Below are 72,089 nucleotides of genomic sequence, written 5' to 3' on the forward strand. Positions count from 1 at the left end.
AAGATATGTAAATAATAAATAAACAGCAGCAAAAACAAAAACACAGGTCCAGGTGAATGTTAAGAGTTTGAGAGTCCATTCAGTATTCTAACCACAGTGTGGTAGGAACTGTTTCAAAACTGGCTGGTGCATGTGTTCAGGTTTCTGTACTATCCACCCCGATGGTAGAGGTTGAAGAAAAACATTGCCAGGCTGTGATGGGTCTTTGAGAATGCTGGCGGCCTTTCCTTGACAGTGGGCCTGATAGATGGATTATATAGATGGGAGGTTGACCTTTGTGATTGTCTGGGCTTAGTTCACCACTCTGTGTAATTGTCTCTGATTTTGAATGGTACAGTTGAAAGCTTTGACCTCCAAGAGGTTTTTGTGTTAAAGCTGCTCATTTCTTTCAGCCTCCTGCACTAAGTTTCCAATGTCATGTATCAGATGGAGCAGTGAATGACTAGCTAATATCATTTGAAATTGTAAATTTTTCAGGAGTGCGGTTACTGCGTCATTTCATCGGCATCGTAATGTTTACAGACAGCACTGGGAGGTATGGGCTGTCTCCAGTAGAAATGATGTGGAGGAGCCAGTGTTGGACTGGGGTAAACAAAGTTAAAAACACAACACCAGTTATAGTCCAATAGGTTTATTTGGAAGCACTAGCTTTCAGAGCGATGCTCCTTCATCGGGTAGCTGTAGAGCAGGATCATAAGACACAATTTATAGTAAAAGATCACAGTGTCGTGCAACTGATGGGATATACTGAACAAACCTAGAATGATAGTAAGTCTTTCATCTTTTAGAATGGGTTGCAGGTTTCCGTTCATTCATATGTAAACCCCAGAACTATTTTTAAGTCCCCATTCTCAAATGTTTTATAAAGGTTTTATAAAAATAGGTGACATCTCAGCTCATATAATGCATGAAAGGTGTGAGGTTCAAGTCTGTCTGTATCCCATTCTTGCTTGAATCAGACTGGTTCTATTTCCAAAGTAGGAATTTATAAAATATTACATGGATTAACTGCCTGCAGATTGTGCACTTTTTGAGCAAAATTGAATGTATCTGCAAATGCAAATTCACCCCATAGACTATTATCTGTGTGTGAGTGTGTGTGTGTGTTTGCGTGTGTGCATGCCTGGTAAAGTGTGAGTGTGATGGAGTAGAAGTCTGTAAGAGGGTTGAGTATTTTGGTTGGGGTGGGTGGTGCATATGTGTGTGTGTCTGAGAGACAGCATGTTTATGACAGAGTTGTGGATAAAAGCGAGGGGTTGCATTTTGCTAAAACAAGGGCAGGACTTGTACAGGTAATGGTAGGGCACTGGGTCGTGTTGTAGAACAGAGAGACATGGTGGCTTTCAGGTACATTGTTCTTTGAAAGGTGCATTGCTGGGACACAGGATGGTTAAGAAGGCATTTAGCAGCATTGCCTTCATTGTTCACACCGTTGAGATAGGATTTGGGACATCATGTTGAGGATGTCCAGGATGTTGGTGAAGCCACTTTGAGTACTGAATACAGTTCTGGTCGCCGTGTAATAGGAAGAATACTATTGGAGGGGGTTTGGAAAACATTTTCCAGGATGTTGCCAGGACTGGAGGGATTGAGTTATAAGGAGAGACTGGGACTTTTTTCAGTGGAGTGCAGGAGGTTGAGGGGTGACCTTATTGAGACTTAGAAAATCATGAGTGGTGTCGGTAAGACAAATAGCAAAAATAGCGACAAGCATGTACGGTTATGTCAAGCTACAGGAGAACACAATTGTGGCTCTACTCTTTTTTTTTCATATTAGCATTTGACCAATTAAATTCTGTCAGTAACAGCAGCATCTCCAGAGCATACTGCACATGCTCCTCGGTGTTAGCAAGGTCTGTGCGGGTTAGCCGGTGTCAGCAAAAACTGCATGCTCATCGCTGTCCCCGGAAACGGCTCGCGACATTCATGGACCAATGGAGAGCATTTGGCGGACTGGAAGGAAACTTATCCTCCTGCCAATCAGAGCCCGCCTACTGTCTGAATGTGGAAGGTGGACCATGTCCTTCTGAAGCTGCTGCTGTTCCTCTCTCTCTAAATGAAGATTGAGCTTCACCCCAGACTAACTTCCTTCCTTTGTCCAACATCTGTGAGTATGGCACTCTTTTCTCACCCTCTTTTTCCATTTATTTTTCATTCGGGGCTTCAGTTGTTGACTTGCAGCAACTGAAACGGAAGAGAGTGAATCGAGGGGGGAGGGGCAAACTCTGGAAATGTTGGAGAAATGACTACTGCAGATGCTGAAGATCAGAGTCGAGAGTGTGGTGTTGGAAAAGCACAACAGGTCAGGCAGCATCAAGGGAGGGTATGAAGGAATGGAGACTTTCAGCTTCTGCAGAATGAGAGAAAAAGTGTTCACGATAAATTAGAATTGATCAGATAGGCCAATGGGAGATGGAGTTTAATTTAGAGAAATACATTTTGGTCAAGCAATCCAGGCAGGACTGACTGGGGAGTGTTGCAGAATAAAGAGACCTTGGAGTGCAGGTTCATACTTCATTGAAAATGGAGTCTCAGGTAGACAGAATAGTGAAGGCAGTGTTTGGTATGCTTTCCATTATTGGTCACAGCATTGAGTATGGGAGGTCACGTTGTGGCTGTGCTGGACATTGGTTAAGCCACATTTGGAATGCTACATCCATTTCTTGTCTCCTTTCTATCGGAAAGATGTTGTGAAACTTTGAAAAGGATCAGAAAAGATTTACAAGGCTGTTGCCAGAGTTGGAGGGTTTCAGCTACAAGGAGAGGCTGAGTCGGCCAGGGATATTTTCTCTGCAGGGTCAGAGGCTGAGGATAAATAGACAAGGTCGTTTCCCTGGAGTCAGTGGCGGGGTTGTGGGGGGGGGGGGGGGGGGGGGAAATAGAGACATAGGTTTTCAGTGAGGGGAAAGATATGAGTTCTGAGGGGCAACTTTTCCACGCAGAGTGTGGTGCATTTAAGGAGTAAGCTGCCAGAGGAAGTGGTGGACACTCATACAATTGCAACATTTAAAAGGCATCTGGATGGGTTTATGAATAGGAAGGGTTTGGAGGGATATGGGTTAGGTGCTGGCAAGTGGGACTAGATTGGGTTAGGATATCTGCTCCTCATGGACAGGTTCGAGTGAAGGGTCTGTTTCTATGCTGTACATCTATGACTCTGTCTATTTGATTACAGATGCTGCTCCTCTCTCTGAATGAAGATTGAGCTTCACCCCAGACTGCAACTTTCTTCCTCTGTCCAACATCTGTGAGTAAAATACTCTCTTTTCTCACCCACTTTTTCAATTTATTTTTTCATTCTGGGGTTCAATTGTTGACTTGCAGCAACTGAATGGAAAGGGAGTGAATCCAGGGAGGGGACAGACTCTGGAACAGTTGGTCCAGGTCTGTATCTTGATTGACAATATAGACAGTCAGGAGGCTGGAAGAACACAGCAAGCCAGGCAGCATCAGGAGGTGGAGAAGCCGACGTTTCAGGTGTAATCCTTCTTCCGGATGGGGGATGGGTGTAGAACAAGATGCAGATAAAGGAGTGCCGGGGACAAGGTGTTGAAGTGGGGATTGGTGAAGACAGAGGGGACGACCTGATGGTCGATGGGAGGAAGGAATCTGGTTGGTGGCAGGGAAGAGTGAATGAGAGGGGCAGAGGCCGTGAAGGGAGTTGGGGGATGGAAGGGGAGAAATTAGACAACTCCAGGGGGAAGGTGACGTGTTGTTCCTCCAATTTGTGGATTGGATCGTTGTGGCAATGAAGGAGGCCAAAGCTGGTCATGTCAGAAAAGGAGAGGGAACAGGAATTAAAATGGGTGGTGACTGGGACATCTAGTCAGCCTCTGCAGACCCTCTTGCCCGCCCTTGTTTTAGCAAAACGCAACCCCTGGCTTTTATCCACACCTCTCTTATGCACATACTCTCTGACACACACACATCCCCAATACTCACCCTCGCACAGGCTGATACTCCATAACACTCACTTCACCAAGCAAGCACGCATGCAAAAACACAGTCACGCACAAACTCACATGGAGACACCTGTGCTGCCCTGCATAGTTTGCAGAAATCTCTTCTCTCCAGAGAATCCCCACAGTGTGGAAGCAGGTTACTCGACCCAACGGGTCCACCCGACCCTCCAGAAAGTAACTCCCCTACCCCCATTTCTTTACATTCACCCCTGACTAATGCACCTAACCTGGACATCCCTGGGCACTATGGGTAATTTGAGTCTGGCCAATCCATCCTAACCTGGTCAAAGTTAAAAATCACATAATATATTGGGTGTGGGCGTTTGCACTCCCTTTTTGATTTTCTTAAAAACCTCCTCCTCTGCTTTTGGTTGCACTTCAGTCCCACGCTCCTGATCTTCGGGCACCCGGTACGGAGGAGGGAGGGCAGGTCTGAAGACCTCCTCGTGGGTCTGCTCCTGGGCCTGGCCAAACTGGCCATAAATAGGTCCAGGCAGCGGGCCGTGGTGGGGGTTGTTAGGGCCGACTGCCGGGCTTCCGCGGTTACGTTAGAGCCCGGGTGTCCTTGGAGAAAGAGCACGCGGTGTCGACCAACACCCTGGAGTTGTTCAGGGAGAGGTGGGCGCCGCAGGGAGTGGAGTGCATTATTTCCCCCTTCAACTCTATTTTGATTTAGTCCCTACCCTCCCCTTCACTGTTTTGATCACACAGCGCTGCCCTTTGATGTGAAGGGCACTGCTTGACACTGGCCACTCGGGTGTTTTCCTATCTTCCTGGTGGTGGAAATTGAATAAAGATTCGTTCACTTTGTGTATTTCACTGTGTCTCACACCTGCACACACACACTGGGGAAAAAAATAAGCACTACCGCGGGTAGGCGGTATTGTGGGGGTTTAAAAAAAACCGGAGTACAAAAAAAAAACAGGAGTAAAAAAAAAAATCACATAACACCAAGCTATTTGGAAGCACTGGCTTTCGGCACGAAACTCTTTCATCAGGTGGTTGTGGAGAATAAGATCATAAGGGACAGAATTTATGGAAAAACATTGCAGTGTCTTGCCACTGAAATTATACATTGAATAAACCTGGATTGTTAAGTCTTCCAACTTTTCAAATGGGTTGCAGGCATCATTAATATGTAAATCTCCAACTTCCTGTAAGGCACTTCTCAACATAACTCAACATAACAAAAGATGACATCTCAGCTCAGACAAAGCATTAAATGTATGAGGTCAGAGTCCAAACCTTGTTCTATTTCCAAAGTCAAATTTACAAAATATTATATGTATTGACTGTCTGCAGATTGTGCATCTTTAAGCAAAATAGAATGTATCTGCAAATAAAAATTCACCCCCATGGACTTGTGTGTACGCGCGCGCGAGAGAGAGAAAGTCTACTTCCGTGCTGTACGTGTCTATCTCTATTTGAGAAGATGCTTCATTTCTGGTGTAAATATTGTAAATCATAGCTGGGTACTAACAGATGTAAGGGAGAGAGGATCCTCAAGTTGGGCACAATCAGAATCCTGGGAGAGTCCTATTTCTGGTTTGCTTCCTAATGAACACACATTAAGCACTAGCACCTATTTGTTTCTCATGTTGTTTCATTTTTCTTGTTTGATTCTCTGCTATGAGTACACTTTTGTGTCTGGTTGGTTGGGAGACTGGGAGATTGTGCATTGGGCTTTGATTGACTGACTGAATATTTTATTGTTCCAGAAGGTGTAAAAAGAGGGGGTGGGGGTCAAAGCTTCAGCAGAAATCCAGTAGTGCTGAGAACAGACTGATATCTTATTCAGTGGGAACAGGGAGATCAGAGGACAGAGAAATGAGGACCTGAAATCAGAGCGGACACCAGACTTCCCTGTGGTCAGTGCTTTGATTAGCAGTGGCAACCCTCTACCTTTACCTCGCTTCCCATTTGACTACCACCTCGATATTCAGGATCCAATCCTTGTCATCCTGAAGCCTTGTCATTCTGTAAGGAGCCTCAGATCATAATTATTCTCTTGAATGTGTGCAGACAATTCATTTACTTTTGTTACAGTGCAGCACACATGCAGAAACACTACTTTTTGTTTCCATTTTTGTGATCTTCAGAATCCAGTTTTGATTGCTGGTATATTTACTCTCCTTGTCCCTTTCTATCATTCTCTGATGTTAATTTCCCACATCACTACATTGCTCACCAGCCTTGATTTGGATTGACCAGGCAAAATTGCTCATCATGTCCAGGGATGTGCAGGTTAGGTGGGTTAGCCATGGGAAATGCAGGGTTATTGTTTCATAGTAATAGAAGCAGGAATAGGCCATTTGGCCCATCCAGCCTGCTCCGCCATTCATTAAAATAATGGTAAAACTGTCTATCGTCCCACCTCCTCCTCCCTGCATTATCCCAACTATCCTTAATTAACCTACCATGCAAAAACCTAACCAACTGTGTCTTCAATATACTTAATGAGGCTATCTCTACTGCTTCCTTGGGCAGAGAATTCCATAGATTGACTACTATCCAGGAAAAATAGTTCCTCCTCATCTCTGTCCGAAATCCAGTCCTCCAAATTATGTGGCCTAGTCTTATCGACCAGCAGGGGGAAATGTCTGGATAGGGTAGGGTTTCATCCCTACAGTGCAGTGAATTCCCACTTTCCACCAAAGTCCCGGACATAACTGGCACGGTGGGCGGCACGGTGGCACAGTGGTTAGCACTGCTGCCTCACAGCGCCAGAGACCCGGGTTTAATTCCCGCCTCAGGCGACTGACTGTGTGGAGTTTGCACGTTCTCCCCGTGTCTGCGTGGGTTTCCTCCGGGTGCTCTGGTTTCCTCCCACAGTCCAAAGATGTGCAGGGTCAGATGAATTGGCTATGCTAAATTGCCCGTAGTGTCAGGTAAGGGGTAAATGTAGGGGTATGGGTGGGTTTCGCTTCGGCGGGTCGGTGTGGACTTGTTGGGCCGAAGGGCCTGTTTCCACACTGTAATCTAATCTAATCTAATCATAACTGGATATTAATCTACCTACATCGATGTGGATAGGCTGGGACTTTTCTCACTGGAGCACAGGAGGTTCAGAGGTATCCTTAGAGATTTATAAAATCATGAGGGGGGGTAGATGAGGTGAATGGTGGGTGTCAATCCCCACGGGCGGGGATTTTAAGATTAGAGAGCAAACTTTGAAAGTGAGAGGAGAAAGATTTTAAAAAGACTTGAGGGGCAGCATTATTTTTTTAAAGAGTGGTTTGTGTGTGGAATGAACATCCCGACACAGTGGTGGATGCAGGTACAGTAACAACATTTAAAAGACGTTTGGATAAGTACATGAATAGGAAAGGTTCAGAGGTATGACTAGTTCAGTTTGAGAACATAGTCAGCATGGATTAGTTGGACTGAAGGGTCTGTTTCTATGTTGTATGACTCTGTAACTGTTCTGTACTGGTCTTAAAAGCCATTTTCTCACCTTCCCCCCATAAACATCCTCCTCTTTGTTGTTCAAAAATCAGATGAACTCAGCCTTGAATATATTCAATGATCCCCTAACTGCAGGCAGGCATCCCCACTTCTGAACTCATTTCCACTTGCTAATATACCACTTGCATTGCTCACTGCACCTGACAACTGGCACTGACTGTTGTAGAAGGACGCTGAGGCCCCTTTGTACATCCACACGTCATTCCTGATGAAGGGCCCGTGCCTGAAGCGTCAACTCTCCTGCTCATCGAGTGTTGACTGAGCATTTCCAGCACCACACCTTTCGACTCTGATCTCCAGCATTTGCTGTCCTCACTTTCTCCATATCCCAATATGTTACCATTTAAACAATGCACCTCTTTTCTGCTTTTTTTCACACTGCAAAGGCTCTAAATTCACATTGGGGTACTGTATTTGCCATGTGTTTGCCAATTGTGGTCTTCGGGAGACAGAGGGTAAATGTGGGGAACGGACCGCCGACTGTCACAGCTGGATCTGCAGAGGCCGACCGGACCTCCCAGTCACCACCCATTTTAATTCCCCTTCCCACTCCATTTCTGACATGACCATCTTAGGCCGCCTCCATTGCCACAACAAACCAAACCACAAATTGGAGGAACACCACAACATCTTCCACCTGGGCAGCCTACAGCCTGGAGGACTCAACACTGAGTTCTCCAATTTCAAATAACCTCCTTCCCCACTCCTCAAATCCCTTCCCAGGGTCCTCCCCACCCCTCCCTGTCCCCAACCAGATTCCTTCCTCCCAGTGACCAACCAGTTTGTACCCTCTACTTGTCTCCACCTATCCCCAATTCACCACCCTGCTCCCAGCACACCCTTGTTCTGCAGCTCTTCCAACACCCACCCCCAGTCCTGAACAAGGGTAACACCCAAAGCAAGGAACATGCGCAATGCTTGTTGACACAGAGGAACGTATGCAATATGCTCAGTGGTGATGCTGGCATTATTGACAGATTTTGAAGTGTCCAAATGCCAATAGGAAAAAAAAAGATGGAACCACAACTTTTTTCCCCCATCTGGCTTGATATTTTGTGGCTTTTCCGTCTTGTCTGGCTGCTCAACTTTCTTATGTCTTTTCCCTAGTGTAGGGGGTGAAGGTCTGCACTAGAGGGCCGAGGTTCAGGGTGAGAGCAGAAAGATATAAAAGTTATCTAAGGGGCAACGTTTCCATGCAGAGGGTGGTACGTGAATGGAATGAGCTGCCCGAGGAAGTGGTGGAGGCTGCTACAATTAAAGCACTTAAAAGGTCTCTGGATGGGTATACGTATAGGAAGGGCTTAGAGGCATATGAGCCAAGTGCTGGCAAGTGGGACCGGATTAATTTAGGATATCTGGTTGGCATGGATGGGTTGGACCGAAGGGTCTGTTTCCGTGCTGTACATCTCTACCCTTCTAAATAATAAAATGTATACTTTGACAAATTACAAACTATATCCATGTTAATAAGGCTCAGTACACCACACACTTCACTAAACATTCTCTCAACAGGTCCGGCCCCTTCAATGACTGAGGAACATCCGCCTCCAGCATGCTCACCCGGCTCCTGCCTGCTGTACAGCCGGCCGGTGTGGCCGTGACACAGCAGCTGCGCCAGGAAGGCGGCGGTGCCCAGTGACGGGTGTCTGCCCCGGGCCGCACGGCGCCATTTTCCTAACGGCCGCCCTCCCGCCGCTTCCCCGCTCGAGCGACTTCTCCTCCCAACCGCCTTCGCGTCCGCGTGACGTCTGCACGGGGGGGATGGGCGGGGCCGGGGGAGCCTCACTGTCACCAAGCAACAGCCACCACACGCTACAACTGCTGCTACCTGAAGCGGGAAATCTGCATTTTAAAAGGGACATGGACATTTAACGGGCTATTTCTGCAAATAGATTGAAATGGACAAAATTACATTTCAAAAGGGATGTAGGCACATTCAAAGGGATATCTTAATATGCAAAATGTCCCAGTCATATCTAACTGAATCTACATTTCGAAGAGACGTTGCCCTATTTATAAGTAGAAATGACCCTTTAAGAGACATAGTCATATCGAGGGGCAAGATTGCGCTTAGAGGAACACAGCACATTTAAAGGGCATAACTGCATTTGAAGGGGCATTTTTATATTTAAAAAGACACATTGAAATCTCATAATTAAAAGTACATGGTAATATTTAGAAAGCGTGACCATGTTCGAAATAGTGCAGCCACTTTATAAGAAAAGGGATTTGGGCCGGGGCGTGGGGGAGAAGGGGCGGGGGGATAAGATTTAATTTTTAAGAAAGTAAGCAAGTTATTACGATTTGGAATGATCTTGAAGGGATGATGGCAGCAGTAAGTCGCAAACGTTAATACAAAATTCTTGAAAAGAAAATGATTCCAGATATATGCGGACGCAGGAAAATAATTCAACAAAAGAGCCATTACAAATTTATGGAGCAAACAATATCTTTGAGAGATACAAATAGGAGCATTATTATTTAAGTAGGAATTCCAATTTTTGTTCTCCTCCCAAAAATCTGTCTTGTCAGGGTGCAGTGTAAGCCAGTACAATTTGTTATGCCACAGTAGGCCTTGCAACTCAACCTCATGGTCTCCTCACCCAATATTCATATGGGTGCTTAGCAGTCAAGTTTTCAAGGGAAAGAGGGGATGATGAAAAATACTGGCTCTGCCAGCGATGCTCACATTCCATGAACAAATAAGTGTTGCATACTGCATGTGTCAGAATTAAATGATCAGAAAAATTCTGAACTCACTACAAACAGTTTGTGCACAATGCCGTTATTTCTACTTATTCTTATCATTTTGATTGCAATTTAGTCTGTACCAAATTAAGAGCAGCCTTGGTTTACATTTCATTGGCAATTCGACATGTTGACTTTCTATTATCACAATCTCTTTGACATTCTTATATGTATTGAAATTAATCTTCAGATTGTTCACAACTGAATGACATTACCAGACCGAAAATTCAGAGCTTAAAAACGTTTTGGCATTTGATGAAGTTATTTGGGCAATACCAATAGCAAATGAAATATCAAAGAAATACAAAGTTATGAGGAGGGTTACATATCTTGTTTAACCAAATGCAATGGCAGTGCAGAGAATTTCAGAAATGCGCAATAAATATTCACAGTGTACCCCTTATTCAACTCATTCAAGAATTTAAAATTGTGTTTGAGGCAATTCGATGGCAAATGGCAACATTTGTTTGTTAATATTCACAATTTATGGTGAGTGTATGATTTTGATAAAAATAATCTGTTTAATCCCAAATGGAGCAATTAAGTGCAAAGTTACTTTCAACCATTCAATAAAACACTGCAAATTTTATTTCATATGAAAATACAATCATTTTATAAAATCTTTACAAAGGAAATATATTAAACAAAATAGCTTTCCTGGGTGTCAATATTTACAACAGTTATGCAGCTATTATTTGGCAATCGACCAACTAATTGAAATAATTTCAGAATAAATTAGCTGTTTCATTATTATACATTGAGATATTTTAATTAAAATGTCACGAAGGAAATCTTTAACACAAAGCAAAGTTAGATAAAATACAAAAGTATCTTGCAGAATTCACTTCAAATCATATCTGTTGAATCACAAAAAGATGATGCTCAATGTACCAAATGATGGACAATCACTTGTAATGATGGAACAATATTGTAAAGAATGTATATATCTCAATTATATCTTAAATGAATATTTACTCTGCCTTGGACAACAACAACTGAAAGTTTTTTTGACAAATTGAAAACTACAATAACAAAGCTTTGGAAAATCCACCACTGAACCAAATCTTGCATAAAAGTGTTTTGCAGGAAATCCTTTAAAGATTTCAGGCTTCTCCAGCTTCAATTAGCTGAAGAAGAAAAAAATGCATCTGGTTGGAGACATGAATAGAAAAGAATCAGCGGGCTATGCACCAAATGCTGTCAAATGGGTCGCTAGATTAATTTAGGATATTTGGTTGTCTGGACTGAAGGGTTTGCTTCTGTGCTCTACAACTCTATGACTCTATTTCTACATAGTCAGAATCAATTTCACAAAACTAGGATTAGGCCATTCATCCTTTACAGCCTGTCTTGGGCTGTGGCCTAACTACGCACGTTTCAATGCAAGTTTCAGAAAGATTTCAGCACCTCTTTTCAAAAATTGAACATGCTTTCAGACTTTAACAATGTTTCTGAATATATCAATGTAACTATTCTCAATGTTAAAGATCAGCCATTTCAGAACGTCATTTAAACGTAGAGCTTTTCTAACAATAGGTGTGAATTCTGTGTGTCCCAATATCGAGTCAGACTGACATTGTTGTTCGAAAAGCTCTGCATTTAAATGACATTCTTGAAGGTAATTTGAAACAAGTTCTGGGATTAACGTACCAAAGAACAGAAGCCCATTCTAAAATATGAAAGATTTAATCTAAAATTGTTTAGTGAAGGACATCTCCATGACCGTGGACTCCTTTGGCTATAAATTCTGTGATCATGACCTTACTGTCCACGACCAGCTGATGAAAGAGCAGCACTCTGAAATGGAGTGATCAGTAACAATGTCTCATTTGGATCACCCAAGGTTAGAAATGGAAGCATATCTCTTCAAGGTTACAGTTTGATTTGCCCTTTCAACGTTCTTGAAATTTAAGGTGTTCCATTGTAGTGTTCAATTCTGATCCATTAAAATCAGTATCCAGTCTCATCGGAGTGCAGAACCAACTCAACTGACGGAACAAACAAAACAACTTTTCGGTTTGCTTTTTAGATGTGACATCTTCTCTCCGTCCCTCTCTGGTGACCCAACAGGACTACCAGAGCTGGAAGTACCATTCTCGAAATACGATTGCTAACCTACAGTTTTCTTTTAAAGGATTTAAAAGCTGCCAGCCTGATCTCGCACAAAGCACAAAAACAGACTGTTCAACCGTGCCTGCGCAGAGGAGAAATTTCAGGAGGAACAGATCACAAAATAACAACTGTTACCAGTCCCACAACACGTGTTTCCTTCGACAAAGTTAAAATTCTCACAACACCAGGTTATAAATCAACAGATTTATTTGGAAACACTAACGTTTGGAGCACCGCTCTTTTATCAGGTTGGTTGTGGAGAATGAGATAATGATCATGGCATATATAGCCAAAGGAGTCCAGTGTCATGGAGATGTGATATATTAAACAATTTTAGATTAAATCTTTCATCTTTTAGAATGGGTTTCTGCTATTTGGCATGTTAATTCCAGAACTTGTTTTTATTTACCTTCTCAAGAAAGTCATTCAAATGCACAGCTTTTCTAACAATAGGTGTGAATTCTGTCTGGGTCCCAGTGTTAAGTGAGACGGACATTTTTCTTAGAAATGTTGTGCATTTAAATTACATTCTTGAGAAGGTAGTTTTTAGATTAGGGTGTAGGTTAGGCTGGACTGGCCATGCTAAATTACCCTTATTGTTCAGGATATGCAAGGTAGGGTGGATTAGCTGTGAGAAATATGAAGTAAGGGGGTGGGTCTGGGTGGCAATGGTGCTAAATGCCTTCTTAACCATCCAATCTACCAGTTCTTTGCAGGTTGCATAACTATGTATCTGAACCCTCCCAGGTCTCTGTTTTAACTATACAAGTCCTGTCCTTCCTCGTTTTAGTAAAATGCAATCCCTTGCTTTTATTCATACCTCTCTCATATACGCACACCCGAACATGCTCACACACTCTCAGACTTATACTCCATCACACTCACACTTTACCAAGCATGCACACACTCTTACATGCACTCTCACACACAAACTCACATGCACACACACACAACTCTATGGAGTGAATTTGTATTGGCAGAATTATATTTGCAGATACTTTCAATTTTGCTCACAAAGCACACAATCAACAGGCAGTCGATCCATGTAATATTTTATATATTCCTACTTTAAAAACAGAACTAGTCTGATTCAAGATTGGGATACTGACAGACTCGAACCTCACAACTTTAATGTATTGTGTGAGCTGAGATGTCACTTTTTAAAAATAAAATAAAACCATAAGTCATCTCAAGAACATGACTTAGATGTTGTTCTTGGATTTACATATTAATGAACCGAAACCTGCAACCCATTCTAAAAGGCATCAGTTGCATGACACTATGAATTTTGCTATAAGATGTGTTTCTTATGATCCTGCTCCACAGCTACCTGTGGAAGGACCGGCGCTCCGAAAGCTCGTGCTTCCAAATAAATCTGTTGGACTATAACCTGGTCTTGTGTGATTTTTAACTTTATCCACCCCAGTTCAATACTGGTACCGCCACATCGTTTCTAGTGAACACAGTCCATACCTCCCAGTGCTGCCAGTAAACTTTACAATGCCAATGAAACACAGTACCTGCACTCCTGAAAAATTTACAATTTCTAATGATACTAGCTACCCATTCACTGCTCCACCCGATACACAACATTGAAAACTTAGTGCAGGAGGCTGAAAGAAATGAACAGCTTTAAAACAAAAAATCTCTTGGAGCTCAAAGCTTTCAATGAGAGTCTGAGCCCGCGGTAAGTTCAGGTAATCTTTATTGTGACCCAACTTTGTTAAAGCTTCAGATCCCCCCAGCAAAAAGGTGTAGAAAAAGTAGCTGCTTTTTTAAACAGCTCAAGGTCAAAGCGCACATACTTCTCACCCCTCACCCCCCCCCCCCCCCCCACCCCAATCCTACCTCACTTTCTTTACTGTTGGTCATCACCAAGTTGTCCTTTGTAATTGGATCCTTGGTACGGCTGTAACCTGGAGGAAGTATTGCCTCACTCAGCAATTTCACCCCACCCTAAAAACGGTTTCATCATCAGATTCTGAAATCCAGATTTCTGACCGAATTCCAATTCCGTGATCTGCTGCGGCTGGATTCAAACTCAGGAGTCCCAGGAACTGGGTTGATAGTCCAGTCCCTAATGGCACTCGGTTGTTACTCCTTCAATCATCCTGCGATGGCACATGAACTCGTTGGTGCCTCCGCAGGTGGGAGGATCGGATGAAGGCCTTCCCACACTCTTTGCAGCCGAAGGGCTTCTCCCCAGTGTGGATCCGCTGGTGGGTCTGGAGATTGGAGGAATCGCTGAACCCCTTCCTGCACTCAGGGCAGCTGAAGGGCCACTCTCCTGTGTGAACCCTCTGGTGTCTCAGCAGGATGGAGGAATTACTGAAGGCCTTCCCGCACTCTGTGCAGGGGAATGGCCTCTCCCCCATATGGATCCGCCGGTGGGTCAGCAGAGTGGTGGAACTGCTGAAGGCCTTCCTGCACTCGGGGCAGCTGAAGGGCTTCTCCCCAGTGTGGAGACGCTGGTGCTTCCACAAGTTGCTCACCTGACTAAATCTCTTCCCCCACTTGGGGCAGGTGAATGGCCTCTCCCCCGTGTGGACCCGCTGGTGAGTCAGCAGATGGGAGGAATTCCTGAAGGCCTTCCCACACTCGGGGCAGCTGTAGGCCCTCTCCCCCGTGTGGACCCGCCAGTGGGTCAGCAGGTCAGAGGAATGTCTGAATGCCTTCTTGCACTCGGAGCAAGAAAACGGCCTCTCACCAGTGTGGAGTCGCCTGTGTGTCTGGAGGTTGAAGGAATTGCTGAAGGCTTTCCCGCACTCGGGACACGGGAACAGCCTCTCCCCTGTGTGGACCCGCTGGTGAGTCCGCAGGGCAGAGGCCTGGGTAAAGCCCTTCCCACACTCAGGGCAGCTGAAGGGCCTCTCTCTGGTGTGACTGCGCAGATGAGTTTCCAGGGCAGATGGGACATAGAAGCCTTTCCCTCAGTCACCACACTTCCATGGTTTCTCCGCAGGGCGGGATTCCTCAGGTTTTTCCATGGCCGAAGCTTCAGCCGCACACAAACGCATGTAGAGCCCCTTCGCACCGTGATTTCCTCTTAACAGGCGGTATAGCTGTTACACGCTCCACACTCAGTGCACTGCAACAGTAGGTCTCTCATCCAGTCCCACTGATACTGGAAATGTACTCGAACAGGAACCAAAAAGCTTTGCTCCTTCTCACAGAATTGCAGTCAAAAATCGTTGTGGTCCTGATGGATTTAGTGACCGTCAGACATTGACATCAAAGTGAGGACTGCTGACTCTGGAGAGTCACTGTCAAAAAGCACGGCACTTGAAAATTCACAGCACATCAAGTAGCATCGAGGAGCAGGAGAGTTGACGTTACAGTTGATTGTGAAACTTCTGTCTTCAGATCTTCAAACGCTGTAAAAAGATAATGTAAAAGTCATCACTGTCAGTCCAGGGGAGAAATTCAGAACAAGCAATTCTGCTTTCTGGAGAACACTCTTTTCTTTTATTATTCCACAAAATTGAAAGTGCCATCCCATTCTCTCTCTCCCCTTCTGTTCTCATTCCACTTTAACTAATTCTCCTGAAGGTGCTGATTCAGGATCTTATAGGAGCAGAAAAGCAAAAACGTCAAGACTTATCTCTCTGAAACTCCACCTGAAAGTTAATATCTTTCACGTCATTGGCATAATGCTGAGAGTGAGCAGGTCTGATTTGGAAAACAAAATAAACTGTGCCAATTCAGGATGAACCTGCAATGCAGCTTCTTGAGGAACAACCTCAAGAAATGGTTAATGTCCCCGGGAAGGGGAGCATAATGTGACACCAAGGTATTAACACTGACACCAGAGAGAGAAACTGAACATACAGACGTGGCAAACGTTAGTGGAAAGCCAGAGTCATATACACACAGAAACAGAAACAGGCACAGGCACTTCAGTCAAACTCTTGTACTGACCAGATAGCCTAAATTAATCCAGTCACATTTGCCAGCACGTGTTCCCTGGCCCTCTGAACCGTTCGTATTGATACACCCGTCCAAATGCCTTTTAAATGCTGTGATTGTACCAGCCTCCACTACTTTCTCTGGCAGGTCATTCCGTACACACATTCACACCCGTCCAAACCTCGTGAAATAGTTGCCTCCTTAGGTCTCTTTTAAATCTCCACGCCCCCTCCCCCGCCGCCCTCACCCTAAACCAATCACCCTCTCGTTCTGGACTCTCCCACTCCAAGGAAAAGACCATGTCTATTTACCCTATCCACGCTCCTTATGATTTTATAAAAGTCTATAAGGTTACCCCTAAGATTCTGGCGCGGGCTGGGGAAAACAGCCCCACCCTATCCTTCTGTCCCTCCTCACCTGGGCAATTAAGACACATACCTGAGTTTGCAGAGTCTGCGCCCTCCCTGGAGTCACTCCAGTTGCTACCAGTGAACAGATTTTCTCCGTCTTAGATTGAAGAGTTGCCCAGCGAAAGGGTTTTACTCTGAACCGAGCAGAGCCACTTCCGCGTTGTGACGTCATCGATGGGTCGAGGCGGCGGAAGGAGAGACAGGAAGGGGAGGGGCGAGCAGCGGGGAGGGGGGCGGAGCGACGATCGGGGTCAGGGGCGGGGCGACTGGGTGGAGCGAGAGGCGGGTACAGAGACGGAGCGCGGCCGGGACAGTGGGAGGAGCAAGTGTCGAGCGACGGCCTACGAGACGGGTCGTGACGAGCGGAAGGGGCGGGGCGAACGGCGGCTCCGCACTGCGCCTGCTCCGGATTGACGGCCAGCACTGCCCTGCGCAGTTTGCAAAAAGATTTTCCCTTCAGAGAATCCGCACAATGTAGAAGCAGGTCACCCGGCCCAATGAGACCACACCGACCCTCCGAAGGGTAACCCACCCACATCCATTCCCCTTCCCCTCCTGCCCGATATTTACCCCCCGAATAGACCTCACCTGCACATACCTGGGCACTATGGGTAATTTAACATGGCGAATCCACCCTAATCTGCACATCCCTGGACCATGTGGGGCAATTTAGCATGGCCAATCCACCCTCACCCTTCACAGATTAACTACTCTCCGGGAAAAACAGCTCCTCCTCATCTCTACCTTAAATCTACTCCCCCTAATTTTATGGCCGAGTCTCATCCCCCAGCAGGAACTACTAGACAGGGCAGGGAGCTGGTGGGCGTGGGTCGGGATGGCATGCTCTTCAGAGGGGTTGAATGGCCTACTTCCACACTGTAGAGATTGAATGATTTAATGCAGTCGTGTTTGCACCGGATCACAGCGCGCAGAACCTCCCACCTTCCACCAAATCAAAAGACAAGTCCCACCCTGCCCTCTCGTATGTGTGTTATCTGTTTGCTTAATCGTTTCCAGTGAATACGACCCAAACCCCGCTGCTGTCAGTAAACTTTAAAATGCTCAGGAAACAATGAGGTATTGAAAACCGTAAGGTTTCTAATGATAACAGTGACTGATTCACTTCTTCTGATGTACAGCAGTGGAAATACAATGCTGGAGGCTGAAAGAAATGAGCAGTTTAAAACAAGAACCCACCTAACCATTCACTCAGCACACCTGTACTTACTGCCGGTGAACCTTAAAGCACTTCATCCCCACAGTGCAATGAATTCCCACTTTCCACTAAAATTCTGGATATACTCATTCACTCAGTTGCTGTCCCACAAATTAAAGATTTCACTGTAACTTGTTCTGTGCAATGAACCAGAATTGATCAGGGACCTCGAAGTGAAGGAGCCATTGGGAAGTAGTGACCATAATACAATAAGCTTCAATCTGCAATTTGAGAAGGAGAGGGTACAATCGGAAGTGACAATATTTCTGTTGAATAAAGGGAACTATGGAGCTATGAGGGAGGAGCTGGCCAAAGTTCAATGGTGCAATACCTTAGCAGGGATGACAGTGGAGGAACAATGGCAGATATTTCTGTGTATAATGCAGAAGATGCAGGATCAGTTCATTCCAAAAAGTAAGACAGATCCTAGGAGGAGGCATGGGTGGCCATGGCTGACGAGGGAAGTTAAGAAACATATAAAGTTAAAAGAGAAAAAGTATAACATAGCAAAGATAAGTGGGAAAATGGAGGACTGGGAAGCTTTTAAAGAACAACAGAGGATAACTAAGAAGGAAATACACAGAGAAAAAATGAGGTACGAAGGTAAACTGGCCAAAAACATAAAGGAGGATAGTAAAAGCTTTTTTAGATATGTGAAAGGCAAAAAAATGGTTAAGACTAAAATTGGGCCCTTGAAGACAGAAACAGGGGAATATATTACGGGGAACAAAAAAATGGCAGAAGAATTGAATTGGTACTTCAGATCTGTGTTCACTAGGGAAGACACAAACTGTCTCCCTGAGGTAACAGTGGCTGAAGGACCTGAACTTAAGGGAATTTATATTTGCCATAATTTGGTGTTGGAGAGACTGTTAGGTCTGAAGGTCGATAAGTTCCCGGGGCCTGATGGTCTACATCCCAGGGTACTGAAGGAGGTGGCTCGAGAAATCGTGGATGCTTTGGTGATTATTTTCCAGAGTTCGATAGACTCGGGATCAGTTCCTGCGGATTGGAGGGTGGATAATGTTGTACCAGTTTTTAAGAAAGGTGGGAGAGAGAAAGCAGGAAATTATAGACCAGTTAGTCTGACCTCAGTGGTGGAAAAGATGCTGGAATCTATTATAAAGGATGAAATTATGACACATCTGGATAGTAGTAACAGGATAGGTCAGAGTCAGCATGGATTTATGAAGGGGAAATCATGCTTGACTAATAATCTGGAATTTTTTTGAGGATGTACCTCTGAAGATGGACGAGGGACATCCAGTAGATGAAGTGTACCTGGACTTTCAAAAAGCTTTTGATAAAGTCCTACATAGGAGGTTAGTGAGCAAAATTAGGGCGCATGGTATTGGGGGAAAAGTACTAACTTGGATTGAAAGTTGGTTGGCTGATAGGAAACAAAGAGTAGTGATAGACAGCTCCATTTTGGAATGGCAGGCAGTGACCAGTGGGGTACCGCAGGGATCAGTGCTGGGACCGCAGCTTTTTACAATATATATTAATGATATAGAAGATGGTATTAGTAATAACATTAGCAAATTTGCTGATGATACTAAGCTGGGTGGCAGGGTTAAATGTGAGGAGGATGTTAGGAGATTACTGGTGACCTGAACAGGTGAGGTGAGTGGTCAGATGCATGGCAGATGCAGTTTAATGTGGATAAATGTATGGTTATCCACTTTGGTGGCAAGAACAGGAAGGCATATTACTACTTAAATGGAATCAATTCAGGTAAAGGGGCAGTACAAAGAGATCTGGGTGTTCTTGTACACGAGTCAATGAAGGTAAGCATGCAGGTACAGCAGGTGGTGAAGAAGGCTAATAGCATGCTGGCCTTCATAACAAGAGGGATTGAGTATAGAAGCAAAGAGGTTCTTCTGCAGCTGTACAGGGCCCTGGTGAGACCATACCGGAGTATTGTGTGCAGTTCTGGTCTCCAAATTTGAGGAAAGACATTCTGGCTATTGAGGGAGTGCAGCGTATGTTCACGAGGTCAATTCCTGGAATGGCGGGACTACCTTACGCTGAAAGACTGGAGCGACTGGGCTTGTATACCCTTGAGTTTAGAAGACTGAGAGGGGATCTGATTGAGACATATAAGATGATGAAAGGATTGGACACTCTGGAGGCAGGAAACATGTTTCCGCTGATGGGTGAGTGCCGAACCAGAGGACACAGCTTAAAAATACGGGTTAGACCATTTAGGACAGAGATGAGGAGAAACTTCTTCACCCAGAGAGTGGTGGCTGTGTGGAATGCTCTGCCCCAGAGGGCAGTGGAGGCCCAGTCTCTGGATTCATTTAAGAAAGAGTTGGATAGAGCTCTCATGAATAGTGGAATCAAGGGTTATGGAGCTAAGGCAGGAACAGGATACTGATTAAGGATGATCAGCCATGATCATATTGAATGGTGGTGCAGGCTTGAAGGGCAGAATGGCCTACTCCTGCACCTATTGTCTATTGCTCCCAGTAAGGGCAAAACATCTTTGAAAGCTGCTCTGAAAGTGCTCTGACTCTTCTGCTTTCAGCAAAGCTGATTAGAGTTATAAAGCATGGAAACAGACCCTTCGGCCCAGCTTGTCATGCCTACCAAATATCCTAAATTAACCTAGTCGCATTTGGCCCATATCCCTCTAAATCCTTCCTATTCATGTACCTATCCAGATGCCTTTTAAATGTTGTCATTATCTGGTAGTTTGTTACACACATGCACCATCCTCTGCATGAAAACCTTGCCGGTCACGTCCCTTTTAAATCATTCCCCTCTCACCTCAAACATATGCCCTCTAGTTTTGGACTCCTCTACCCTGGGAAAAAGTGCTTGGGTATTTACCCTATCCATGCCCCTCATAAACATCTATAAGATCACCCCCATAGCCTCCAATTCTCCAGGGAAAATATCCCTGGCCTCTTCAGCCTCTCACTGTAGGTCACAAGCATGGCAACAGCCTTGTAAATCTTCTCCAACCACTTCCAAAGTTTCACAACCTCTTTGCTATCGCAGGGAGACCAGAACTGAACACAGTATTCCAAAAGTGGCCTAAACAATGTCTTATACAGCTGCAAAATGCAACACCTCTCATTTCTCTAAATAAAACTCTGCTTGAAATGCTTCAAGATCTTAACCATATCCAATGGGCTGATGAGTGGCAAGTAACATGAATGCCATGCAAATGTCACAGAATGACTCATCCCCAAAAGAGATAATCTGACCACTGACCTGTGATATCAACAATGTTACTGTCACTAAATACCCCTCGATCAACATCCTTGGGGTTAACCATTGAACAGAAACTCAACTAGATGAACTATACATACACAGTGGCTACAAGAGCAGGTCAGAGGCCAGAAATACTGTAGTGAGTAACTCACCTCCTGACTCTCCAAAACCTGTTCCAACTTCCACAAGCCACAAGTCAGCAGTGTAATGGAATACTCCCCACTAGCTTGGATGGGGTTGCAGCTTCAACTGTATTTGAAACGCTTCATACCATCCAGGTCAATGTTGCCTGCTTGATTGGTACCATATCCACTGTTCAGAAGCAGTAGTGTGTAGTATCTACAAGATGCACTGCAAAAATTTACCAAAGCACCTTACAAATTGCCTTTCAAACTAACAGCCACTTCCATCTAGAAGGACCAGGAAACAGATACATGGGAACACAACCTCTTGCAAGTACCCCTCCAAGCCACTCACCATCTTCACTTGGAGATGTTCCTTCAGTGTCACTGGTCCAAATCCTGGAATTTCTTCCCTCAAGACGTTGTGGGTCACCGTACAAGATGTGTACTGCAATAGTTCAAGAAGGCAGCTCACCACCACATTCTCAAGGAGAACCAAATGCTGGCCAGCCAGTGACACCCATGTACCAGAAGTAGATTTTAATAAATTATTTAAACAGGGTGTTGGAATCTGCAAACTAAAGAAAATCAACGTTAAGAAGGATCAGATGGAGTGCATTGATTCGGTGCTTATTTTAGAGCAGATAAAAAGCGATTATACTGACACTGAATTGGAACTAGAGTTTAGAGTTAAACACCTGTAGTGTTCCACTCAATGTATAAATCTAAAATCGATGAATGATTTACCCCTGACGTGTACTTCATGAAGGAGGAGAAAGTGAGGACTGCAGATGCTGGAGATCAGAGCTGAAAATGTGTTGCTGGAAAAGCGCAGCAGGTCAGGCAGCATCCAAGGAGCAGGAGAATCGACGTTTCGGGCATGAGCCCTTCTTCATTAACTTCATTAACACGTGAATAGGACAGTTAAGAAGGCATATGGGATACTGGATTTCATGACATTAATGGCGCCTTCAATTCCCACGATACCATGCGATCGAGAAACCTCTCTATGGGCCCCTGGCAGTGCGCATGCGTGCGGTGAGGTAAAGTTACTGAGTGCGGGAGAGGAATGGCGCCGGCGGCTGAAGGAACAAGAACAGAAACCGCTGGAAAAGCTGAGCAGGTCCGGCAGCGCGTTTCGGGTCCGGTGATCCTCCTTCAGAACAGGACCAGGTTTCAGAAACATCCCGGGGAGAGGAGACAGTGAGACAGGGTAGGATTGGGAACCGCGGGAGGAGGGAGACTGGGGAGTTTATAAACTCCGAGGGGGAGGCCTGAGGCCGTGAAGAAAACCTCCCCAGGCCGACTTCACCACCGAAGGAGCTCTCGTGTTGCCCGGGTAACAGGGCGCCATCTTTGTAAGGATAAGGCGCATGTTGCCTTGGGGCGGGGAGTGCGGGCGGCCATCTTGGTGAGGGCACCATCAGCTGTCATTTCCGGGAGAGAAGTGACAGTTGGTGTCATTCAACTAGAATTTCCTCATTTCACTCTGAGAGACCTGGCCCTGAGCTTGGTTTGTGTGGCCTTAAAACAGGAAAAGGGAGTGGGAGAGAGAGAGAGAGATCTAGAATGACACGAAGGCGGACTGTGAAAAAGGTGAATGAATCTGATCATTTGTGGAGCTGGAACCGAAACTGGGTACTTCCAAGATCACAGTGACCAGGAGAGCATTGATGTGTTGATGTTATTTTCAGTTTGTAGACAGGAGAAAAGAGAACGCCAAGAGTGGAGGAAAGACATGATGAAGATGGATTTGAATTCAATGCAGGAGGAGGGAGAACTTGAGCCAGCACCCAGCCCATATCCCTCCGAACCCTTCCTATTCACATACCCATCCAGATGCCTTTTAAATGTTGCAATTGCACTAGCCTCCTCCACTTCCTCCAGCAGTTCATTCCATACACTTACCACTCTCTGCATGAAAAAGTTGCCGCTTACATCTCATTTAAATCTTTCCCCTCTCACCCTAAACCTATGTTCTAGAGTTATCAACCACCCCACCCCAGGGAGAAGACTTTGTCTATTTATTCTATCCGTGCACCTCATCATTTTATAAACCTTTATAAGGTCATCCCTCAGTGTCCGACTCTCCACGGAAAACCGCCAGCATGTTTAACTTCTCCCGATAGCTCAAATCCCTCAACCCGAGCATGGGATGTTACCTGTGTTTTATGATAGAAGCAACATATGTGGTTGATTGGTCTGCCATCTCTTTGTTCCACATGAGAACTTTGCCTGTTCTAGTTGTTATTGTTTTCTCTAATTTTCTTCCTCTTCACATTCCCCATTTTCCCCTTTTGACCAATCCTTTTGTTGAAACCTGAACTGCTCCCAGTCTTCAGATCTGCTACTTTATTTTGAGCCAATTTGTACGCCACTCCTTTGGATCTAGTCCTATCCATCATGTCCCTTGTTAGCCGTGGCTGTGCCACCTTCTGTGTTTTATATTTTCAGACAGGAATGGACAACTGTTGCAGTTCCTCCAGGTGCTCTTTAAATGTTTGTCATTTCTTTCAATAATGTTCCTTCATTTGTTGTGGCCTGTTTGTGACTGTAATTTCCTTGCTTTAGATTTAAGTCCCCAGTCTCAGAATCACCTCTGTTCCTCTCATTTTAATGGAAAGTTCTCTCACTCAGTTCTTCACTCTTCCGCAAGAGGCCTCTTACAGCTACATTGCCAATTATTCCCTTCTCATGAAGAAATTAATATTTTGGAATTAAATTGCCATTGTTCAGCAGAACCATAGCCACTTTTGGAAGGTTGTGTGCAGTTCTGGTCTCCCTCCTATCAGAAGGATGTTGTGAAACTTGAAAGGGTTCAGAAAAGATTTACAAGGATGTTGCCAGGGTTGGGGGGTTTGAGTGATAGGGAGAGGCCAAGCAGACTGAGACTGTTTCCCCTTGCACGCTGGAGGCTGAAATTGATAAAATCATGAGAGGCATGGATGGGGTAAATAGTCAAGGTCTTTTCCTTGAGATGGGATACTCCAGAATGTAAGGGTAATAGGTTCAGGGTGGGCAGGTGGGGTGGGGAAGGGAAGGTTTAAAAGGGACGTAAGGGGCAACTTTTTCATTCAGAGGGCGGTGTGTGTAAGGAATGAGCTGCCAGAGGAAGTGGTGGAGGCTGGTGCAATCACAACATTTAAATTGCCCGTAGTGTTAGGTAAGGGGTAAATGTAGGGGTATGGGTGGGTTTCGCTTCGGCGGGTCGGTGTGGACTTGTTGGGCCGAAGGGCCTGTTTCTACACTGTAATCTAATCTAATCTAATCTAATCTAATCTAATCTAATCTAAGCTAAAAAGGTATCTGGATGGGTATATGAATAGGAAGGTGTTAAAGGAAAATGGGCCAAGTGCTGGCAAACGGGCCTAGATTATTTCTGGATACCTGATCGGCATGTTAACTTTCTCTCTGGTGTCGGTGTCAATACCTTGATGTCTCCTTTTCTCCCCCTTCCTGGGGATGTTAACCATTTCGTGCCTCATTGTTCGTAAAGAAGCTGCATTGCAGGTTCACCCTGAATTGACACAGTATTTGTTTCCCAAAATCAGACCTGTTCAGTCTCAGCAGTATTCCAGTGTTGGGAAAGATATTAACTTTCAGGTGGAGTTATCCAAAATTCAGAGAGATGTCAGTCTTGATATTTTTGCTTTTCTGCCCCTGTAAGATCCTGAATCAGCACCTTCAGGAGAATTAGCACGGAGTGAGAACAGAGGGGGAGAGAGAGAGAGAGAGTGGGATGGTGCTTTCAATTTTGTGGAGTAAGAAAAGAAAAGAACGTTCTGCAGAAAGTAGAGTTGCTTGTGCTGAATTTCTACCCTGCACTGACAGTGATGATTTTTGTAATCTCTTTTTACAGATTATTTGAAGATCTGAATTTGGAAGTTTCAAAATCAACAGATGAAGGGCTTATGCTTGAAACATCGACTCTCCTGCTCCTTGGATGCTGCCTGACCTGCTGCGCTTTTCCAGCGCCGCACTTTTCGACACTGAGTGTCGAGCGTCTGCAGTCCTCACTTTGATGTCAATGTCTGACAGTCACTCAATCCATTGGGAACGCAACAATTTTCAACTGTGATTCTGTGAGAAGGAGCAAAGCTTTTTGGTTCCTGTTTCTGTATGTTTTCAGAATCAGTGGGACTGGATGAGAGACCGTACTGTTGCAGTGCACTGAGTGTGGAGCCAGAAATAGTTATACAGGCTGGAAAGAGGAATTCACGGCAGGGAGGGGCTCAACACATTTTTGTCCGTAGTTTTGGCCATGGAAAAACCTGAGCGATCCCGCTCCGGAGAGAAACCATGTAAATGTGGTGACTGTGGGAAAAGTTTCCATTTCCCGTCTGCCCTGGAGAATCATCGGCGCACTCACACCGGGGAGAAGCCGTTCCCCTGCACAGAGTGCGGTAAGGCCTTCAGCAATTCCTCTGACCTGCTGAAGCACCAACGGGTCCACACGGTGGAAAGGCCCTTCAGCTGCCCCAAATGCAGGAAGGGCTTTACCCAGGCCTCCAGTCTGCTGACCCACCGGCAGGTCCACACCAGGGAGAGGCCGTTTCTTTGCACCGAGTGCAGGAAGGCCTTTCGCAATTCCTCAGCCCTGCTGAGGCATCAGCGGGGCCACACGGGAGAGAGGCCCTTCAGCTGCCCTGAGTGTGGGAAGGTATTTAGCAATTCCTCCGCCCTGCTGAGGCACCAGCGGGTCCACACGGGGGAGAGGCCCTTCAGCTGCCTCGAGTGCGGAAAGGCCTTCAGCAATTCCTCCGACAGACTGAAGCACCAGCGGGTCCACACGGGGGAGAGGCCCTTCAGCTGCCCCAAATGCGGGAAGGGCTTTACCCATGCCTTCACCTTGCTGACCCATCGGCGGGTCCACACCAGGGAGAGGCCCTTCACCTGGTCCGAGTGCGGGAAAGCCTTCAGCAATTCCTCCGACAGACTGAAGCACCAGCGGGTCCATACTGGGGAGAGACCCTTCAGCTGCCCTGAGTGTGGGAAGGGCTTCACACAGGCCTCCACCCTGCTGGCCCACCAGCGGGTCCACACTGGGGAGTGGCCATTCACCTGCTCTCAGTGTGGGAAGGGATTCACCCGCTCTTCCCACCTGCAGAGGCACCAGCGAGTTCACATGCCATGGCAGGGGGATTGAAGGAGCAATGGCAGAGTTCCATTATCGACTGGACCCTTGTGTTTGAATCCCGTTGTGGCAGATGGCGGAATTGGAATTCGGTCAGAAATCTGGAGTTCGGAATCTAACGCTGAAACCATTTTTGGGGGCGGGGGCGTGAGATCCCCCGTCTGATTCACTCATGCCCTTTTTAGGAAAGGAAACTGCCGTTGCAGGAAAGGATTCACTCAGTTGTCCCAGCTGCATCCTTTACCCGGGTGGCCTACATGTGACTCCAGACGTAGAGCAGTGTGGTTGACTCCCCCACGTGCAGAAATGAACAGGGAGAAACTTACTTGGATGCAGGGTCTGGGTTGAAATTGCTGAGTGAGGCAATACTTCCTCCGGGTTAAGGCTGTACCAAGGATCCAATTACAAAGGGACATGCTAAATTGCCCGTAGTGTTAGGTAAGGGGTAAATGTAGGGGTATGGGTGGGTTGCGCTTCGGCGGGGCGGTGTGGACTTGTTGGGCCGAAGGGCCTGTTTCCACACTGTAAGTAATCTAATCTAATCTAATGCAAATTCACCCCATAGACCTGTGCATGCATGAGAGAGTGTGTATGCATGAGAGCGCATGTGTCTGTTTGCGTGTGTGCATGCTTGAAGCGTGAGTGTGATGGAGGAGAAGCCTGTGAGAGGGTGTGAGTGTCTCAGAGAGAGCGTGTGTATGAGAGAGGTATGGATAAAAGCGAGAGGTTTCATTTTGCTAAAACAAGGAAGGGCAGGATTTGTATAGTTAATGATAGGGCCCTGGGTTGCGTTGTAGAACAGAGACATGGTGGGTTTCAGGTACATTGTTCTATGAAAATTGCATCATTGGTAGACAGGGTGGTTAAGAGGCGTTCAGTACACTTGCCTTCATTGTTCACAGCGTTGTGTATAGGTGTTGGGACATCATGTTGGTAAGACCACTTTCAGAGTACTGAGTACAGTTCTGGTTGCCCTGTTATAGCATGTCGGAGAAATTTGCCCAATAAGTTAGAGATCACAAAGCACAGTTCAAAGTGAAATTTACAAACACTTTATTACAAGCAATGTCACTGGAAGAGAAACTGACTCGGCTGACACAGAACTGACAGTCTGTACAGGTAGATCCGAATTTCTCTTCTAAGAGCTGAGGATGAGACCAGTTTTTATAATAATGCTGTACAATAAGGCTGATTAAGAAATGGGGAATATACAATGTATCTGGAAATGGAGTAATCTAGTTACAAGGATGCTAATTGGAAAACAGTTATCAGATGAATGTCCTGTTCCTTCACACAGTGTAACATCCTGACTATCGATGGTTCCATTCCTCTTCACAGGTAGGTGTTAACTTCTCCTCTGAAGTGGTGAGGTGCTTCCATTTCTTGTTCCGGAAGCAAGTCCTTGCTGGTGCCTCTCTGTCTGACCTGCTCTTTGTGTGGCTTTGGTATTGTTGGGTTGTGAAACTGTCCTTGGGGCTTGAGATACCTGGTTCTCTGTCATTGTTAGTGAGGTTGAAGTGCATTCCTTTGTCCGTGTGTGTTGTCAGGTTTGGTTTGTGAGCCTGCATGGGCATTCTGGGTGTTTTAGGTACAGTTTGGCCAATTTTGCTTTTGTGGGCCTATTGTGGGTTGGCAGAGTGGCAGATCTTTTTCCACAACTTCCCCCCGCTTTTCTTTTTGTTTTGCTTTGGGGAGGGACGAGAAGGGGCAATGTAGCCGGAGCCAGGGGGATTGTCGGGTGGGGGTCTCGGTATCAGACAGATAGCTCTCAGTGTCCGAGTCTGGTCCAGGAGAGGCTATTTTCGGGACAGGGATGTTCTCCCAGTGGATCTGTGCTAGGTGAGTGGTAAGGGGGACAGAGGGTAACAAAATTGTACATAGGTGTGAACAGCACAGTCGGATAGCCATGGCTAGCACTCTAAGCCTGGCAATGATAGCGATGAGGGCTATCAGTCCCTGCAGTCAGGCTCTGCGCGTGCCCTCTTTCACAGTGAGTAGGTAGTCCAGGGCCATCCTGTTCTGCAGAGTCACAGTACAGATGGCAACAGCCTCCACATTCAGCTGGGTGAATGCATCTGCTGTGGAGTTTGCCATCTCCTGTACTGTGACAGCGAGTTTTGTGGGCTTCTACCTGTAACTGTAGAAGCAGGGAGGGGACTGGGAGTGATAAATGAATGGTACCGCATATCCAATATTGTAGCTCCCAGTCCAGGACAACAGCAGCCAGGGGTAGGCTTTGTGGCCACAGATAAAATAGGTGCCATTGTCGGTCTGGAGATGCAGTGTCTGGGTCCCTGTCCAGCTGGTGAGGAAGGTGGTATTCTGGGTGATCTTGTTGAGGACTGTCAGTTTAAAATGCTGCCTTCTGCAGCGGACCTGCGTGCTGCGGGAGTTAGGAGCAGGTAGTCAGTGCACCCGCTTCAGCCAGCCTCCCATCCAGATGGCAGTGTGTGTTTCAAACAGATGGATCCTGCAGGTGGCCCGTGTGTGTTAGTGTCGGCAATGGTCAGGGCTGGGGGCTCATGGGAGAGGTTGTAGGCCGGGTAAAACCACCCTTTATATTTTTCCAGGTGGTAACCCGCAGACCTCCAGCGGGCTGGACTGTTGCCCCCATATTTGGTCATTGCTGGTGGTATTTTGAGTGTGGTAACTTCAGGGGACCTGTCAGGTTCCAGGCACCATTCCGCCATGTCAGAGATGTTTAAGGGGATTGAGGCTAAGGAAATGCCCCCCGTGAGAGTGGACAGGGACCTAGTGCAGACCCAGCAGCGGGTCTGATTAAATCGCTGGGCATACCCATGGGCCATTTTGAGGAAGGTGTTGGCCTGCAAATCACAGTGGGTTATGAAATGTGCTGCCCCTTGGCCCTGTTCACCAGCAAGCCACAGTGTGATGGTCAGACAGATCAGATGGTGATGGCTGCCGCGAGCAGCTGGATTCATCCTCTGTGTTCGGAGTGGTGCCTTCCTCTGTGTGGTTCCTGTTCAGAGGTTATGGACCCCTCTTGCAGCGGGTGGTATGTGTCCATTCGGGCCATCCTTCCGGTTTCACAGCAGTCCGGGTTGTCATCAGGATCCGGTACAGACCTTTCCACCGAGGGGAGAGAGAATCTTTTCCTAGTGATTTTATCATGACATAGTCCCAAGGTCAGAACAGATGAATGCACAATGATTGGGGTGTGGGCAATGCAGCCCTGACCTGGTTGTGTGAGCACTAATGCTCCTGCTAAGGGCCTGGACATACCCTAGTGGGGCCTCTTGTGTCAGAAGCAGGGCTGTGTCTGTGGTGAGTGTCAGGGGTCTGGTGGCAGTGGGCATAGGCTGCCCCATAAGTACTTGAAAAGGGGTGAGCACAGCTGTTCAGTTTGGCTGCGCATGTGTAGCAAATGGCAAGGTGTCTGACCAGGTCAGTCCTGTTTTCTGGGTGGTTTTAGTCAGTGTGGTCTTCAGGATGCCATTCATCCGCTCGACCATGCCTGACGACTGGGGTTGGTTGGGGATGGGGTGTCGCCGTGGTATCCCTCGTGCCTCGCTAATGCTGGTCACAAGCCAAGCCATGAGTGAGTCCCCCTCTCCGTCTCTAAGCTGCTGGAAACTCTAAATCTGGGGATGACATCCTTTAGGAGGCATTTTACTACCATACATGCATCATCCTTTCTTGTGGGAAATGTTTCCACCCATTTGGAGAACATGTCGTTGATGACCAGGATGTACTTGTAACCCTGTTTTTGGGGCATGTGTGTGAAGTCAATCTGTAAGAGGCTGAAAGGCCCCTCAGGAACTGGCAGGTACTTGGCAACTGGCTTCCCTGCATTCTTCAGCAGGCAGATGAGGTACTGTGACAGCAGGACTTGGGCAGCGGCAGTGAATCCTGGTGCATACCAGGACTGCGTTACAGTGTGTATCATGCCCCTCTTGCCTGTATGGCCAATGCTGTGGGCTGCGAGGGCCAGTGTGTGTAGGTGGGCACTTGGGCAAATGATGTGGCCATCAGGGTATGTTATCAGGTTGAGGGAAGGAGATTGTGTGGCCCCAATGCAGGCCCAACTGTCCTTTTCCTGCTGTGGAGCAGTTTCTTGAGTAGCTTGCACAGCCTCCATGGGGTCAGGCAATACTGGGGCCTGTGCTATTCTGGGGGCCTGCAGGATGAAGATGGTGGGGTGCAGTGCAACTTCCGGGCTGCTGTGTCAGCTGAGGCATTCCTGAGGGTGACCGGGTCAGTGGCTGAGGTATGGGCGCGGCATTTGATAATTGCTGCTTCCAGGAGATTAGAAATCAGCGTAGCATGTTGTAGTGGCCTCCCTGCTGACGTGATGAAGCCTCTCTGTTTCCAGAATGTGCCAAAATTGTGGATGACTCCGAAGGCATATCTGGAGTCAGAATAAATGTTTGCTGTGTGTCCTTTAGCAATGACACAAGCCCTAGTAAGTACAAACAGCTCTGCAGCTTGTGCAGATGCGCCATTTGGCAGTGCAGCTGACTCGAGAACTGTGAAAGAAGTGCAGAGGGCATATCCTGCCAGTGTGCAGTGGTCTGAAGGCCTGAAGGATGAGCCATCTGTATAGAGTATGAGGTCAGAGTTGTCTAGAGGTGTTTTAGAGAGGTCAGGGCACGGGGCGACGACCTGCTGGACAAGGTCTAAACAGTCGTGGTCATCCGTAATGGTGGTCAGAGTGAGTGGGAGCAGGGTGGTGGGGTTCAGGGCAGGGGCACGTTGTGGGCACAGGATGCTTTGGATAGTAAAGCAACCTCATAGCCAATTCTCTGGGTGGCAGTGAAATGTTGTTGCTGGAAATGGAGTAATCTAGTTACAATGATGCTAATCGGAAAACAGTTATCAGAGGAATGTCCTAATTCTCTACACAAAGCAACATTCTGACAGTATCGATGAATCAGGAGCTTCCATTCCTCTTCGCAGGTAGGTGCTAATGTCTCCTCTGAAGCGGTGAGGTGCTTCCATTGTCCTGTCCTGGGAGCAATGCTCTTGCTGGTGCCTCTCTGTCTGACCTGTTCTTTGTGTGGCTTTGGTATTGCTGGGTTGTGAAACTGCCCTCAGGGCTTTGGGATAGCTGTGGTACTCTGTCATTGTTAGTGGGTGCTTGAAGTGTACAGGTATTCCCTTGTCTGCAAGTGCTGTCTAGTTTCGCTTGCCAGCCTGCTTGGTCCCTGCTGAGGCATTCTGGGTGTTTTGATCAATTTTGCTTTTGTGGGCCTATTGTGGGTTGCCAGGGTGGCAGATCTTTTCCCACATACAATTACCAGGAATACTTGTATTCCTGAGAAGGATTCAAGTGAATCCTAGAGAGATGTTGCATCCCTTGGACTATTCCCAGAAAGTGAATGAACTATTACGACTCTTGTAAAGATTTGTGGGAACTCTTGCAGGGATGTAAAGGGAACTAGATTTACAATTTAAGGCCAGACATCCCATTCTGCTAAGTTACTCCAGTTAATTGGTAATTTTTATTTGTTTAAAAATGTGAAAACTTAATGAAGAGTTCTTCCAGTTAATCACTGGGTATTCAAATGTCTCTTCAGAATTAAAGATCGTAACAAAACTGGGTGTCATTGTGGGATGTTGAATCTGTAGTATGTGCTTGGTAAAATTTGGGTGAACAATATTTCAAAGTGAATTTTATCGTGTTAAGTACTAAGACTTTCTGGAGAGGAAAGATTTGCCCTTGTGTGTTTTGCAACACTTAATCAAGGTCAGTTCAATAGAATACGCAGACAAGTTGATGCTGGAGTTGAGATCTGTGGCAAAATATCAGAAATAATGCAGGCAGTAGCACAAAAGTTAGCTAAAAAAATTATAAAAACAGGTTGGAAAGTTTTTTGTCAGCTTTTCTTAAAAAAAAGTTAATAAAATAAGTGTTGGTTCTGCAGAAAATGAGTCTGGGGATTCAGTAACGGAGGATAAAGAGATGGCACATGAATTGAAAAGAGTTTGAATCTGACTTCACTAGAGAGGATACAAGTAACACCCCAGAACTAGCTGTAAATCAGGAATTGAAAGGGAGGGAGGAACTGAAGAAAATTACAATCACCAAGGAACTAGTACTGAGTACACTGTTGGAACTACGAGCTGATAAGTGCCGGGTATTTGAAGGAATTCATCCTGGACTCTTAAAGAGAAATTAGCGAATGAAATGGTTTATGTAAAGGTTTTATTTTTCCAAACCTCATTAGTTTCAGGCATGGTTTCTTTAGATTGGAAAATCCTTTCTTCCAAAAGGGAGGCCGAGAACAGGAAACTGCAGACCATTTAAGTTAACATATGTAATGGGGAAAATGTTCAAAGCTATTATCAAAGATTTATTTTTCTTTAAAAGTATACTGGGCGTCCGTTGTTGAAAGTTTTCGTAAAGTTCTTTGCAAGTTATCATGTTCCTGTCTGACATCAGACTAATTGAAATAAAATCTGTACGTCTGAATGTGTTTTTGTCAATGGGAAATAATGTTGTAATAATTTTTTGAAGAAGGGCCTCTCCGTACTGCGACTGAGCTGATGAATCTCCAGTGCCCACAGGGAATGGAATCCCTTCCCTCAGTCCCCACATTTCCACAACTTCTCCGCAGTTCTGGTGACTTTTTGGCTCTGTGTTTCCGCTAAACAATTGAAAGTGTGATCACACTCAGGAAACGTGTACAGTCACTCCCTCCTGCTAATAGTGTAATGTTTCTTCAGTCTGTGTAACTGGTTAAAGCGCTGCCCACAGTCAGCTCACGGGGAGACTCTCTCAACAAGGGGAAAAGACATACAAAGGTGGAGCAGCGAGACAAAATGCAAAAGCAATGAAATGTTGAACCACCGGGAAAAAATATTGTGGACCAACCCTTTATTTTCTATTGGCATTTGGACATTTAAAATCTGTCAGTAACACCATCCCGATAGAGCAGACAGCGCATGTTTGCCGGTGTCAGCAACGCTATGCGCATGCTCGCCGGGTGTCAGCAAAACACTGGGCATGCTCATCGCTGTCCGCACAAAAAAGGGGCGCGATCTTCTTTTGATTGACCAATATGGAGGACTGGAAGGAGTCTTGTCCTCCTGCCAATCAGAGCCACCCCATTGTCTGAATGCGGAAGTTGGACCATGAGCTTCTGAAGCTGCTGCTGCTCCTGTTTCTCTGAATGAAGATTGAGCTTCACCCCAGACTGCAATCTCCTTCCTCTGTCCAACATTTGTGAGTACGGCACTCTCTTCTCTCACCACCTTTTCCATTTCTTTTTTTCATTCTGGGGTTCAGTTTTTGACTTGCAGCAACTGAAAGGAAAGGTAGTGAATCGGGGTGGGAACAGACTCTGGAAACGTTGCTCCACGTCTGTGTCGCAATTGGCAAAATAGACAGGCAGGAGGCTGGAAGAACAGAACAAGCCAGGTTACATCAGGAGGTGGAGAAGTCGACGTTTCAGGTGTAACCCTTCTTCAGGATAGGGGATAGGTGCAGATAAAGGGTGTCCTGGGAGCAGGGTGGTGAAGTGGGGGCAGGTGAAGGGTCTGATCTGGTTGGTGAATGGGAGGAATAAATCTGGTTAGTGACAGGGAGGAGTGGAAATGAGGGGGAGGGGCTGAGAAGGGAGTCGGGGGGTGGGGAATGGGAAGTGAGGTTATTTGAGACTGGAGAACTCAATGTTGAGTCCTCTGGGTGAGAGGCTGCCCAGGCGGAAGATGAGGTGTTGTTCCTCCAATTTGCTGTTTGGTTCATTGTGGCAATGGATAAGGCCTAAGATAGTCTTTTCAGAAAGGGAGTGGGAAGGGGAATTAAAGTGGGTAGTGACTGGGAGGTCCATTCAACCTCTGTGGACCTGCCTGCGACGCTCAGCAAACCGTTCCCAAGTTTATGCTCAGTCTCCCCAATTGGAAAACATGTGAGAAAGAGTACAACAATGTGAAGTTGTGAAAAAGAGCAGAAAGGAAGTGTATTATTTAAATGGTGATATACTGAGGTGTGGAGAAAGTGAGATCTGCAGGTACTGGTGATTAGAGTCAGTAAGTGTGGCGCTGAAAAAGCACAGCGGGTCAGACAGCATCTGAGGGGCAGAACAGTCTATGTTTCAGGCAAAAGGGAATAGGGAATGATATGTGGAGAGAGAAAGGGGGTTCAGTGTCTTTCTACACCAGTCACTGCCAGTTGTTAGACAGGTGCAGCAAGCAATCAGCAAAAAAAAGTGGTATATTAACAAAAGGAATTGTGTTCAGAAGTGTGGATGTCTTCCTGCAGTTAGGGGTCATTGAATATATTCAAGGCTGAGTTCATCTGAGTTTTGAGCAACAATGAAGTGGATGTTTATGGGGGAAAGCGAGAAAATGTTTTAAGACAAGTACAGAACAGTTACAGAGTCATACAGCACAAAAACAGATCATTCAGTCCAACTAGTCCACGCTGAATATATTCACAAACTAATCTATGGTTGACTCTACACTGCCTTCCCCCCCCCCCTCCACCCTCTCCTCCCCCCCTCCACCCTCTCCTCCCCCCCTCCACCCTCTCCTCCCCCCCTCCACCCTCTCCTCCCCCACTCCACCCTCTCCTCCCCCACTCCACCCCCTCCTCCCCCACTCCACCCCCTCCTCCCCCACTCCACCCCCTCCTCCCCCACTCCACCCCCTCCTCCCCCACTCCACCCCCTCCTCCCACACTCCACCCCCTCCTCCCCCACTCCACCCCCTCCTCCCCCACTCCGTTCTCTTCCCCACTGGGACCCTCCCTCTCCCCAGCAAATGAACAGGGAGAAACCTACTTGGATATAGAGTATATGTTGAAATTGCTGAATGAGGCAATACTTCCTACAGGTTAAGAAAGGGAGTGTGTGCGCTTTGACTTTGAGCTGTTTTTAAATAAAAAACTACTTTTTCTATGCCTTTTTGCTGGGGGGAATCTGAAGCTGTAACAAAGTTGTGTCACAATAAAGGGTTACCTGAACTTACCGCCAGGCTCAGACTCTCATTGAAGGCTTTGAGCTTCAAATGATTTTTGTTTTAAACCTGTTGATTTCTTTCAGCCTCGTGCACTAAGTTTCCAATGTCGCGTATCAGATGGAGCAGTGAATGAGTAGCTAGTATCGTTGGAAATTGCAAATATTTCAGGAGTGCAGGTACTGTGTCGTTTTATCGGCATTGTAAAGTTTATTGGCAGCACCAGGAGGTGTGGGCTGTGTTAATTAGAAATGATGTGGAGTTGCTGGTGTTGGACTGAGGTGGATAAAATTAAAATCTACACAACTCCAGGTTATAGTCCCAACAGATTTATTTGGAATCGCTAGCTTTCGAACCGCTGCTCCTTCATCGGGTAGCTGTTGAGCAGGATCATAAGACATAGAATTTATCGCCAAACATTACAGTGTCACGCAGTTGATAAGATTTCCTGAACCAGTCCAGTTGCAGTTCAGTCTTTCATCTTTTAGAATGGGTTGCAGGTTTCGGTTCATTAACATGTATATCCCAGAACTACTTTTAAGTCACATTCTCCCGATGACTTAAGATTTTATAAAATTAGGTGACATCTCAGCTCAGACAATGCAAGAAAGGTGTGAGGTTCAAGTCTGTCTGTATCCCAGTCCTGAATCACACATGTTCTATTTCCAAAGTAGGAATTTATAAAATATTACATAGATTGACTGCCTGCAGATTGTGTTTTGGTCAAATAGCACAATGTATCTGCAAATGCAAATTCACTGCATAGGTTTGTGTGTGTGTGTGTGCGCGCGCGCATGACAGAGACAGTGTGTGTGTTTGCATGTGCATGCTTGATAAAGTGTGTCGATGCAATGGAGTATAAGCCTGTGAGAAGGTGTGTGCATGGATTTGAGTGTGGGAGGTGTATGTGTGTCAGAGAGGGTCTGCGTGACTGGGTGTGGATGTGTGGGAGTGAGAGACAGTGTTAAGTGTAGTGAAGGTCCCGGTTGAGACCGTCCTCATGGCTTCCAAACCTGGCTATCGGCCTCTACTTGGCTAGTAGAAACAATTAATCAGTTACTGGGTGGCATGGTGGCTCAGTGGTTAGCAGTGCTGCCTCGCAGCACCAGGGACCCGGGTTCGATTCCCACCTTGGGCAACTGTCTATGTGGAGTTGGCACATTCTCCCCAATGCTTGCATGGGTTTCCTCCGGGTGCTCCAGTTTCCTCCCACAATCCAAAAGATGTGCAGGTCAGGTGAATTGGCCATGCTAAATTCCACAGTGTTGGGTGCATTAGTCAGGGGTAAATATAGGGAGGGGAATGGGTCTGGGTGGGTTACTCTTTCAAGGGTCAGTGTGGACATTTTGGGCCAAAGGGCCAGTTTCCATACTGTAGGGAATCAAATCTAATCGACATGCACACACATTGGAGAGGGCAGGGTGAGACTTGTCTTTCACTTTGCAGAAGGTGGGAGGTTCTGGATGCTGTGATTCAGGGTAAACACACGCTGGAAGACCTTTGGCTCAGAGAGATGGAGTTCGAAGCCAGGCTGCAGACATGTCACGGGGAAAGTTAACCAGACACTTTATTCCAGAAGATGGTCATTCCCCTCTGGACAGAGCCTTCTGATTAGGTCATTGGACAGGGTCAGAAGGGTGAGAGTGTGAATCACACAGGTAACGGGGATCTGAGATTGGGCAGTGGGCAAGAGCTAACTGGCTGAGTGGTGGGAGGGGGGCGCTGGGGGTAAGGGGCAGAATATTGACATCTTTCTCTGCAGTTAGCAGCAGGAGGCCAGATGGCATCAGTGTCTGGCACCAGGTTCAGGAACCGACGTGCTCAGGACAGGATAAGTGGGAAAGGGAGGCTGCAGTGGGTGTGGTCCACAAATCTCAGGAGGGCAGAGCTTCTGCTGAGGGCGCATGAGAAGTCAGAAGCTATGAAGACAAAGCAGAACATCAAAGCTCTGGGTGGCATGGTGGCTCAGTGGTTAGTACTGCTGCCTCAGTGCTGGGTTTGATTCCAGCCTCAGGCGACTTTGGCACATTGTCCCCCTTGTGTCTGCGTGGGTTTCCTCCAGGTGCTCCGGTTTCCTCCCACAGTCCAAAGATCTGCAGTTTAGGGTGGATCGGCTGTGCTGAGGTGTCCAGGGATATGCATTTTCGGGTGCGTAAGCCATGGGGAACTGCAGTGTTGTATGGTAAGTGGGTTGGTCTGGTGCGATGCTGTTTGGAAGGTCAGTGTGAGGTGAATGGGCTGAATCGCCTGCAGGGATTATGTGATTCTACTGCTTTAGCCATTTGTATATTGAGAAATGATTACTGTGGTCCTGGGAAAGGTGGGATTTATAGTGTCACTGTCCTCTGTCCATTCTCTTTCTGTCCCCCTGTCCATTTTCTCTCTCTTGACACCCACCCTCAGCTCCTCCCCCCCCCCAACCATTCTCTTTCCCCACCACCTATTATTTCTCATGCCTCCATCTCTCTTTGATCGCTGTATCAAGCCCTTCTAAGAAGAGAGAGACAGATGGTGATGACTCTACCTGGGAGATGGGGGTGCACAAGAAATGGCTGATCTTTAACATTGAGCATAGCTACTCAGAAACAACATTAAAGCATGTTCAATTCTATTTTTAAAAAAGCTGCAGGCATCTTTCTGAAACTTGCGTTGAAACATGTGCAGTCTGGCCACAGTTGAGGACAGGCTGTAAGGGGTGAGTTGCCCATTCTAATATTGTCAAATTGGTTCAGACTATGAAGAAATAGAGTCATGGAGCATGGAATGAAACAGTTTGGTCTGTGCCGACCAAATATCCTAAATTAATCTACTCCTATTTGCCAACACTTGGCCCAAACCCTTTAAACCTTCCTATTCGTACACCCATCCAGATGCCTTTTAAAAGTTGTAATTGTACCAGCCTCCACTCCGGTAGCTCATTCAATACATTTGCCATCCTCTGCGTGAAACAAGTTAGGTCCCTTAGGTCCCTTTTAAACCTTTCCCCAATCACCCAAAACTAATGTCCTCTAGTTCTGGCATTTCTTGAGATAAATTAAATGTCTCACGTTTTTTCTCATCCTTTGGTCCCTCATCTTCCCCCACTCAACCTAAACCTATGCCCTCCAGTTTGTGACTCCCCTAACCGAGGGAAAAGATATACAAAAGTTGAGCAGCCAGCCAAAATGCAAAAGGAATACAATGTCGAGCCACAGGGGGGACCAAATTGTGGTTCAACTTTTTTTTTCCTCCGATTGGCATTTAGAACATAGAACAATACAGCACAGAACAGGCCCTTCGGCCCATGATGTTGTGCCAAACATTTGTCCTAGCTTAAGCACCCATCCATGTACCTATCCAATTGCCGCTTAAAGGTGACCAAAGATTCTGACTCTGCCACTCCCACAGGCAGCGCATTCCATGGCCCCACCACTCTCTGGGTAAAGAACCCACCCCTGACATCTCCCCTATACCTTCCACCCTTCACCTTAAATTTATGTCCCCTTGTAACACTCTGTTGCACCCGGTGAAAAAGTTTCTGACTGTCTAATCTATCTATTCCTCTGATCATCTTATAAACCTCTATCAAGTCACCCCTCATCCTTCGCCGTTCCAACGAGAAAAGGCCTAGCACTCTCAACCTATCCTCGTATGACCTATTCTCCATTCCAGGCAACATCCTGGTAAATCTTCTCTGCACCCTCTCCAAAGCTTCCACATCTTTCCTAAAGTGAGGCGACCAGAACTGCATACAGTACTCCAAATGTGGCCTAACAAAAGTCCTGTACAGTTGCAACATCACTTCACGACTCTTGAATTCAGTCCCTCTGCTAATGAACGCTAATACACCATAGGCCTTCTTACAAGCTCTATCCACCTTAGTGGCAACTTTCAAAGATCTATGAACATAGATCCAAAGATCCCTCTGTTCCTCCACCTCCACTAAGAACCCTACCGTTAACCCTGTATTCCGCATTCTTATTTGTTTTTCCAAAATGGACAACCTCACACTTGGCAGGGTTGAACTCCATCTGCCACTCCTCAGCCCAGTTCTGCATCATATCCAAGTCTCTTTGCAGCCGACAACAGCCCTCCTCACTATCCACAACTCCACCAATCTTCGTATCATCTGCAAATTTACTGACCCACCCTTCGACTCCCTCATCCAAGTCATTAATAAAAATTACAAACAGCAGAGGACCCAGAACTGATCCCTGCGGAACTCCACTTGTAACTGGGCTCCAGGCTGAATATTTGCCATCTACCACCACTCTCTGACTTCGACCGGTTAGCCAGTTTTCTATCCAATTGGCCAAATTTTCCTCTATCCCATACCTCCTGACTTTCCGCATAAGCCTACCATGGGGAACCTTATCAAATGCCTTACTAAAATCCATGTATACTACATCCACTGCTCTACCCTCATCCACATGCTTGGTCACCTCCTCAAAGAATTCAATAAGACTTGTAAGGCAAGACCTACCCTTCACAAATCCGTGCTGGCTGTCCCTAATCAAGCAGTGTCTTTCCAGATACTCAAATCCTATCCCTCAGTACCCTTTCCATTACTTTGCCTACCACCGAAGTAAGACTAACTGGCCTGTAGTTCCCGGGATTATCCCTATTCCCTTTTTTGAACAGGGCACAACATTCGCCACTCTCCAGTCCCCTGGTACCACCCCCGTTGACAGTGAAGACGAAAAGATAATTGCCAATGGTACTGCAATTTCCTGTCTTGCTTCCCACATAATCCTGGGATATATCCCGTCTGGCCCCGGGGGACTTGTCTATCCTCAAGTTGTTCAAAATGTCCAACACATCTTCCTTCCTAACAAGTATCTCCTCTAGCTTACCAGTCCGTTTCACACTCTCCTCTCGTTCGTAAATACTGAAGAAAAGTACTCATTCAAAACATCTCCTATCTCTTCCGACTCAATACACAGTCTCCCACTACTGTCCTTGATTGGACCTACCCTCGTTCTCGTCATTCTCATGTTTCTCACATACGCATAAAATGCCTTTGGGTTATCCTTGATCCTATCCGCCAAAGATTTTTCATGCCCTCGCTTAGCTCTCCTAATCCCTTTCTTCAGGTCCCTTCTGGCTATCCTGTATCCCTCCACTGCTCTGTCTGAACCCTGTTTCCTCAACCTTATGTAAGCCTCCTTCTTCCTCTTTACAAGACATTCAACCTCCCTCGTCAACCAAGGTTCCCTCACACGACCATCTCTTTCCTGCCTGATAGGTACATACATATCAAGGACACGTATCTGTTCCTTGAAAAAGTTTCACATTTCCACGACATCCTTCCCTGATAGCCTATGCTCCCAATTTATGCTCCTCAGATCCTGTCTTACAGCATCATAATTACCCTTCCCCCAATTGTAAAACCTACCCTGTTGCACGCACCTATCTCTCTCCATAACCAAGGTGAAAGTCACAGAATTGTGGTCACCATCACCAAAATGTTCACCCACTAACAAGCCCATCACTTGTCCCGGTTCATTACCGAGTACCAAATCCAATATGGTCTCCCCTCTGGTCGGACAATCTACATACTAGTTAGAAAAGCTTCCTGGACACACTGCGCAAACACCACCCCATCCAATCTATTTGATCTAAAGAGCTCCCAATCAATATTTGGGAAGTTGAAATCGCTCATGACTACTACCCTGTGGCTTCTGCACCTTTCCAAAATCTGTTTCCCAATCTGTTTCTCCACATCTCTGCTGCTATTGGGGGGCCTATAGTAAACACCCAACAAGGTGACTGCACCTTTCCTATTTCTGACTTCAGCCCATACTATCTCCAAAGGCAGATCCCCCTCGAACTGCCTTTCTGCAGCCGTTATACCATTTCTAATTAGCAACGCCACCCCCCCTCTTTTTTTACCACCCTCCCTAATCTTACTGAAACATCTGTAACCAGGAACCTCCAATAACCATTCCTGTCCCTCTTCTATCCACGTTTCTGTGATGGCCACAACATCGTAGTCCCAGGTACCGATCCACGCCTTAAGTTCACCCACCTTATTTCTGATACTCCTTGCGTTGAAGTATACACATTTGAACCCATCTCTGTATCCGCAAGTATTCCCTGTCTGTGCTTCCTTCTTCACAGCCTCCCTACATTCTTGGACATCCTGACAAACAGCTAGCCTACTTGCTGGACTACAAGTCCGGATCCCATCCCCCTGCCAAATTAGTTTAAACCCCCCCGAAGAGTGCTATCAAACCTACCCCCCAGGATATTGGTGCCCTTCTGGTTCAGGTGCAACCCGTCCTGCTTGTACAGGTCCCACCTTCCCCAGAATGCGGTCCAATTGGACACTTCAAATCTGTCAGTAACGTAAGCATCTCTGAAGAGCATAATGCGCATGCCGCTCGGTGTCAGCAAGTACTGCGCATGTCCACTGGTGTCAGCAAAAGACTGTGCATGCTCCTGGTTGTACACACAAACGACTCATGACCTACTTTTGATGTACCAATAGGAAACTCGGGAGGACCGGAAGGTGTCTTGTCCTCCTGCCAATCAGAGCACCGCTATTGTCTGAATGCGGAAGTTGGATAATGAGCTTCGGAAGTTGCTGCTGCTGCTCCTGTCTCTCTGAATGAAGATTGAGCTTTACCCCAAACTGCAACTTTCTTCCTCTATCCAACAACTGTGAGTACAGCACTCTCTTTTCTCGCCACCTATTCCACGTTTTTTTTATCATTCTGGCGTTCAATTGTTGACTTGCAACAACTGAAAGGAAAGGGAATAAATTCAGGGAGGGGACAGAGTGTAGAAATATTGGTCGAGAGTGTGGTGCTGGAAAAGCATAGCAGGTCAGGCAGCGTCCGAGGAGCAAGAAAATCGACGTTTTTCTGCTCCTCAGATGCTGCCTGACCTGCGTGCTTTTCCAGCACCACACTCTCGACTCTAATCTCCGGCATTTGCAGTACTCACTTTTTGGCTCGAAATGTTGGTCCAGATTTGTGTCTCAATTGGCAAACACATGGCAAATGCATTACCACAATGTGAGAAAGCAGAAAGGAGGTGCATTGTTTTAATGGTGACATGTTGGGATATGGAGAAAGTGAGGAGTGCAGATGCTGGAGATCAGAGTTGACAAGTGTGACTCTGGAAAAGAACAGCGGGTCAGACAGCATCCGAGGACCAGGAGAGTTGACGTTTTGGACACGAGCCGTTCATCAGGAACGTTATGTGGATGTACAGAGGTTTCAGTGTCTTTCTACACCAGTCAATACCCGTTGTCAGACAGGTGCACTAAGCAGTCAGCAGGGCAAGTGGTGTATTAGCAAGAGGAATTGAGTTCAGAAGTGGGGTGGGGCATTCCTGCGTTGGGGGGTCATTGAATATATTCAAGGCTGAGTTCATCTGATTTTTGAACAACAATGAAGTGGATGGTTATGAGGGAACAGAAAAAATGGTTTTAAGAACAGTTACAGAATCATACAGCACAGAAACAGATACTTGATTTCATGCTGACTATATTCATAAACTAAACTAGTCCTACCTTGTTTGGCCTATATATCTCTGAACCTTTCCTATTCATAAGAGCAGAAATTAAGCCATTCAGCCCACTGGGTCTGCGGCTGATAAGTGTCTCAGCCCCATTCTCCTGTTTTCTCCCTGTAACCCTCGATCCCCTTGATACTCAAGAACTGTTTCTGTCTCAGTGTTAACTATCCTCAGTTACCTGGCCTCCACAGCCTTCTGTGGCAATGAATTCCATCCGTTCACCACTCTCTGGCTCAAGAAATTTCTCCTAATCTCCATTCTGAAAGGTCTTCCCTTTACTCTAAGACTGTGCCCTCGGCTGCTAGTCTCTCCTTCCAATGGAAACATCTTCCCAACATCAACTCGTCCAGGCCATTGAGTATTCTGTTTGTTTCAATTAGATTCCCCTGAGTGTGACCCTGTTAATCAGCATGAACCAGACCCTTCAGGATGAGGTACAGCAGGGATTAGGTTCAGCAAAGTCAGAATGGAGGGAGTGTGTGGGATAGAGATTTTGTACTTCCAGGGAATAAGAATTACAGGGAGTTTGCTATAAATTAGAATTGATTGGATGGGGCAATGGGCCAGGGAGTGGCAGATGGAGATTAATTTAGGGAAATGTGATGTTTGCATTATGGTAAGGCAATCCAGGCAGCACAGTTAAGAGAGTGTTTCAGAACAAAGAGACCTTGGAGTGCAGGTTCATTGTTCCTTGAAAGTGTTGTGGCTGTACAGGACATTGGTTAGGCCAGTTTTAAAATACTGCATTCAGTTCTGGTCTCCCTGCTACAGGAAAGATGGTGTGAAACTTTGAAAGGGGTCAGAAAAGACTTGAAAGGCTATTGTCAGAGTTGGAGGGTTTGATCTACAGAGAGAGGCTGAATCGTTCAGGGATATTTTCCTGGAGCATCGGACGTTTAGGGGTGACCTTATAAATATTTATAAGGGGCATGGATAGGGTGAATGCAAAACTAGAGATCAAATGTTTGAGGGGAGAGGGGAATGATCTAAAAGGGACATGAAGGGCAACTTGTTTCACGCAGAAGGTGGTGCATGTATTGAATGAGCTGTCATAGGAAGGGGTGGAGCCTGATACAATTACAGCATTTAAAAGGCATCTGGATGGGTAAAAGAATAGGAAGCATTTAGAGGGATATGGGCCAAATGCTGGTAAATGGGACTAGATTAAGTTAGGATATCTGGGCGGCACATATGAGTTGGACTGAAGGGTCTGTTTCTGTGCTGTATGACTCTCTGGGTCTTTGGTGAAACCAGAAATGTCATTGTGAAGACTGGACTTTCAGAGCAGCCTTCAAAGATGTTTTGTCCTTACTGGGACCAGAAGAAGTTTCAATGAAATCTTTCATTTATGAGACAGCACCTGAGTGAGTGAGTACATCTGAGATTTTGTGGAAAGTGGGATTTCATTGCACTGTGGGGATGAAACCCTACCCTATCCAGTCATTTCTGCTGGTGGGTGAGAACAGACCTCAAGATTAGTTGGAGTAGATTTAGGATAGAGATGAAGAACTGCTTTTCCCAGAGAATCGTGAATCTATATAATTCTCTGCCCAGGGAAGCAGTAGAGGCAGCTTAATTAAGTATATTCAGGACACAGTTAGATGGGTTTTTGCATGGTAAAGGTATTAAAGGTAGTTGGGACAATGCAGGGAGGAGAAGCTGAGACAATGGAGAGATCAGTCATGATCTAAATGAATGGCCATGCTAAATTGGCCAATCAAATCAAGGCCAGTGAGCAATACAGTGATGTGAAAAATGAACATCCGAGAACGACAGAAAGACATGGAGAGTAAATGTCCCAGCAATCAAAACTGGATTCTAAAGATCACAAAAATTGAAACTAAAAATGGTTTGTCTGAATGTGTGCTGCATTGCAGCAAATGATTTGACTGCACACATTGAAGGGAACTCCTTCAATTAAAATATAGGACTCCTTCCAGAGATATGGCTCCAGGATGACAAGGATTGGATCCTCAATATTGAGGAGGTGATCAAATGGAAAGCAAGATAAAGGTAGAGGGTTAGCACAGGTAATCAAAGCACTGATCACAGGGTAATCTGGTGTCAGCTCAGATTTCAGGTCCTGATTTCTCACCCTTCCTGGATTTCTGCTGATGCTTTGACCCCCTTTTGTTTTTACACCTTCCGGAACAATAAGTCAATCCAGACCCACAATCTCCCAGCCTGTTAACCATCCAGACATCGAGTGTAGTCATAGCAGGGAATAAAACAAGAAATGTGAACCAAAATTAGAAATAAGTAGGTGCTTGTGCTTAATATTGTTCAATTGGAAGTAAACCAGAAATACTATTCTCCCAGGATTCCTACAGTGCCTTATTTGAGGAATTCTCTCACCCTTACATCGAGTTATTAGTACCCACTATGATTTACAACAATAGTTATACCGTCAGAAAAAAAAGTATCTGTTGTCAAATTGACATAGAGATATACAGCATGGAAACAGACTTTTTCTCTCTCTCATGCACACACATGCACAAGTCCATGGGGGTGAATTTGTGTTTGCAGAATGATATTTGCATATGCATTCTATTTTCCTCAAAAAATGCACAATCTGCAGGCAGTTAATACATGTAATATTTTGTAAATTCCACATTGGAAATAGAACCAGTCTGACTCTAGACTGGGATACAGACAGATTCTGACCTCACATCTTTAATGCATTGTTTGAGCTGAAGTGTCTCCTTTTCTTATAAAGCCTTAAAGTTATCCTGGGAAGGTGCCTTACAGGAAGTTCTGGGATTTACATATTAATGATATCTGCAATCCATTGTAAAAGATGAAAGACTTAACGATCCAGATTTGTTCAATATATCATTTCAATGCCAGGATACTGTAATGCTTTTCCAGAAATTCTGTGTCTTATGATCTTACACTCTACAACCACCTGATGAAGGAGCAGCGCTCCAAATGCTAGTGCTTCCAAATAAACCCATTGGACGATAACCTGGTGTTGTCATTTTTAACTTTGTCCAGGTAAGGTTTGATTGGCCAGGTCAAATTACCCATAGTGCCCAGGGATGTGCAGGTTAGATGTATTAGTCAAGGGGTAAATGTAGAGCAATAGGAGTAGAGGAATGGGTGTGGTGAGGTTGCCATTTGGAGGTTGGTGTAGACTTGTTAGAACAGTGAGGGTTCTCTGATGAGAAGGGATTTTTGTTAACTGTTCGGGGGGGGGGGGAGAGTTGGAAGCGGTGGGTGGAGTGCGGGGGGAGGAAATTTGTTCACTTGTAGCAACTGGAGTGAACCCAGGGAGGGAGCAGACTCTGCAAACTCAGATATGTGTCTTAATTACCCGGGGAAGGAGGGTTGGAAGGATAGGGTGCTGCTGTTTTCCCTCGTGCGTCAGAGTGTGAGGGGTAACCTGATAAGACTTTTTTAAAATCATGAGGGGCATGGGTAAATAGACGATGTCTTTTCCTTAGGATGAGGAGTCCAGAACTTGAGGGTAATAGATTTAAGGTGAGGGCAGGGGGAGGGAGACTGCAAAGAGACCTAAGGGGCAACATTTTCACGCAGAGGATGGTGCATGTATGGAATGAGCTGCCAAAGGAAGTGGTGAAGGCTGGTACAATGCCAATATTTAAAAGTCATCAGCATGAGTGTATGAAAAGGAAGGGTTCAAAGGGATATGGACAAAGCGCTGGCAATTGGGACGAGATTAATTTTGGATATCTGGTTGGGCACAGAGGAATTTGACTGAAGTTTCTGTTTCTGTGCTGTACATCTCGATGACTCTGGCTTTCCACGAATGTTTGTCATGTCTATGTTCAGTTTCTCTCTGGTGGCGGTGTCAATGCCTTGATGGCTCATTTTGCTTTCCCCCCCACTTCCTGGGAATGTTAACCATTTTGTCTGGTTGTTCTTCAAGAACCTGTTCACCCTGAATTGACATTTTTTTGCTTCCCAAAATCCGACCTGCTCACTCTCAGCAATATCCCAATGTTGTGAAAGATATTAAATTTCAGGTGGAGTTATCCAAAACTCAGAGATGTCAGTCTTGACGTCTTTGCTTTTCTGCCCCTATAAGATCCTGAATCAACACCTTCAGGAGAATGAGTTAGACGTGGAGGGCGGGAGAGAGAGAGTGTGGGATAGTGCTTTCAATTTTGTGGAATAACAACACAAACAAATTGCTTGTTCTGAATTTTTATTCTGGACTGACAGTAATGAATTTTGTAATCTCTTTTTACAGAGTATTTGAAGATCTGAAGACGGAAGTTTCAAAATCAACAGATGAAGAACTTATGCCCAAAATGTCGACCCTCCTGCTCCTCAGGTGCTGCCTGACTTGCTGTGCTTTTCCAGTGCCGCACTTTTCGATCCTGACTCTCCAGTGTCTGCAGTCCTCACTTTGACGTCAATGTCTGACAGTCACTCAATCCATCGGGACCACAACCATTTTTGACTGATTCTGTGAGAAGGAGCAAAACGTTTTGGTTCCTGTTTCAGTCCTTTCTCGGCATCAGTGGGACTGGACGAGAGACCCTACTGTTGGAGTGCACGGAGTGTGGAGCCTGAAACAGTTATACGGCCTGGGAAGAGGAATTCACAGAGGGGAGGAGCTCTACATGTTTGTGTGCGGCTGAAGCTTTGGCCATGGAGAAACCAGAGGAATCCCGCCCCGTGGAGAAACTGTGAAAGTGTGGCGACTGTGGGAAAGGCTTCCGTTTCCCATCTGCTCTGGCGATTCATCGTCGCAGTCACACCGGGGAAAGGCCATTCCCCTGCACAGAGTGCGGGAAGGCCTTCAGCAATTCCTCCGACCTGGTGAGGCACCGACGGGTCCACACCAGGGAGAGGCCCTTCAGCTGCTCCACATGCGGGAAGGGCTTTACCCAGGCCTCCACCCTGTTGGCCCACCGTCAGGTCCACACTGGGGAGAGGCTGTTCCTCTGCACAGAGTGCGGGAAGGGCTTCAGCAATTCCTTCACCCTGCTGACCCACCAGCGGGTCCACACAGGGGAGAGGCCATTCCCCTGCACAGAGTGCAGGAAGGCCTTCAACAGTTCCTCCGACAGGCTGAAGCACCAGCGGGTCCACACGGGGGAGAGGCCCTTCAGCTGCCCAGAGTGCAGGAAGGGCTTTACCCAGGCCTCTGACCTGCTGAGGCACCAGCGGGTCCACACAGGGGAGAGACCATTCACCTGCTATCAGTGCGGGAAGAGCTTTAGCCGCTCCTCCCACCTGCAGAGACACCAGAGAGTTCACATGCCATCACAGGGGGTTTAAAACAGCGACGGCTGAGTGCCTTTATTGACTGGACTATCAACCCAGTTCCGGGAGCTGCCAAGGCAGATAGCGGAATTGGAATTTGGTTAGAAATCGAGTTCAGAATCTAACAACGAAACAATTGTCAGGGAGGGGAGGGGGAACCCCCATCTGATTCACTCACAACCTTTTAAGGGAAGGAAACTGCTGATGTGGGAACGGATTCACTCACTCGTCCCAGTGCATCCTTTACCTGGACTGGCTTACACGTGACTTCAGACCCACAGCAGTCTGGTTGACTATTCTGCACTCCTTCCCCCCACCCCCCCTACTCCAGCCGATGAGGGGGGAGAAACCTACTTGGAGACAAGGTATGGGTTTAAATTGGTGTATGAGGTAATACTTCTTCTAGTTTATGGCTATACCAAGGATTCAATTACAAAAGGGCAACTCTGTGCTGACAAATAGTAAAGAAAGTGGGGGTGAGGGTGCGGGGGGAGAAGTGTGTGCGCTTTGACCTTGAGCTGTTTTTTTTAAAAAAAGATACTTTTTCTGCACCTTTTTGCTGGGGGGATCCGAAGCTGTAACAAGGTTGGGTCGCAATAAAGGTTACCTGAACTTACTGCCGGGCTCAGACTCTCATTGAAAGCTTTGAGCTCCAAGAGGTTTTTGTTTAAAAGCTGCTCATTTCTTTCAGCTTCCTGCGCTAAATTTCCAATGTCATGTATCAGATGGAGCAGTGAATGAGTAGCTAGTATCATTAGAAATTGTAATTTTTTTAGGAATGCAGGCACTGCAATGTTTTATCAGCAGTGTAAAGTTTCCTGGCGGAAGTGTTCACCAGAAACGTTGTGGAGGTGTCAGTGTTGGACTGGTGTGCACAAAGTTAAAATCTCACAACACCTGGTTATAGTCCAACAGGTTTATTTGGAAGCACTAGCTTTCATAGCACTGCTCCTTCATCAGGTAGCTGTGGAGCAGGATCAGAAGACACAGATTTTATAGCAAATGATCACAGTGTCATGCAACTGATAGGATATATTGAACAAACCTTGATTGCTGTTAAGTCTTCCATCTTTTAGAATGGTTTGCAGGTTTCTGTTCATTAATATGTAAATCCCAGAACCACTTTTAATTCATGTTCTCAAGATGACTTAAGGTTTTATAAAAATAGGTAACATCTCAGCTCAGACAATGCATGAAAGGTGAGAGGTTCGGTCTGTCTGTATCCCAAACTTGAATCAGACTGGTTCTATTTCCAAAGTATGAGTTGATAAAATATTACATAGATTGATTGCTTTCATTAACTGCCTGCCGATTTTTCCACAAAAAGCACACGTTGAATCTATCTGCAAATATAATACTGCAAACGCAAATTCATCCCATGGACATGTATTTATGTGCGTGCATGAGAGAGTAGTGTGAGTGTGTGTGTTTTTGTATGATGGAGTATGAGCCTGTGAGTGGGTGTGTGCATTGGTGGATTTGTGTGTGTCTGAGAGAGACCATGTGTATGAGAGAGGGTCTGTGTGAGGGTGAGAGAGTGTAGGGTGGAGTGGGGTCACCCAAGGTTATCCTCATGGGTTATGAACTTGGCCATCAACCTCTGCTCAGCCACTGAAAATAGTTAAGCAGTGACATAACACACATTGGAGAGGATAGAGTGGCACTTGTCTCACAGAAGGTGGGAGGCTCTGGATGCTATCATCCAGGGTAAACACACGCTGGAGGACCTTCGGCTCAGATAGATTCAGCTGGAAGCCAGGCTGCAGACACGGTGGTGGTGGTGGTGGGTGGGGGGATCTTAACCGGACACATTATTCTGGGAGACAGTCATTCCCCTCAGGACAGCTTTCTGATTGGGTCAGGGATTGTCTCCGTTCTCTGCAGTTGCCAGCTGGAGGCCAGATTACATTGGTGTCTGCCTGGTGCCAGGATTCAGGAACCGATAAGAAGAGGGAGAGAGAATGGATGGTGGTGACTCTACCTGGGAAATGGCTAATTTTTAAAATTAAGAATAGCTAAAATGATATATTCAGAAACATTATTAAAGCATGTTCAATTTCATAAAAAAAGCTGCAGACATCTTTTGAAACTCACATTGAAATATGTGCAGTTAGACCACAGGTGAGGACAGGCTGTAATGGGTGAATGGCCTATTCCTAGTCTTGTGAAATTGGCTCAGACTATGTCAAAAAAGAATCATAGAATTGTAGAGCACAGAAACAAAGCCTTTGGTTCCGACCGACCAGATATCCTAAATTAACCTAGTCTCATTTGCCAGCACTTTGCCCATATCCCTGTAAACCTTCCTATTCATGTCCCTATCCAGATACCTTATAAATGTTGTAATTGTATCACTTCCTCTGGCAGCTCATTCAATTTACGCACCACTCTCTGCGTGAAACAAGTTGCCCCATAGGACACTTTTAAGTTTCCCCCCCCTCACCCTAAACTACTTCTACTTCTGGACCTCCCCACCCCAGGGGAAATACCTTGTCTATTTACATTATCTATGCCCCTCATGATTTTATAAACCTCTATAAGGTTACCCCCTCAGCTTCCAATACTCCAGGGAAAACAGTCCCAGCCTTTTCAGCCTCTCCCTGTAGCTCCAAACCTAACAACATCCTTATAAGTCGTTTCTCAACCCTTTCAAGTTTCACAACATTCTTCCCACTGAGTGATCCAATAGGCTGTGAACAATCTATTTTTGTTGGGGTGTAAGAGAGGGCAATTCTTAAGGCCAGTTAACTTTCACACTGTTTTTCTCTCAAATCTTTCCCCACTTACCCTAAACCTATGCCCTCTAGTTTAGGACCCCCAACCCTGGGGAAAAGATATACAAAAGTTGAGCAGCCAAACAAATGCAAAAGGGCTAAGAAGTCGAGCCACAGATGGGGAAAAGAAAGTGGCTCCAGCCTTTTTTCTCCTATTGGCATTTGGACACTTCAAATCTGTCAGTAATACCACCTCCCAGGGTCTCCAGCCTCTCTGTGGCAGCAAGCACTGCGCATGCTCCTCGGAGTCAGCAAAAAAACTGCGCCAGCTGCTCGGTGTCCGCGCACGCGGCTCGCGCCCTTCTTTTGATGGACCAATAGGAAGCAATGGAGGACCGGAAAGAGACTGGTCCTCCTGCCAATCAGAGCGCCCCTATTGTCTGAATGCGGAAGTTGGAGCATGAGTTTCGGAAGTTGCTGTTGTTGCTCCTCTCTCTGAATAAAGATTGAACTTCACCCCAGACTGCAACCTCCTTCCTCTGTCCAACATCTGTGAGTACGGCACTCTCTTTTCCAAATTCTGAGCTTCAGTTGTTGACTTGCAGCAACTGAAAGGAAATGGGGTGAATCGGGGGTTGGGGGAACAGACTCTGCAAGCGTTGGTTCAGGTCTGTGTCCTCATTGGCAAACGCATTACCACAATGTGATGATTTTGCCTTTGCTGTGGAAGAAAATGCAGAAAAAAGGTGCATTGTTTAAATGGTGATATATTGGAATGTGGACAAAGTGAGCACTGTACATGCTGGAGATTAGAGTCGAAAAGTGTGGTGCTGGAAAAGCACAGCAGGTCAGGCAGTATCCGATAACCAGGCTTGTTGGTGATTTGGATCCCTTCGTCAGGAATGATGTGTGGATGTACAAAGGGGCCTCAACATCCTTCCACACCAGTCACTGCCAGTTGTCAGTCTGGCAATCAGCAAGGCAAGTGGTATATTAACAAGAGTTCAGAAGTTGGGATTGCTTTCTGTGATCAGGCAGCCATTGAATATATTCAAGCCTGCGTTCATCTGATTTCTGAACAACAAAAAAGTGGATGGTGTTGGGGGAAGGCAAAAATAATAGTTTTAAGACCAGTACAGAACAGTTTCAGAGTCATACAGCACAGAAACAGACACTTCAGTCCAACTAGTCCATGCTGAATATATTCACAAACTAAACTAGTCTCATGTAGTTTGGCCCATATCCCTCTGAACCTTTCCTACTCATTTACTTATCCAAATGTCTTTTAAATGTTGTTACTGTACCTATATCCACCACTTCCTTAGGACATTGATTCCACACACAAACTACTCTCTTTCAAATAAAGGTGTTCCTCATGTCTTTTTAAAATCTTTCTCCTCTCTCCTTAAAAGTTTGCTCCCTAATCTTGAAACCCCCATCTGAAGGAAACAGCACCAGCCACTCACCTCATTGACAACCCTCTTGGTTTTATAAACTTCTCAACTTCCTGTGCTCCTGTGAAAAAAGTCCCAGCCTATACTTAACTGCATATGAATATACCTACATCTATGATATGTTCAGTGCTGGTGCATGCTCAAAAGACCAAATGGCCTACTCCTGCTCCCAATTCTCTCACACTGTGTCCAAGACAGCAAGAGACCATAAAACATAGGAGCAGAAATTAGGCCATTCAGCCCATCAAGTCTGCTCATACCACACAGCCGTGGTTGATAAGTTTCTCAACCTCATTCTCCCACTTCCTCCCCGTAACCCTTGATCCCCTTGATACTCAAGAACCTATCTATCTCAGTCTTAAATACCCTCAGTGACCTAGCCTCCACAGCCTCATGTTGCAATAAATTCCACAGATTCACCACTCTCTGGCTGAAAAGTTTCTCCTTATCTCCCTTCGAAAACGTCTTCCCTTTTCTAGTCTCTTTCAGGTTCTGGTCTCTCCCACCAATGGAAACATCTTCCCAATGCCTACTTTGTTTAGGCCTTTCAATGTTCTGTATGTTTCAATTATATCTCCCCTGAGTGAGAGTGTGGGTCTGTGTTATGGACTAAGCCAGACCACTCAAAACATTCTTAAGCAGGCAGCCCCAGACCTTAACTTTGCAATTTGATTTGGTAAGTGCACAGTGAAAATTACCTGGAGTAAGTTAGCTCGGTTGACTACTAGATTTTAAAACAGACAAAAATTTATTCACAAAATTACACAATGAAACACAAAGATCAGAATAAATAACCCCTACAGAACTCAGCCTATCCAACTAGACTCAGTTATGTTGTTCTGAATATGCACAACAGTTCCAATAAGCCAACTCCCTTTGAAAACCAGCATAAATGGAACACATGCTTATAGGTTGAAGTTGAGAGGCGGAAAAGAGAGAGAGTTTCCACATAGCTCCCTGTTGAACTGCCAACCAGTTCAACACTGAACTAAAACTGCTCAGCTCACTCCCCTTTCTTTATACAGGTCACTTCTAAAACATGACCAATTTGGCCTGAAGTCACACCTGTTTACATAAAAACAAAAGGCCTTTCAAAATCCGTTTCATCCACATTCAAACCAGACTGATCAGAACTCGGCCGGTTTATTACCTCTCTGAAAAAGTCATGGACAGAGTCTCATTGAGCCAGGGAAAAGCTTTTAGTCAAAAAAGGAACTAGCTTTGTGCCACCTGTTAATCAGCATGAACCAGACCCTTCAGAATGAGGTACAGCAGGGATTAGGTTCAGCAAAGTGAGAATGGAGGGAGAGTGTGTGAGATGGAGATTTTCAGCTTCCAGGGAATAAGAGAGGAAAAAGAGTTTGCTGTAAATTAGAATTGATCGGATGGGCCAATGGACCGAGGAGTGGCAGATGGAGTTTAATTTAGAGAAATATGAGGTGTTGCATTTTGGTCAAGCAATCCAGGCAGGACTGGCACGGTGAAGGGGAGTGTCACAAAACAGAGATCTTGGAGTGCAGGTTCATGGTTCCTTGAAAGTGAGTCTTAGGAGGTCATGGAGTGGCTGTACAGGACATTGGTTAGGCCACTTTTAGAATACTGTAGCAGGGAGCCCAGAACTGAATACAGGAAAGATGTTGTGAAACCTTGAAAGGGTTCAGAAAGGTTTTTCAAGGCTGTTGCCAGAGTTGGAGAGTTTAAGACACAGAAAGAGGTGAAATAGGCCGGTGAAAATTTTCCGTGGAGCACTGGAGGTTGAGGGGTGACCTTATAGATGTTTATAAGGGGCAGGATAGGATGAGTACCCAGGGTAGGGGAGTCCAAAACTAGACGGCATATGTTTGAGGTGAGAGGGAATGATTTAAAAGGGACCAGAGGAGCAACGTTTTCACAGAGGGTGATGGAGTCTGATACAATTACTACAAAATTTCAAAGGCATCTGGATGGGAATATGAAGTGGAAGAGTTTAGGGGGATATGGGCCAAATGCTGGCAAATGATTTAGATTAATTTAGGATTTCTTGTTGGCACAGATGAGTTGGGTTGAAGGGTCTGTTTCTGTGCTTATGACTCTAATCATCTTCGGTGAAAGCAGATGTGTGGTTGTGAAGACTGGACTTTCAGAGCAGCTTTCAAAGATGTTTTGCCGTGTCTGGGAACAGAAGAAGTTGCAATTAAATCTTTTATTTGTGAGACAGCAACTGAATGAGTGAATACATCTTGGAAAGTGAGAATTCATTGAACTGTGGGGATGAAGCCCTACCCTATCCAGTCATTTCTTCTGGTAGATGAGACTCGGACTCAATAGGGGGAATAGATTTAGGACAGAGATGAGGAGGAACTGCTTTTCCTGGAGAGTAGTGAATCTATGGAATTTTCTGCCAAGGAATCAGGAGAGGCAGCTTCATTAAGTATATTCAAGACACAGTTGGATGGGTTTTTGCAATGGTAGGGGAATTAAGGGTAGTTGGGACAATGGAGGGAGGAGTAGCTGAGACGATGGATAGGTCAGTCATGAGCTTAATGAATGGCTGAGGAGGCTCGATGAGCCAATGACCTACTCCTGCTTCTATTACTATGGAACTATAACCCTGCATTTCTCATGGCTAACCCACCAAACCTGCACATCCCTGGACACTTTGGGAAATTTAGCCTGGCCAATCCAAATCAAGGCCAGTGAGCAATGGAGTGATGTGGAAAATGAACATCAGAGAATGACAGAAAGGGACAAGGAGAGTAAATATACCAGCAATCAAAACTGGATTCTAAAGATCACAAAAATGGAAACTAAAAACGGTGTGTCTGAATGTGTGCTGCATTGTAACAAAAGCGAATGAATTGACTGCACACATTGAAGAGAATAATTATGATCTGTGACTCCTAATGGAGACATGGCTTCAGAATGACAAGGATTGGATCCTGAAAATTGAGGGGGGTAGTCAAATGGAAAGCAAGACAATGGGAGAGGTGCTAATGAAAGCACTGATCACAGGGTAATCTGGTGTCAGCTCGGATTTCAGGTCCTGGTTTCTCTGTCCTCTGTTGATTTTCCTGTTCCAACAGAGTAAAATGTGGGTCTGCTCTCAGCTCTGCTGGATTTCTGCTGAAGCTTTGACCCCACCCCCACCCCTTTACACCTTCTGGAACAATAAAACATTGTGAATTGAGACCCAACCCACAATCTCCCAGTCTCTCAAACCAATCAGACACAAGAGTGTAGTCATAGCATGGAATCAAACAAGAAAAATGAAACAAAGTTAAATATATAGGTGCTCGTGCTTAATTAGATTAGATTCCTATAGTATGGAAACAAGCCCTTCCACCCAAAAAGTCCACACTGACCCTCCGAAGAGTAACCCACCCAGACCCATTCCCCTATACTTACCCCTATCTAATGCACCTAACATTATGGGCAATTTAGCATAACGAATTCACCTGACCTGCGCAACTTTGGACTGTGGGAGGAAACAGGAGCACTCGGTGGAAACCCACTCAGACCCGGGGAGAATGTGCAAACTCCACACAGAATCAAACCCAGGTCCCTAGTGCTGTGAGGTAGCAGTACTAACCACTGAGCCACCATGCTACCCCCAAATGTTTGTTCATTAGGAAGTAAACCAGAAATAGAGATTTCCCAGGATTCTTATACTGCCCTACTTGAGGAATACTCTCTCCCTTACATCTAACTATTAGTACCCAGCTATGATTTACAACAATATTTACACCAACGTAAATAAAGCATTTGTTATCGTACAGACATAGAGATATACAGCACGGAAAGAGACTTTTTCTCCCTCATGCATGCATGCACACACATAACTGACAGGAAGTTCTAGGATTTACATATTATTGATACCTGCAACCCATTCTAAACGATGAATGACTTAATCCAGGTCTGTTCGAGATATCATTTCAGTGGCAGGGCACTGTAAGGTTTTTCCATGAATTCTGTGCCTTATGATCTTATTCTCCACAACCACCTGATGAAGGAGCAGCGCTGTTAACACCAGTCCTTCCAAATCAACCTGTTGGGTGTTTGATTTTTAACTTTGTCCAGGTTAGGTTGGATTGGCCAAGCTAAATTACCCGTAGTGCTCAGGGATGTGCACGTTAGGTGCATTAGTCAGGGCACTAGGGGGATGGGTGTAGGTGGGTTACCCTTCGGAGGGTCGGTATGGACTCCTTGGGCCGAGTGGCCTGCTTCCACACTCTGGGAATTCTCTGAAAGGAAGGGATGACCCAATTGCAAACTGCAGGGCAGCGCAGGCGCAGTGCGCGGAGCTGTTGTCGGCCTTTCCCCGCCCCCTCGCTTCATCTATGACGTCATAACGCGGAAGTGGCCCTGTCCGTTTCAGAGTGAAACTCCCTCCCTCTGGGCAACTCTTCATCCTGGGATGGAGTGGGGGTAAACTCTGTTCACTTGGAGCAACTGGAGTGATTCCAGGGAGGGGGCAGACTCTGCAAACTCAGGAATGTGTCTTAATTACCCGGGTGAGGAGGGATGGGATGGGGCTGTTTTCCCTCCCGCGCCAGAGACTTAGGGGTGACCTTATAGACTTCTAGAAAAGCATGAGGAGCATGAATAGGGTAAATATACAAGGGCTTTTCCTTGGGATGGGGGAGTCCAGAACCAGAAGGTAATAGGTTTAAGGTGGGGGGAAGATGTAAAAGGGACCTAAGGGGCAACGTTTTCATGCAGAATGTGATGTGTGTAATGTGATGCCAGAGAAATGGTGGATGCTGGCATCTGGATGGGTGTTTGAGTAGGAAGGGTTCAGAGGGATATGGGCCAAGTACTGACAAATGGGACTAGATTGATTTTGGGTATCAGGTTGGCACAGAAGAGATTGACCGAAGGGTCTGTTTCTGTCCTGTGTATCTCTATGACTCTGGCTTTCTACTAACGTATGTACAGTTTCTCTCTGGTGGCGGTGTTAATGCTTTGATGTCTCCTTTCCCCCCACTTCCCAGGGGCGTTAATGTGAGAACCAAGAGAGAGTGAGATGGTGCTTTCAATTTTGTGGAATAACTAAAGAAAAGAAGTTCCCCCGAAAGTAGAAATGCTTGTTCTGAATTTCTACCCTGGACTGACACTGATGACTTTTGTAATCTCTTTTTACAGAGTATTTGGCGATCTGAGGACGGAAGTTTCCAAATTAACAGATGAAGGGCTTATGCCTGAAATGTCGACTTTCCTGCTCCTCGGATGCTGTCTGACCAGCTGTGCTTTTCCAGCACTGACTGTTCAGTAACTACTGTCCTCACTTTGTTGTCAATGTCTGACAGTCATTCAATCCATCGAGACTGCAACAATGTTTGAATGTGATTCTGTGAGAAGGAGCAAAGCTTTTTGGTTCCTGTTTGAGTACGTTTTCAGCATCAATGGGACTGGATAAAAGTTCCTTCTGTTGCAGCGCACTTGAGTGTGAACCCAGAAACAGCTATACGGCCTGGAAAGAGGAATTCACGGTGAGGAGGGGCTCTATACACATTTGTGTACAGCTGAAGCTTTGGCCATGGAGAAACCTGAGGAATCCCACCCCATGGAGGAATAATGGAAGTGTGGCGACTGCGGGAAAGGCTTCCATGCTCCATCTGCCCTGGAGATTTATTCGCGCAGTCACACCGGAGAGAGGCCATTCACCTGCCCCAAATGTGGGAAGGCCTTCAGCAATTCCTCCGCCCTACTGAGGCACCGATGGGTCCACACCGGGGAGAGGCCCTTCAGCTGCCCCGATTGCGGGAAGGACTTCAGCTATTCTTCTGACCTGAAGACCCACCGACGGGTCCACACGGGGGAGAGGCCGTTCTCCTGCACTGTGTGTGGGAAGGCCTTCAGCACCTCCTCCACCCTACTGACCCACTGGCGGGTCCACACTGGGGAGAGGCCATTCCCTTGTTCCAAGTGCAGGAAGGGATTCACTCAGGAGGGCAAGTTGCGGACGCACCAGCGGGTCCACACTGGGGAGAAGCCTTTCAGCTGCCCCGAGTGTGGGAAGGCCTTCAACGATTCCTCTGCCCTTCAGACCCACAAGTGGGTCCACACACAGGAGAGGCCTTTCCCCTGCACAGAGTGCGGCAAGATCTTCAGCAATTCCTCCTCCCTGCTAAAGCACCAGCGGGTCCACACAGGGGAGAGGCCCTTCAGCTGCCCCGAGTGTGGGAAGGGCTTTACCCAGGCGTCGGTCCTGCTGATCCACCAGCGGATCCACACAGGTGAGAAGCCTTTCTGCTGCCCTGAGTGTGGGAAGGGATTCACTCAGAAGGGCAACTTGCGCACGCACCAGCGGGTCCACACCGGGGAGAAGCCCTTCATCTGTCCCAAGTGCGGGAAGGCCTTCAGCGATTCCTCCACCCTGCTGAAGCACCAGCGGGTCCACACGGGGGAGAGGCCATTCCCCTGCCCCAAGTGTGGGAAGGCCTTCAGCAATTCCTCTGACCTGCTGAAGCACCAGCGGGTCCACACGGGGGAGAGGCCATTCCCCTGTCCCGAATGTGGGAAGGCCTTCAGCGATTCCTCCGCTCTGGTGAAGCATCGGCGGGTCCACATGGGGGAGAGGCTCTTCAGCTGTCCTGAATGTGGGAAGGGCTTTACCCGGGCAGCCACCCTGCGGAGGCACCAAGGAGTTCACATGCCATCGCAGGGGGATTGAAGGAGCGACTGTCGAGTGCCATTATGGACTGGGCTACCAACCCAGTTCTGGAACTCCCAGGTTTGAATCCCACCGCAGCAGACAGCGGATTTGGAATTCGGTCAGAAATCTGGAGGTCAGAATCGAACAATGAAACCATCGGGCGGGGTGGGGGGAAGCCCCATTCTGATTCAGTCACGTCCTTTTCATGGAAGGAAACTGCTGTTGTGGGAAAGGATTCTCTCAGTCGTCCCAGCTGCATCCTTTCCCTGGTCTGGCCTACACATGACTGCAGACCGACTGCAGTGTAGTTGACTCCACCTGCTTCCCCCCACTTCTTTCCCTCCCGGAAGAGAGATGTTCTTCCATTTCTAACCTTGGATAACCCAACTGAGACATTTTTACTGATAGCTCCATAATCATTTTACTGCTGGATTTTTTAGGAGAAAATTTCTATCCTGGGAAGGCAGGGAAATTTAAAGAAAAGGCTGTTAAAAGCATTTTAACTGTGGCCCCACGAGCTCTCGTGGGACAGTGCATTTGCTATAAACATTTCAGAGAAATTCTGTCTAACTGTTGGACTGAAAATAGTTTCCCCATTGAATGTTAAACAGCTATTGAGAACATTGCACATTATAAAGTGCGTTCCTGAGGAACGGAGGAGGATTGAACTTGCCAACGTGAACCACATTTTGCAGAGAGAGGAAATTTCTCAGGATTGAAGAGGTTGATAGAAGTCAACAATTGTCAAATTATTTCATGAAAAGTACAGCTGGTATGGGGAGATGACTGGGGATCCCAGAAGAGGAGTATCTGTAATGAGCACATAGAAACAAACCCTTCAGTCCAGGCCAACCAGATATCCTAAAGTAACCTAGTGACCTATTTGCCAGCATTTGGCCCATATCCCTCTGATTCCTTCCTTATTCATGTCCCCATCCAGATGCATTTTTTTTTCTTCGGAGAAGACTTGTGTGAGAGCCAAGATATTGCTATTGCTCATCCTTTCCCTTCGTGCTAATTGTAGCTGGAGAAGCCTGAAATCTGAAAGGGATTTCCTGAAAAAAACATTGATTCAAGGTTGGGCTCAGTGATGGATTTTCTAAAGCTTTGCTATTGTAGTTTCAATTCGCCAAAAAAACTTTCAGTCATTGTTGTCCAAGACAGAGTAGATATTTATTTAAGATATAATTGAGATATATATGTTCTTCACAATGTTTTTCCTTCATTACCAGTGATTGTCTGTCATTGGTACATTGAGCATCATCTTTTAGTGATTCAACAGATATGATTTGAATTGAATTCTGTAAGATGGTTTTGTATTTTATTTAACTTTGTGTTAAAGATTTCGTTTTCATGACTTTATTAAAATATCTTAATGTATTATAATGAAGCAGCTAATTTATTCTGAAGTTATTTCAATTAGTTGGTCAATTGCCAAATAATAGCTGCATAACTGTTGTAAATATTGATACACAGGAAAGCTATTTTGTTTAATATATTTGTAAAGATCTTATCAAAACTATAAAATTGTTTTTCATAAGAAATAAAATTTGCAATGTTTTATTAAATGGTTGAAAGTAACTTTGCACTTAATTGCTCTGTTTGGGATTAAACATTGTTACTTTGAAAGATTATTTTTATCAGAGTTAATGGTGAGTGTATTAACAAATGAATGTTGCCATTTTCTCTTGAATTACCTCAAACTCAATTTGAAATTCTTGAATGAGTTGAATAAGGTGTACAAAGTGAATATTTATTGCACTTTGCTGAAATTCTCTGCACTACCAATGTAATTGATTAAACAAGATATGTATCTCTCCTGATAACTTTGTATTTCTTTGATATTTTATTTGTCAGTGCTAGTGCCCAAACATGCTAAAAAAACGTTTTGGCATTTGGTGAAGTTGTGAATTTTCAGTCTGTTTCACAATTAAATGACACAACCAATCTAAAGATTAAATACATATAACAACGTCAAAGAGATTGTGATAATAGAAAGTCAACATGTAGAATTGCCAATGAAACATAAACCGTGGCTGCTCTGAATTTGGTACAGACTGAATATCAATTGAAATGATCAGAATTAGTAGACATGATGGCATTGTGCGCAAAATGTGTGTAGTGTGAGTTCAGAATTTTTCTGATCACTTAATTCTGACACATGCAGTGATGGCAGCATCATAATTTGTTTTATTTGTTCATGGAACAATAGGGGCAGAAAAGCAAAAATGTCAAGATTGACATCTCTCTGACTTTTGGATAACTCCACCTGAAAGTTAATATCTTTCACAACACTGGGATCCTGCTGAGAGTGAGCAGGTCTGATTTTGGGAAGCAAAAAAAAGTGCATCAATTCAGGGTGAACTTGCAATGCAGCTTCTTGAGGAACAACCAGACGTGAAATGGTTAACATCCCCAGGAAGGTGGGAGCAAAATGAGACATCAAGGCATTAACACAGACACACTTCAGTCAAACTCTTCTGCTCCCAGTAAGGGCAAAACATACTTGAAAAGTTGCTCTGAAAGTCCAGTCTTCACAACCAAACTTTTGCTTTCACCGAAGACAATTAGCACCAGACAGCACCGAAACAGACCCTTTGGCCCACCTCATTTGAGTTGACCAGATAGCCTAAATTAATCAAGTCACATTTGCCATTATTTGGCCCCTATATAGGCCGGGTGCTGGCAGGTGGGGCTATCTTGTCGGCATGGACGAATTGGACCGAAGAGTCCGTTTCCATGCTGTACACTTCTATGACACCAGTCGCATTTGCTATCACTTGGCCCCTATCTGTCTGAACCATTTGTATTCATGCACCCATCCACTTGCCTTTTAACTGTTGTAATTGTACCAGCCCCCACCACTTCCTCCAGCAGCTCATTCCATACATGCACCATCCTCTCCATGAAAAAGCTGCCCCTGAGATCTCTTTTACATCTCCTCCGCCCTCACCTGAAACCTATTACCCTTGAATTCTGGACTTCCCCATCCCAAAGAAAAAGCCTTGTCTACTTCCCCTATCCATGCCCCTCATGATTTTATAAAAGTCCATAATGTCACCTATCAGACTCTGGCACGATGGGGAAAACAGCCCTCCCCCATCCTTCTGTCCCTCCTCACCCGGGTATTTAAGACACATACCGAAATTTACAGAGTCTGCTCTCTCCCTGGATTCACTCCAGTTTCTGCAAGTGAATAAATTTACCCCTCCCCTCTCTCACACAGGAGGAAGAGTTGCCCAGAGGGAAGGAGCTTCATCCTGAAACTGACAGGGCCATCTCCACGTTGTGATGCCATCAATGGGTTGGGGTGGGGTAGGGTATGGGAGAAGGGGCCAGAGAAAGAGGTGGGGCGAGATCCAGGGCTCAGCCAGCAGTGGGACCCAACACTGCGCCTGCGCTGCCTTGCAGAGTTTGCAGAAATTCCTTTCCCTCCAGAGAATCCCCACAGCGTGGAAGCAGGCCACTCGGCCCAACAAGGCCACACCGATCCTCTCAAGGGTAACCCACCCACACCCATTCCCCTAGTGCTCTACATTTAGCCCCTGACTAATACACCTAACCTGCACATTCCTGGGCACTATGGGTAATTTAGCACCGCCAATCCACCCTAACCTGCACATCCCTGGGCACTATGGGTAATTTAGCGTAACAAATCCCCCCCTAACCTGGACAAAGTTAAAAATCACAACACCAGGTTATGGTCCAACAGGTTTATTTGGAAGCACTAGAATGTGGAGCGCTGCCCCTTCATTAGGTGGGTATGGAGAATAAGTCACAGAATGTATAGAAAAACATTATAATGACCTGCCGTTGAAATGATATATTGAACAAACCTGGATTGTTAAGTCTTTCATCTTTTCGAATGGGTTGCAGGCATCATTAATATGTAAATCTTGAACTTCCTGTAAGGCACCTTCTTGAGATAACTTAAGGCTTTATAACAAAAAGTGACACTTCAGCTCAGCTGTGCAAAAATATACATTCACTCCCATGGACTTATGTTTGTGTGTGCATGAGAGAGAGAAAATGTCTATTTCCATCCTGAATGTCTTTATATCTATTCGAGAACAGATGCCTCATTTCTGTTGGTGTAAATATTGTTGTAAATCATAGCTGGGTACTAATAGTTAGATGTAAGGGAGAGAGAATTCCTCAGGTTGGGCACTATAAGAATCCTGGGAGACCCCCTTTCGGGTTTACTTCCTAATGAACAAACATTAAGCATGAGCACCTATTTCTTTCAAATTTGGTTTCATTTTTTTTGGTTTGGAGTTGATTGGCTGAATGTTTTATTGTTCCAGAAGGTGTAAAGGGCGGGGGCGTGGGTCAAAGCTTCAGCAGAAATCCCGCAGAGCTGAGAACAGACCGACATCTGTGGGAACAGGGAGATCAACACAGGACAGAGAAATCCGGACCTGAAATCCGAGCTGACACCAGCTGACCCTGTGATCTGTGCTTTGGTGAGCAGTGCCAACCCTCTACCTTTACCTCGCTTCCCATTTGACCAAACCCTCGATATTCAGGATCCAAACCTTGTCATCCTGAAGCCATGTCTCTGTAAGGAGTCTCAGACCATAATTATTCTCTTCAATGTGTGCAGTCGATTCATTCACTTTTGTTACAATGCAGCACACATTCAGACACGGTTTTTAGTTTCAATTTTTGTGATCTTTAGAATCCAGTTTTGATTGCTGGTATTTTACTCTCCTTGTCCCTTTCTGTCATTCTCTGATGTTTATTTCCCACACGACTACATTGCTCACGGGCCTTGATTTGGATTGGCCATGCTAAATTGCCCATAGTGTCCAGGGATGTGCAGGTTAGGTGGGTTAGCCATGGGAAGTAGTAATAGAAGCAGGAGTAGGCCCATTTGTCCCGCCTAGCCTGCTCAGCCATTCATTAAGATCATGATCTATCCATTGTCTCAGCTCCTCCTTCCTGCATTGTCCCAACTACCCTTTATTCCCTTACCATTGCAAAACCCCATCCAACTGTGTCTTAAATATACTTAATGAAGCTGCCTCGACTGCTTCCTTCGGCAGAAAATTCCATAGATTCACTACTCTCCAGGAAACGCAATTCCTCCTCATCTCTGTCCGAAATCTACTCCTCCTAATATTGAGGCCTGGTTTCATTCACCAGAAGAAATGACTGGATAGGGTAGGGCTTCATCCTACCGTGCAATGAAATCCCACTTTCCACCAAAACCTCTGATTTACTCACTCACTCAGTTGCTGTGTCACAAATGCAAGATTTCACTCAACTTCTTCTGCTCCCATTAAGGGCAAAACATCTTTGAAAGCTGCTCCGAAACTCCAGCCTTCACAATCACACTTCTGCTTTCACCGAAGGAGATTAGAGTCATACAGAACGGAAACAGACCCTTTGGTCCAACTTGTCCGGCCAAACAGATATCCTAAATTAATCTAATCCCATTTGCCTGCATGTGGCCCATATCCCTCTAAACCCTTCCTATTCATGTACCCATCCAGATGCCTTTTAAAATTTCCCCTCACCTCAAACATGTGCCTTCTAGTTATGGACTCTCCTACCTTGGGGAAAAGACCTTGAGTATTCACTCTATCCATGCCTCTGATGAATGTCTATAAGGTCACCCCTCAGCCTCCAATGCTCTAGGCAAAATATCCCCAGCCTATTGAGCCTCTCCCTGTATCCTGAACCCTCCAACTCTGACAGCAGCCTCGTAAATCTTTTCTGACCCCTTTCAAATGTTCACAACCGGGTTCTCCGGTTTCCACCCACAGTCCAAAAATGTGCAGGTTCGGTGAATTGGCCGTGCTAAGTTGCCCGTAGTGTTAGGTGAAGGGGTGAATGTAGGGGAATGGCTCTGGGTGGGTTGCGCTTCGGCGGGTCAGTGTGGACTTGTTGGGCTGAAGGGCCTTTTTCCACACTGTAAGTGATCTGATCTAATCTAATCTAATCTAATCTAATCTAATCTAATCTAATCTTTCTTATAACAGGGAGACCAGTAATGAATGCAGTCTTGCAAATGTGGACTAACCAATGGCCTATACAGCCACAACATGACCTCCCAATTCCTGTACTCTCTACTCTGACTAATACAGGAAAGCATACCAAACACCTTCTTCACTGTCCTGTCTACTGGTGACTCCACTTTCAAGGAACTATGAACCTGCACTCCATGGTCTCTTTGTTCTGCAACACTCCCCTTAACTGTGTCAGTCCTGCCTGGATTACTTGTCCAAGATGCAAACCACACATTTCTCTAAAGTAAACTGTCACTCCTTGGCCCATCAGCCCATCCGATCAATTCTAATTCATAGTGAACTCTCTTCCCTCTCTTATTCCCTCGAAGTTGAAAATCTCCATCCCATACGCTCTCCCTGTATTCTCAGTTTGCTCACCTAATCCCTGCCTTACGTTATCCTGACGGGTCTCGTTCATGCTGATTAACAGGCCCACACTAAGGGGGGTTCTAATTGAAACATAAAGAATACTGAATGGCCTGGACAGAGTGGAAGTTGGGAAGATGTTTCCATTGGTTGGAGGGACTAGAACCAGTGGGTATAGCCTGACAGTAAAGGGAAGATCTTTTAGAATGGAGTTAAGGATAAACTTCTTCAGCCAGAGAGTGGTGAATCTGTGGAATTCACTGCCACAGAAGGCTGTGGAGGCCAGGTCACTGAGGATATTTAAGACTGATAGAGACGTTCTTGAGTATCAAGATGATGGAGAGTTATAGAGACAAAGTGGGAGAATGTGGTTGAGAAACCTATCAGCCATTATTGAATAGCAGGGCAGACTTTGGATAGCCTAATTTCTGCTCCGATGACTTATGTTCTCTTGCTGTCCTGGACACAGCGTGAGAGAATTGGAAGCAGCAGTAGGCCATTTGGTCTTTCAAACCTGCACCAACATTCAACAGATTGGTTGTGAATCTGCCGACATCAAGCTGAATAGGCTGGGACTTGCTCACTGGACCACATGAGGTTGAGATAACAGAGGTTTATAAAATCATGAGGGGAATAGATGAGGTGACCGCTGGGTATCCTTTCCCTAGGGTGGGGGTTTCAAGATTAGGCAGTAAATTTGAAGGTGAGAGGAGAAAGATTTTAAAAAGGTAGGAGGGGCACCTTTTCTTTTACAGAGTGGTTTGTGTGTGGAATGAATGTCTGGAGGAAGTGGTGAATGCAGGTACAGTAACAACATTTAAAAACCATTTGAATAAGTACATGAATAAGGAAGGTTCGGATGGATATGGGTCAAACATAGGCAGGTGGGACTAGTTTAGTTTGTGAATATAGTTGGCATGGACTATTTGGACTGAAGGGTCTGTTTCTAGAACATAGAACATAGAACAATACAGCACAGAACAGGCCCTTCGGCCCATGATGTTGTGCCGAACATTTGTCCTAGCTTAAGCACCCATCCATGTACCTATCCAATTGCCGCTTAAAGGTCACCAAAGATTCTGACTCTACCACTCCCACAGGCAGCGCATTCCATGCCCCCACCACTCTCTGGGTAAAGAACCCACCCCTGACATCTCCCCATACCTTCCACCCTTCACCTTAAATTTATGTCCCCTTGTAACACTCTGTTGCACCCGGGGAAAAAGTTTCTGACTGTCTACTCTATCTATTCCTCTGATCATCTTATAAACCTCTATCAAGTCACCCCTCATCCTTCGCCGTTCCAATGAGAAAAGGCCTAGCACTCTCAACCTATCCTCGTACGACCTATTCTCCATTCCAGGCAACATCCTGGTAAATCTTCTCTGCACCCTCTCCAAAGCTCCCACATCTTTCCTAAAGTGAGGCGACCAGAACTGCACACAGTACTCCAAATGTGGCCTAACCAAAGTCCTGTACAGTTGCAACATCACTTCACAACTCTTGAATTCAATCCCTCTGCTAATGAACGCTAATACACCATAGGCCTTCTTACAAGCTCTATCCACCTGAGTGGCAACTTTCAAAGACCTATTAACATAGACCCCAAGATTCCTCTGTTCCCCCACCTCACTAAGAGCCCTACCGTTAACCCTGTATTGTGCATTCTTATTTGTCTTTCCAAAATGGACCACCTCACACTTGGCAGGGTTGAACTCCATCTGCCACTCCTCAGCCCAGCTCTGCATCATATCCAAGTCCCTTTGCAGCCGACAAGAGCCCTCCTCACTATCCACAACTCCACCAATCTTCGTATCATCTGCAAATTTACTGACCCACCCTTCGACTTCTTCATCCAAGTCATTAATAAAAATTACGAACAGCAGAGGGACCAGAACTGATCCCTGCGGAACTCCACTTGTAACTGGGCTCCAGGCTGAATATTTACCATCTACCACCACTCTCTGACTTCGACCGGTTAGCTAGTTTTCTATCCAATTGGCCAAATTTCCCTCTATCCCATGCCTCCTGACTTTCCGCATAAGCCTACCATGGGGAACCTTATCAAATGCCTTACTAAAATCCATGTATACTACATCCACTGCTCTACCCTCATCCACATGCTTGGTCACCTCCTCAAAGAATTCAATCAGACTTGTAAGGCAAGACGTACCCTTCACAAATCCGTGCTGGCTGTCCCTAATCAAGCAGTGCTTTTCCAGATACTCATAAATCCTATCCCTCAGTACCCAGTACCCAGTTTCTGTGCTGTATGGCTCTGTAACTGTTCTATATTGGTCTTAAAATCATTTTCTTGCCTTCCCCCATTAACATCCACTTTTTTATTGTTCCAAAATCAGATGAACTCAGCCTTGAATAATATTCAATGACCCCCTAACTGCAGGAAGACATCCCCACTTCTGAACTCTATTCCTGTTGCTGATATACCACTTGCCTTGCTGATTGCTTGCGGCTCCTATCTGACAACTGGTAGTGACTGGTGTAGGAGGACATTGATCATTTGTACATCCATACATCATTCTTGATGAAGGGATCGTGACCGAAACGTCAACTCTCCTGCTCCTTGGATGCTGCCTGACCTACTGTGTTTTCCAGTGCCACACTTTGACTCTGATCTCCAGCGTCTGCAGTCCTCACTTTCTCCACATCCCAATACATCACCATTAAAACAATACACCTCATTTCTGCTATTTTCACAGCAATGGCTATTACTTCACAATGTCGTACTGCATTTGCTGTGTGTTTGTCAATTGTGGTCTTCTCTCCATCGGGAATACAAAATGTAAACTTGCGGAATAGTTCGCCGGTCATCGCAGCCAGGTCCACAGAGGCCAACCAGACCTCCCAGTTACCACTCATTTTAATTCCCCTTCCCACTCCCTTTCTGACAAGAACATTTTAGGCTTCCTTTATTGCCACAATGAACCAAACCACAAATTGGGTGAACAACACCTCATCTTCCGCCTGGGCAGCCTATGGCCTGCAGAACTCAACATTGAGTTCTCCAATTTCAAATAACCTCCCTTTCCATCCCCTGACTCCCTTCTCAGCCCCTTACCCCTCATTTCCACTCCTTCATGCCACCAACCCGATTTCTTCCTCCCATTGAATAATCTTCATCTATCCCCACTTTAGTCGCCGGCCCCAGCACCCATCCCCAATCCTGAAGAAGGATAACATCTGAAACATCGACTTCTCCACCTCCTGATGCTGCCTGGTTTGCTGCGTTCTTCCAGCCTCCTGCCTGTCTATTTTGCCAATTGAGACACAGACCTGGACCATGTTTCCAGAGTCTGTCACCTCCCGGATTCACTCCCTTTCCTTTCAGTTGCTGCAAGTCAACAAATGAACTCCAGAATCAAAAAGAAATTGAAAAAGGGGCGAGAAAAGAGAGTGCCGTACTCACAGATCTTGGACAGAGGAAGGAATTTGCAGTCTGGGTGAAGCTCAATGTTGGTTCAGAAAGAGAGGAGCAGGAGTAGCAGCTTCAGAAACTCATGGTCGATCTTCCGCATTCAGACAATGGGCTGGCTCTGATTGGCAGGTGGACCAGTCTCCTTCCGGTCCTCCGTGGTTCCCTATTGGGCCATCAGAGGAAGGTCGCGCGGTTTTTTTTCGGGAAGCGATGAGCATGCCCACAGTTTTGCTGACACCGGAAAACATGCGTAGTCCGCTCACTGCGGGTGCTCGTGTTTTCAGAGTTCAAAGGTCAAGAGGGAAAAAAGGGGTAGAGCCACAATCTGTTTTTCCCTGTGATCCGACATTTTAATGCTTTTGCAATCAGCCTGGCTGCTCAACCTGTATGCGTCTTTTCCCCAGGGTAGGGGCACGAGTCCAGAACTGGACGGCAGAGGTTTAGGGTGAGAGGGAAAAGATTTCTGATGGGCAACCTTTTTGCACAGAGGGCGGTGCCTGTATGGAATGAGCTGCCAGAGGAAGTGGTGGAGGCTAGTACAATGATAATGTTTAATATGCACCTTCATGGGAACATGAATAGGAAAGATTCAGAGGGGCCAAATGCTAGTAAATGGGTCACTGGATTAATTTAGGATATCTGGTCGGCATAGACCGAAGGGTATGTTTCTGTGCTTTGTGACTCTATTTCTAGATAGTCGGAATCTACTTCACAAGACTAGGACTAGGCCATTCACCCCTTTACAGTCAAGATTAGAGTTCACCTGGAAATGCAAAGCAGGCCACGCAGTAACCGAGGCGCAGGAAAATCGATGTTTCGGGCAGGAGCCCTTCATTAGGTAAAAACAATGACTGCAGATGCTGGAAACCAGATTTTGGATTAGTGGTGCTGGAAGAGCACAGCAGTTCAGGCAGCATCCGAGGAGCAGGAAAATTGACTTTTCAGGCAAAAGCCCTTCATCGAGGGCAGAGGGTGGGGGTAGAGAGAGACTGGGGGGTACAGAGGGTGGTACAGAGAGACAGAGAGAATGAGTGAGCTTGATAGAGAGAATGGCCAGGGATAGAAGTGGGAGCTGGCACGGGGCAGGATGACACTAGGATACACAAGATGGCCGTTGAGCCATCCGTTGGCCAACTTGACACACAAAAAGGCCTCCGGATCACAATAGGGAGGGAAACAGCAGAGCAGATGCAGATACTGCCTGGGCCCACCACAAAGGACTCGCAACCCAGTTGATTAGTTTAAGGTGTGTGGGGTAGAAAATACACATGAGTAATGAACACTGCCCGCCGAAGTGTCTGAGTCCAGCCAACAGCTTGATACAGACTCAATACGAAAAGCTAATAGCCAGGGCTGCAGTAAGCCTCCTTCTCAGGAAGAGCAATTAGCGCCCATTACTACAACAATGGATTTCAATGCAGACATTGAAATTGACAATGTCTGCACTGAAATTGAAAAGACTGTGCGGAAATTAACAAAGGCTGTGCTGGAACTGACAAAGACTGTATCGAAACTATAAACGATTCTGCAATGATTACCATAAGCAAATCATATGAGGGGCATGGATAGGATAAATAGACAAAGTCTTTTCCCTGGGGTCGGGGAGTCCAGAGCTAGACGGCATAGTTTTAGGGTGAGAGGGGAAAGATACAAAAGAGACCTAAGGGGCAACTTTTTCACGCAGTGGGTGGTGCGTGTATGGAATAAGCTGGTGGTAGAGGCTGGTACAATTGCAACATTTAAGAGGCATTTGGATGGGTATATGAATAGGAAGGGTTTGGAGGGATATGGGCCGGGTGCTGGCAGGTGGGACGAGATTGGGTTGGGATATCTGGTCGGCATGTTCGGGTTGGACCGAAGGGTCTGTTTCCATGCTGTACATCTCTATGACTCTATGTTACAAAGACAATAATCTCATCACTGACCAATTGTATCACAAGATGCATAAAAGTTTCTTGACATGTGCTCCAGGTCGAGAGAAGACCCGCAGCTGACACTGTGTTGTTGGTGTCTTTTTCTCCCCGGAGCTCCGGTATTTCATTATGCAATAAACTCTGTCATTGAACCCCAATTCTGACTCTGAGCCTAGTGTTTTTCCCACAACAGGGGAGAGAGAATGGGCGGGGGTGGCAGATGGTGGGGGTGGGGTGGGAGGGAGAAGGAGAGAATGGGTGGTGGGGGGCTGGAAGAATGGACATGGGATAGAGGGTGTGATGAGAAAGAATAGATGGGGGCACAGGGTGGGTAGGAGGATTGGAAAGGAGCAGAGGGTGGGGAGAAAAACAACAGGGGTGCAGAGGGTTGCGGGAGAGATAATGAACAGGGTGGTCGGAATACAGTGGGAGAATGGACAAGATGCTGGGGATGGAGAGAGAATGCACAAGGGGAGCTGTGAGTGGTGGGGGGAATGGACAGGGGGCGCAGTGAGTGGCAAAGATCAAAAAGGTTGATGAAAGTCAACACTTATCAGATTGTATCTCGAACAGAAAAGCTTGCACTGGAGACTCCCAAAAGAGGGGTGTCTTGTATGTATTCCTTCAATTAGTTTTGAAATATTGTTTGTGTGTCTTAATTGTTAAGCCATACCAGGCACATAGCAAAATGGCTATGGTTGTTGGAGGTCAGTCATCTCAGCTCCAGGACGTCTCCGCAGGAATTCATAGGGTAGTGTCCTAGGCTCAACCATCTTCATCAATGACCTTCATCCATCATAAGGTCAGAGGTGGAAATATTCGCCAATAATTGCACTATGTTCAGCACTATTCACATCTCCTCACAAACTTCAGTTTGAAATGCAACAAGATCTTAACAATATCCAATGGGCTGACGAGTGGGAAGTAACATTTATGCCATGCCAATGCCAAACAATGACTCATCCCCAAAAGAGATAATCTGACCACTGCCCCGTGATATTCAATAGTGTTACTGTCACTAAACACCCCACTATCAATATCCTTGGGGTTTACCATTGACCAGAAACTCAACTAGACTAACCACAGCCACAATGGCAACAAGAACAGGTTACAGGTGGCTCAGTGGTTAGCGCTGCTGCCTCATAGCACCAGGGGCCCAGGTTCAATTGCTGCCTCGGGTAACTGTCTGTGTGGAGTTTGCACATTCTCCCTGGGTTTGTGTCGGTTTCCTCCGGGTGCTTCGGTTTCCTCCCACAGTCCAAAGATGTGCAGGTTAGGTGAGTTGGCCATGCTAAATTGCCCATAGTTTTGGATGTATTCGTCAGGGGTAAATACAGGGTAGGGGAATGTGTATGGTGGGTTGCTCTTTGGAGGGTTGGTGTGGGTTTGCTGAGCTGAAGGGCCTGTTTCCATAATGTAGGTAATGTAATCAGGTCAGGAATACTGCGGCAAGTAACTCACCTCCTGATTCCCCAAAACCTGTCCACCTTCTACAAGGCACAAGTCAGCAGTGTAATGGAATACTCTCCCACCAGCTTGGATGCGTGCAGCTTCAACAGCATTCAAACAGCTTGATACCATCCAGTACAAAGTCGCCCGCTTGATTG

General features: G+C 46.0%; 1 protein-coding gene, 1 long non-coding RNA gene and 1 pseudogene across 2 annotated transcripts; 2 read left to right on the top strand and 1 right to left on the bottom strand.

The window, feature by feature from the left end:
• Positions 1-2,065: 2,065 nt before the first annotated feature.
• Positions 2,066-9,029, top strand: LOC148143622 (uncharacterized). The gene is made up of 3 exons (XR_015751278.1): positions 2,066-2,107; positions 3,176-3,247; positions 8,940-9,029. It is a non-coding gene; the product is annotated as an uncharacterized LOC148143622 (long non-coding RNA).
• Positions 9,030-14,214: 5,185 nt separating this feature from the next.
• Positions 14,215-30,396, bottom strand: LOC148143623 (uncharacterized). Its single transcript, XM_087975249.1, has 2 exons — positions 29,940-30,396; positions 14,215-15,210 (listed from the first exon to the last, which is right to left on the bottom strand). The coding sequence occupies exons 1-2, from the start codon at positions 30,394-30,396 to the stop codon at positions 14,390-14,392; spliced, it is 1,278 nt and encodes a 425-aa protein (XP_087831375.1). The 3' UTR covers positions 14,215-14,389.
• Positions 30,397-57,637: 27,241 nt separating this feature from the next.
• LOC148143624 (uncharacterized) lies at positions 57,638-59,188 on the top strand (annotated as a pseudogene).
• Positions 59,189-72,089: the final 12,901 nt, after the last annotated feature.

The sequence above is a fragment of the Chiloscyllium plagiosum genome, unplaced genomic scaffold (assembly GCF_037043375.1).
Source record: "Chiloscyllium plagiosum isolate Xiang-an unplaced genomic scaffold, Cpla_swu_hap1 HiC_scaffold_27, whole genome shotgun sequence".
Classification (NCBI taxonomy): Eukaryota; Metazoa; Chordata; class Chondrichthyes; order Orectolobiformes; family Hemiscylliidae; genus Chiloscyllium; species Chiloscyllium plagiosum.

Bases quoted from the DNA above. Each gene is read 5' to 3' on its own strand.
- LOC148143623 (XM_087975249.1), bottom strand. From the start codon at position 30,396: ATGGAGGCTGTGCAAGCTACTCAAGAAACTGCTCCACAGCAGGAAAAG. The intron at 15,211-29,939 runs GTATGGTAGTAA...ACTGAGGGAAAG, and splicing joins CACAAGAAAGGATGATGCAT to GCTTCTATGTCCCATCTGCC.